The 60,948-nt window shown below is 41.1% G+C and overlaps 1 protein-coding gene across 1 annotated transcript; it reads left to right on the top strand.

The window, feature by feature from the left end:
- The first annotated feature begins 3,719 nt into the window (after nt 1–3,719).
- Nucleotides 3,720–50,883, top strand: rad18 (RAD18 E3 ubiquitin protein ligase). Its single transcript, XM_036532120.1, is given in 14 exon segments — nt 3,720–3,770; nt 4,251–4,329; nt 4,733–4,794; nt 5,691–5,761; nt 10,645–10,801; nt 10,850–11,036; nt 11,577–11,718; nt 15,234–15,418; nt 20,577–20,647; nt 20,833–20,893; nt 29,670–29,801; nt 30,825–30,960; nt 41,422–41,466; nt 50,752–50,883. Coding segments are annotated over 14 exon segments (1,482 nt in total). The 3' UTR covers nt 50,855–50,883.
- The last annotated feature ends 10,065 nt before the right edge of the window (nt 50,884–60,948 follow it).

Below are 60,948 nucleotides of genomic sequence, written 5' to 3'. Positions count from 1 at the left end.
CTTGCTAATTGTGTCTGATTATGTCAATCCCAATACTACTGTTCTTATTCTGGGGACTATCTGGTTGAACTGGGATTCAAAAATGATTTAATAATCTCAAATAAAAGCAAGGCATGCACAAAAACAAAAGAATACAAAATTGCAATAAACTGTCTGAAAGGATTTCAGTGCTGGATTAAAATCACAAGCATATTAAATGCATCTCTTTCTTTGTTCAGAAATGAAGGATTCACAAAATAGGTGTCACTTGTGGTGCAGACTTATGTTTCCCCCTGAAGAACAGCTGCTGTCCTATGCACCAATGTATACCTAATATGGGCCCCACAATACAATAAATAAGATAGTCATCTAAGCAGGGTACTCCTGCATTACCTACACCAGTTCACCATAAAACTCAACATGCTCTTGGGCATCTTGGGTCTGTGTGTATATGTTTGTGTATGCATTTCCAACTTTGCAGTATGCTGTTAGGCTGGATAGCTAAATTGGGAAGAATTGACTAATGGAATAAGTTTATTGAAATTCTGTACAATTCACATGTACTTCCCTGAGCATGTGCAGCTACCAGCAGGAGTGAGATATGGAAACAGGCAATCACAACGGTAATATAGTTATTCCGTGGAAGGCACCTCTGGAAGGAGGACAAAACACTGCAACAGCATCTTACATCAAAACATGTCATTTTAACATGAAGAAATATGCAATACAAAGAGCCATCCAATGAGTAATTCCTTGCATAAGCTTGCGGAAGAGTAAAATGTATTATAATCACCATGGGGCTTGACTTGTCTCAAACCTGGAGACCTATTCCTGTTTGGCTTGGCTTTGGCTTGAAATAAAGGCTTTAATTCATTGAAGTTTACAAGGGGACAAAATGGTTATTTAGCATTCTTGTTGAAGACTTGCTTGACAAGGGTCACAATGTTTCACAGTAAGGGTCATACACAGCATTTATCATGCTGTACCTGGCTACTTCTCATATATATTTGTGATAGAATATCTGTTCTCTATCATACTTCAGACTTAGCCCTTGAAGTATCTGTCACAAAACAAGAAAATAAAGCATGCTGCTGCATTCAGCTCTGGCTATAATAATCCATGTGACGGGAAGTGGGGTTTTGATTGCTCTGAATTCATTTGCTGCACATAATGTTCCCCCAGAGTTCTTGAATTGAAGCATAAATGAAATGAGTGTTTTTTTTTTCCAAGGTGATATGTGTGTATGTGTGTGTGGAATTGCAGAGCTCCACGTGAGGAATGGAACACAGCAAGGGCCTGAAGAAGCAACATTCAGAGGTGCTATTATCACAGTCAGATGATTTAATCAGTACATCATTTCAGACAGAAGCTGTCTATGTGTCAGCAGCGTGAAGCTTTTGATTGCTGCAAGAACCACCCCCCCCCGTACCAACCGACATGTTGCTTTTCACATATCAACAAAAATTAGCAATTATGGATTAGTGACCAAATCAAACACTAGAAGACCGAGGCTGCAGCAGATTTCTGGATAACACTGGCATGAAGAAGACAAAAATACCTCCCTCACCTTGCTGTTTCAATAAATACGGTCTAATGTAGAAATTCTTTTTGTGTTGCTTACTCCTGTAGCTTCTCCATAAAATAGCTGTGGTGTGGTTAAAGGGCAAGAGTCAGATTGTTTTGCAATGGGGCGGAGCTAAATGAGGTCAGTGACTACTGAAATGCATTTTTGACAGAATGAACAAAAAAGAAATTTTAAGCACATTTGTCTAAAGATTTTACACTGTTATTGTGTCACAGTTCTTTGGATGATCACTGGTCAGTAAAAGGAAACTATGCCAATTGTCCCTGGAATAGAACAGAATATAGTACAATAGAATAACATTATTGCTCATTAAGTAATAAATGAAATTCAAATTTTATCTTTAGCTTATTGGATTACAGTATACATTAAATTTTGAAAATGTTTTGACATGGAACAATGCCCATTATGCAGAAATAACATGCAAAGTCAATCCAATAACATACATAACATCCAAACAGAATCCAGGCTCCCAACAACACTAATGTCAATCCTCATAACTGTAACATGAATCAAGAGAAATGTTTACAGCAATCAATGTGAATGGGGCATGGTGGTGGGAAAACTGTGCACAAGCACTTGGAGTTTAACTTCCTTGAAATTTAACACTGGCATTTGACTTGATTTATTGCAGTGTGTCAACTCCATGTGACAAGTTTGTGTTTTAGTGACATGACTGCAGTGATGTTGAGGCATTGACCTGTTGAATGAAGAGTCGCTGGACGTGATTTCAACACATTTGGCACCTTGTCTCAGGACTGCTCACATTTAATCTTTGCTTGCCATGTCAAAGGAACAGCAAAACAAAGGGGGGGAATAAATAAACCACTCAAAGTTCTAGATTATTTTCCCCCTGAAAACATTCTTTTGAAGGATGTGGTGGAAAGACAGTTATTTTGCTAACCTTTTGCTAACCCTAAAGGAGGGCATGCTTGTGAGGTAATGTGGCACAAATGCTAAAATAACAGCTTTGATTGATAAGACTATGGAGAGATTGACCTTTTAAATTGGACTTTGATTTCAGCGGAAAGCCAGTCATATGAAACCAAACATTGGTAGATGAGTTAACATGGCTGATGTTATCTTATTTTGGGACATTCCAGTGAGGCCATAAATGACAGATCCCAGGTCTTCTACAACACAGACCTTATTATTCCAAGTCAAAATTGTCCAAACCCTGTAATGAGACCTTAAGCCATCAGCCTCACACAACTTGTATGACACACATATTGTATGCATAGATGTGCCTGTTGCAATATCTTTGCTGTGCGCTGGAGCAGAGGGAGATTTCAGTTCATCTCAGTTTTAACTAATCCATTCCAATTCCATTTCTTTTGTCAAACGGCCAATTTAAAAGCATACACCACTCTGCACGGAAATAAACAGCTCAGTTATAGGCTAATTGTACTCAGCGTGTTGGTTGCTGTGGTTACTTTTGTGATTTGAAGCCTACTGGCAAGAAAAAATAATTTCTGTAGTGTTTCCTTCTGTTATTTGGCATAGTAAGCCCAGGAACTGTGCTATTCAAACATTATTTCATTTAATCCTATGACATATTTAGTATGTATGTTAGAGTAGGCTACATTAAGTAAATTATACAGATGAATGCTTTCAAGATATTTTATTGTCTGTATGTTTTTAACAAACCAGTATGTCTTATTTTGTTGTATTGCATCCCATCCACACCCAGAGACCTGTGGAAACAAACGTGGTAGAAGCAAGCGGCCCTACAGAGCAGAGACCGAAAGTGAACCACAACTGGCTACCTGTAATTGCACAGAGTGCCCTGCGCCACTTAATTATTTTAACTGGTTCCAAATTGGTCCCACACCATTTTTATGTTCCAGTTCAGTCCTGAATTTAAATACAATGTATTGACTTCCAACTTTTTGCACCTCAAAAAGTCAAATCCAATCACGGCAACCACTGAATTTTCCAGAACCGAACAGCCAATATTGCATTTAGCGTTCCAATTGTACGTCACATGACCTATAGGTCACGTGAATAGCGATACAGGAAATGATACCGTGTCATACGGAAGTATTAAGCAAATCACTGCGCGGGACCGATGAAAAGAGTACATGAACTAGTTTGGTTGAAAACATATTGAAACAGACAACAGAAAACAACCGTTTCAGTTGCCCTATCCAGGTCTAACATGTCCCTGTTAGATGAACCCAATTTGCCATCAAATCTGGCATGTTTTAAAGTAAGTGAAACAGTTGCTCTCTAGCTGTTTAGCGATCAAAGCAGTCGAGTAAGATGGACACTGTATTCGGACAAGCTAGCTTGTTAGCTCGAGGCAGAAGTTGACTTTAAATGTTGATAGAGGACCATATATCCTAACCAACCTTAATCCTTAGCTAGCAAAACTGGTCCTAGATTAAATTTTAAAAGCAGCTTTTTGACTAGAGCCGCTAGGTACCATTGAAGTTTGTTTTATTATGGTATCCACCGAGATAGTTGCTATATGTTGATAGGTGCTCATTTTTGGTGTTTGGCAGCTGTTATCAAGTTAGGTGAAACAACTAGCTAGATAGTCATCTTAACTAAATTGTTTAGGCATTTCACTAGGTAGCAAATTTAAGGAGCATCGTAAGAGACAGCATAAAGCGAAGTAAAACGGTTAATATGTACGTGAAGCCAAATCACAAGTAGTGACGTTAACTGAATATTCCTTTCTGTTTAGAATGTTGATGCTCTGCTTCGATGTCCCATATGCTTTGACTACCTCAGTATTTCTATGATGACCAAGTGCTCACATAACTGTAAGTAGTGAATTTACCCATCTTAGCCAGAATGCTAAATAACTAGATGGCTAGCCACTGAACTCCCTTATACTGCTATTATAACTCGTATTATAGGTAGCTAATGTTTACATTAATGTTAAAGTTAATATGATGTTCTGGGGGTGGAATTGCCAATGGTTATATTCACAGTCTTAACTAGATTATGAAAGAATACAGCTTGGTCTTCATTAGCTAGCTAGTTGTAGTGCCTAGTTGTACTGGATATTATTCTAGCTAACGAGCAATTTTCTACATTTAGGATGAGGATCAACAGGGAGTCTTTTTGGAGAATTAATCCAGCATTTCTACTATTTAAATTATAAATGTTCAGGGTGTCAGAAGTGTTTTGTTTTATTTTTATTATTTATTTATTTACTTTCAGTTTGTTCATTGTGCATACGGAAATTTCTCTCCTACAAACTGCAATGTCCAATATGTAATTTGGTAAGTATACTATACTTTTCTGTGCCTTTTAATTTAGGGTACTTACCTTCATAAAAATAGGAACCATTCCATTGTGTTGTTTTGATGAAATGTGCTCTTTTAGCCTCTGCTTCTTTGGACAGTGAATAACGATAAGCACATTATTTGACAGACGTCCTGCCGACTGCTCTTCCATGCATGTAGAATGTGTTTGTAGGTGTCTCCTGAATTCCGCGTTAATGCAGTTAAACTGTAGTTGTAAATGTACTGTAAGTACTTAATTTTCAGAACAGTATGATTCAGTTATACTGGCAGTTGTCATTTAAGCAGCTTTAATCTATCCTAGTCCTTCACTCTGCCATTGTTGTGTAAAAGATCAGCCAAGTTCAAAACCAGTGTCACATAAGCAATCCTGTGTGAGACAGACAGTCATGGTGTTTCAGACATGGAAGCACATGCTATGTGAATTTCGTTGTGGAGCTGGGAATTGTTTCTTTTTCTGTCCTAAGCTTCCTGTTTTAATTAAATGCATTGGTTCTAAATTGCTCATTTTTTTCTGACCTAAAATTCTATGAATAAAGATGAGAATTTCCCATTAAGTATGAAGTGGTTAGTGATTTATGGCAAGTGTCAAGTAGTTGAGACAGGTATAAGATTGCCGAAACTAATATATCTATAAAAGCATTGGGAGATAGGCCAGATCTTACAACCGTACTCTGTTCATCCAAAAGGGTTTCTTTTGTTCACAGCTTTCTTAAAGCTGGGAGACGTTTATATTTGGAAGTAGATGAGTGGGTGGGTTCTTCATAACAGGCACCATATTCCAGTTTAATGATGAGTACTTCAGCAATGTGCCTCTCCTGTGGAGCAACAGGAAATCAGAGGGAGGTATCATGGGGTCAAATGTGTCGTTTCAGGCCATGACAGAACAAGATCTAAGAAACAACAGGATTTTGGATGATCTGGTCAGGAGCTTCCAAGCAGCAAGGTATCGTATGATGCATAGATACATTAAAAAATCTTTAAAGGAACCCAAGTTGGGTCTATGAGAAAATGTTAAGCTGGGGAAAGTGTGTACTTTGAGGAAATGTTTGTTATGAATACTTAGGCCCCAGGGACAGCATCTAATTGGACATACTAACTTTAAAATTCTTAATAACTTACTCCAGAAAAAACCATAATAATGTATTTTCAAGCTCCAGATGAATGTACATCTGGAGGTATCAGTTTAAGGTAAACTGCAGCTCTAGATGTCCTTTAATCATTAGCAGTACACAAACTGGGTGCGGGGGGGTGTTGAAATGAAAGGTGTATTTTAGCAGGAAAAATGTTATTTGGGGTTTGAAAGTTGCTGTTGAAGCGATTCAGGTGCAGCCTGTGGAAACTGTTTAGAGCATTAGACTTTGGATCTGAATGTTGCATTGTGTCCTTGAGAAATGTACGTTCCTGTAGTGGCCTCAGAGGGAAAAAATGAAATAAATAAAAATCCAGCTGCTTAAGTAGATAGTGGGCACTGGTGAGCGCTACTACTGTAAAAAAAAAAAAAAAAAAAAAACAGATTTATTGGAGGTGTCCGCACATATAGCATACTTTTGTATGAGATGTTGCTCAGGACATGGAATTTTTCTCCAGAAGCTGGGAATACATTGTCCTTGGGCCGCGATGCAGTACAGGATTAGATTACCTCAGTGCCTGTCATTTTTATTGCTTCACTTTGAAAAATGTGCAACTATAAACACAGCAGTCAAGGTAAACATATTCCCCAGTGTGGGCAAAGCTGTTTTGCATTACATCATCATCATGATCGTGAATACAGGAAACTGAAACTAATGTAGAAGATTAATAGTAAATGGGACAAAATTGTATTTTCCTTATTGTTATTAACGTTTTCACTTGCCCTCTGGTGACCAGCTTTTGAACCTTTTTCTTTGGCCTACTTTCCCTTATCCACTTATATATTGTGGATTTTCCTGAGCAATCAAATTGGGATTTCGGCTTCATAAAATTGAGAAGTTTTATGCTCCTTTCTTTAATTACCAATTAATGCAATGGGAAGGGTGATACTTAACCTTTCAGAGTAAATTGAATTAAATTCTGGGTCTTTCTCTTGACTTCCTTGGCTGAGTTTTAAATGGAGGTCTCACAAATAAATTCACTGTAATATTCTCAAAAATGAAAGAGCACATTTGGGTCATTGTCATATACAGCACGATAAAAAGGTCCCCTCTTTAACTAAGACTGGAGTATTTACCACAGTCATTTTGCGTGTGGGTTTTAGGTGATGCTGTGAAGGTGTCTCTCTTTGGGAAGATTTGCAGCGGCTGTAGATGGGATCTCGCAATACATGGTTATCAGTTCTTAAATACGCTCCCGGCTGATATCAATCATGACGGTTCAGTTGTCCGCCACGGCACGTTATTCGCTCTGCTTAGATATTTCAGAGGGGCGAGGAGGGAGAGGGCAGCAGCCTGTGCTGCTGTTGCCCATTCTAAGTGGTTTAATTTCCTGCAGACCAGCAAGGGGGAACATGAGCTGACGAAAGCGGTGGTGTGAATGTGCCCGAACAACACCCACATCACATGGCAACAGTGCCGGCTAGCACTAAGTTCCCCTCTCTGCTAGCTTCTTGATTCATATCCTGAAAAAAAAATCGTCTTATCGGACAGTTGCTTCTCTTAATATTCGCCTCTGTCCACACTGCATCAACATTGAGCGCATACCACAGTGGAACTGGATAAAAGACAGCATTGCCATAGTAAATGCTTTTGTTATGAATTTTGCTTCCTGCTCTCGGGGAGCTAAACTCATTTGAATTCTGTGACGAGGCGGCACATTAATGCTTGCCGCAAGGTGCTAATAAGTGAACCATTTACTATTTATTATTTACAATTTAGGCAGAACCCAAAATGGCACTAAACAGACATTCCACAAGGTTCCATCATGGTAATGTCCTCTTTGTGCTGTACGCATTACTCTCTCAGGCACTATTGGTCACTAATTCCTTGCCAGCATAATTAGGCTAATTATAATCAGTGAATGGCATGAGGAAGATAGCTCTTGGGTTTGCTTGCATTTCCTGTATTCTGAGCTCTGGTGTTAACATGTGCCTGTTAAGAAAATGCCAGTTGGGGAGCCAGCTGCATGTGTGTGGCTGACGTTACCTCTCTGACCTCGCCTGTTAGTCCAGGCAGTACCAGGGGACGGCTGGAATGTAATTAGAATCTCTGCTTTGAGGTCCCGGTATTGGCTTCCTCCCCGAGGGTCATTCTCTTGCACAATGATCAATGAGCTTTCTAATGGAAGCCCAGGCACACTTTGACTTCCTCTTACCCAATTATGCAGTGTTCCTGTCCTGTCCCCTAAAGTACAGGGATCAGAACAGTGATTAGGTCTACACTTTTTTCCCAGCTGCTTTCTAATAGATACTGCGGTCTGTTGCAAAAAAAAAAAGCCTCATCAATTAGACTCTTGTGATGGCATTTATTGGCTTTCCACATGGAATTCTGTTGTGTTAATTTAATTGGATGGTTTTTTTTTTAATCTGTGGACCTGATTGTTGCTGCACGTAGAGATAAGAAGAGAGACTCAATAATATGATAGTCGTCTGGGTGAATATGCTGACAGACTTCAGTTAATCCAAATGGATGTGGTGTGAAGTGTACACATTTTGTTAGGGCTCCTGGGTTTTCTCAAGGGGTGGGAGTAAATGCGATGCTACTTCTTTGTGTAACAGTTTTAAGCAGTTTCTTCCTTTTTATTCGCTACAGTTCATCACAAGTCTGGCAGTCACTGAAATAAAATGATAGTTGAAGGTAAAATTAAAAATCGAGTGCATGTAACCAATTTCTTAAATTCATTATTCAAAGTCAAGGACAGAGCGCCATGGTGATTATATTTAAAATCCCCTGTAATTCATATCTTCAGGATTTAAGCCTTGTGCTGTGGACCTTCTCCTCTTTTCCCTCTGTGGGGTAGGAAAGGAGGGTGCTCCTGAATCAGGGATTACAAACCTTTTGAAATCTATATGTTTTCTTTCCCAACAACAAATCACTTGGGTTCAGCTCGAGCTCTTAAGGTCTAAATAGTAAATCCACCAGGAAATTAGATTGAGATGTCATGTAGGCTTAGTTCATCTCAGACTTTGCCATTCCTCCTACTTAGCAGTCGGGCCAAAGCCAGATCCAGTGGTTGCAATAGTAAATCTGAAGTCTCGGAGGGCCGGCGGGAATCGTCATCCTGTTCTCATGGCCAGCACACTGCATGAAGTATGTCCTCACGAGTGGTATTGAACTGCCACTGTATTTTTTAATGACAGAGAGGACAAGAGACATCCCAGATGATTTCCCAATCCTTCCTGTGTTCGTTCTCCCCTCATAATCAAAGTGGAAAGACAGATAGGAAGATGAGATGGTTTTGGACAAAGTGAAATACTGATATTTCTGTAAATGGTTACAGTGATTTGACTTGGAAGTTTATATGGACACTAGTGTGTTAATCGGGATGTTGTTACTTCTCTACCCAAATATTCAGCCTACAGCACGACAGTGTTAAAACCCATACATGTTTTTGTAAAACTTTCCAGTCAGTATTTAGAAACCTGGTAATGTCAGTCCTTGCACTGACATGTTTACAGATCATGCGATATAATTAGTGTGGATGCAGAACCCCTCTGAACAGGATTCCTATTTAACTTTGGCTGGTAATGCCTGGATCTGCTTTTTGATGAAGTCCCACAAGTTTGACACCATTGAAGTCACAGACTGTGAAGATGTGCGTGCTTTGTGAACTAGAGAAGCACATGTCCAGAAGATGTGTCTCTTTTTTCCTACTCGGACCATCTGCCAGTGTTTACAGTACTGAAAATAGGGCAGGTTTGTGTTCATTTTGATCTGATGCTTTACTTATGTTTTCCATAGGTTTTCCTCTTCCAGCCATGAAACTGAAAACAAGTTGACATATCGTGTGAGATACAGTGAATAGCTGGTTTCCTGTTCTCATAACATGAAAGGTCTAATTCTGTCTGTGTATATCATACCCCCTCACAAATGTGTGTGTTTACTCTTTGCTCTGGACATTGAATGGAACTGCCTCCTGTCATTGTATGCAAGCTCTCCCCCGGGATCTCCCTGTAAGACAATGGTGTGCAAGCAAGTCCTGCCTCTGTGACATGCGTGTTTGACATGTGTGTTTGATTTTGGGCATCTGAAGCAGATAACTCTTTTCTGTTAGGCCTAGAAGTAATGAGTGATGCTGTGGGGCATTGAGTTTGTATGTTAGGGAGTTGGTTTTTACGTGTGTGTAGGTGAGCAAGAGAGCGAATGTGCGTGTGTGTTTCTGGTTTGTACACATGCGTGTGTTGGTGTGTTTTTGTGTGTGAGCAAGTGAACGTGTATGCACACCACCTGTAAAATACAGACAAAATCAAAGCATTTTGGTGGGGAAAGCAGAGCACAGCACACCTCATTAAGTCCATTTTATGTCTCAGTAATGGCTCTTCAGCTTCCAGTCTTTTTGTTTGCTCTGTGTGTTTCCATGAGAATGGCCAAGAGCACAGCTCTGTCTCTCTCAGCAGGAAAATGGAATAATTGAACCAGTTCAGTTTATGTCAGGGAGCTCTGATTACAGTCAGCAGCTTTTCAGTGGTGAAGCATCACCAGTGCTTTCCTCTCAGGAGAAAAAAAGACCTCCCTGTGGGGGGTCAGGATCTATTATAATCAAACAGGGTGTATTTCTGACTGCAGAACATGTTTATTTTACCTTTCACCTATAAGCATGGTGTGTGGTATTTTGCAGTTTTTTCTCAATTCTTTCAACCATTTCAAGTGTGACTGTGTTTCTCTCCTTTCCTTTTTTCCCCCCTCCTGATTATAGGCAGCAGTTGTCAAAGATGAATTTTGATTCGCCACCTGTTTCTCCAAAGACCCTTCACCCCTCTGTCAAAAGGAAAGCACCAAATCCAAAGCGTCCAAAAATGGAGAGCACCATCCTGACTCATTTTCTTCAAAAAGGGGACTCTTCCTCATCCTCCGCCACTCCTCTAAAAGAGCCCAGAACACAGCCTGCATGCAGGAACAAGAGTGTGAGCCAGACCACATTACAGGAGACCAGAACCATGAGGGAGAAGCCAGTGGAGGTTCCCTCACAAGAGACGAGGACTGTGAAAGAGGAGCCAGTGGAGATACCTGCTGCTGGGCCGTCATCAAGTTTGGCCTCCAACTGTGAATCTCCATCCACCTCCCAGAGTGTAAAGGCCGTGGTGAAAGGTGAAGCCAGCCTCTGGACCCTGGGGTCAGGGACAGTGCAGATTAATCTGGGGAAATGCTAAAGCCTGTTCCTCAGTCTCTCTTTGCTCTAGTGTACAAAATCACAGAGGTTGCTGGCTAAAAGGCTGTTTTTTGTTATGGTCATGTATTCATTTTAAAATACATGCCATTGGGGAATTTAAACAAGAATTTTTAAACAAGTTTTGCCAAAGCAATGACTGCACTTTTTCAGTAAGACTGAAATTGCAAACAGGCTTGTGAATAGTGTATGCAGTGCCTCCATACACATTCTGTACATGGGTTGACTTCATATTTGTAGCATACATTTTACACGTTATTCATTTGTATGGTCTTACATTTATCGAAGTGATTAAAGTATATTGCACAAGGACACAGGATCAGTCCCCATCTGGGAATCAAACTTGTAACCTCTCCTTTTGAAAGAGATGCCCCAGTGCATGTGAAATGTTCTTGTCTCTTGCAGTTTTGATTCATATCTCTCTGGAAATCACAGAAAGCCTTCCTTTGTTTCTGATTCAGTGGAGTGTCCTGTGTGTTCAGTGGGTGTGCCAGAGCAGTACATCAACAAGCACCTGGACAGCTGCCTGATGAGAGATGAGAAAAGAGAGAGCTTGAGAAGGTACCGTCAGACTGCTGTTACTTCTGAACTGTTTTTGTAGACGTCGTAGCATGCTGTTCAAGTGCTTAGAAATAAGGGCCCTGCACTAATACATTTGCTCCACCACTAGTCGAGCGACAGGCGATTACTAATGTGAATCAAACCGGAACGCATTGCTTAATTTCAGCCTCGATATAACCGTATATGTGCTGGCTGTGTTTTCCTTTAAAAAAAAACAAAAAAAAAAAACAGCATGGGTGCACTGAAATCAGAGCCCTTAAAACCCACGAGTCAGGGTCCAGAAGGGTAGAAGACTTCCAAAACCAGCATTATGTGGTGCGTCAACCTGGTCTTCCATAAGTGCTGCTGACAGCCAGTGAAAAATGACTGTTCAACAGTGTAGACTCTAGCACCTCTTTCCAGTAATAGCTTCTCATAGAAACAGTTTGGAAACCCAGACGTGCACAGGTGCTGTTGTTCCGGTTCTTAACTACCTTTTCTTTTATCGGCACATTAGAAAAGTGGGCGACTCACAAATTCTTTGCTTGTCTTATCCACAAACTCACAACCGTTCCATACAGTGCAACAGATACTGTGAGCTTATGATTCTCTAACATTGTAGGTTCCAGGCTTAAGTGTCCCTTTTATGTCCTTTTCTACTGCCCTCTGAATACCTGCAGGAAAACCTGGTTCACCAGGAGTGGTTTTCTTTTTTTATTCATACATCAGTCCTTTTAATGAGAGCCATTTCCCATGCTTTACCTGCATTTGTTTTATCTCCAGGGCTTTCAGAGTGCAGTGTATGCCAAGTATTCTTTAGAGTGCTCTTCTCCTGCAAAGTCCATAGCTGGCATTGCATTGAAGCAGAGCTTCATGTTACCAAACAGCTAAGGGTGAATCATGTAACTATAAGCTGGCTTCCCATTTATTTTTCACCCTCCATCCCTGGAGGTATCAGCAGGTGTCACTAGGAATTCAGCTGAGGAATTCAGTTCCTCACTAGGAGTTCAGCTCAGTTGGTATGAATACATAAAATATTCCCAATATAATGTTGTAGATGAGGCAGCTGTACAGACACTAAAATCTAGTGCGAATGTGGCAAGAATCGGCTTTGGCCACCTCCATCCTTGAGACAGAAGAAAACGAGGGGCCTCTGACCGTCTGACTTCCAGAATTTAATCCCAAACGAAAGCTTTGTTTGGAAGTACTAGGTATTTGTATATCAGCCTTGTTAGGGCCATTGATGTTTTCATGTTATATCCAATTAAACACTTTGCCTGAGGGTTTATTTCCAAACATATTACTGGACTTTTTCCAGAAAATAATTAGTTCCACAGTCCTATCAGATGCAGGATTAATATGATGTAGTCTCCTGCTCATGTTTCTCTGCATCTTAGAGTTGTATGTTAGGTCTGCAGTGGTACTAATGCTCCAGCTTCTTTGTGGCCAAGTTTGTCAGTACTATAGATCCATGACTCTCTTTTTTTGACTTGTAACATGTAAAGACGTTTGTATCCACGCTTTACAAAGTTTGTGCTCTCAAATGACATAAAGAAAACAAGGTAATCTGAGAGAAATGTGAAACTGATTTGAAGCTATGTGGCTCATGCCAGAAAATCAGTCAGTGGTGGTCCGATAATGCTTTTCTGTTTTTGGCTCTGAGTCTCCCCCACCCTCTGTTTTCAGCACTTTTTAGAATGATGAGCCCACTGAAATCCCAGGGTTCATTAGGATAATGAGATTAGAATCTGTGCCTTTTTTGACCACATCCTGCGTGAAAGTTGCACAGTGTTAGTGAAGAACCTGGGAGCACAATCTCAGCCTTCAGGGGAAAGGAGGGAGGCATCTACAGTGTGGGCGGGGCTACTGGTAGCAAGTCTCGATCTGAATCACAAGTTGCTCAATAGTTGATACTCTCCTACAAACATAGCCAGAAGAGAGCTTTTTTGTTTTAATATTTGCACAGTTCAAATAAGCTTTTAGCAGTTCAAATATGTAATGAGTAAGAAGAAAAACAAAATGTTTTCTTTCTCCCATGAGATCAAACTCAGGCTGGGCACTCACTAGTGAAGAGTGACCTTAACCAGTGACGTTCAGGTTCAGTGTGCAGTTGTAATTATTTCCCCAACCTGGTGCTGGAATTTTGCTGTAAGAACCCTTTCTACCTTCTTTTGTTATCTTTTTGTCATTTGCTGCTAATGCGAGTGAAAGGCTTGTGTCGACATATATTGTGCCCCTAATGTTAGATGATCCTGCTCACAATACCAGGATCCAATGTATAGTTCCTCCGCACAATAGATGAATGCACTGGGAAAAATCTTTTCTGCCTGGCTGAAGACAAGTAGGTTTTCTGTTCCGATGCAAGTGTGATTTGTGGTGGACCTTGAATGCTGAGTGATGGATTAGGCGCATTTTATGGTTTGGTGTCTTTGGTGTCCTCCAGCCTGCTCCGGGACTGTGCATCAAGAGAGGGACAATTTTTAGATTAGGAAAATACAACAGACAAAATGATGAAGCAGAAGTTCTCCCCCTGTTTTTATATCTGTTTTTCTACCTTAGTGATTAAGATGACCCAGGGATGGTCATTCGTAGATGGGAATTACGCAGTGGACTGAATGCAGGGTGGTACCAGACCACCTTGGTCTTATTTTCTGCGTGTGCTGTGGGAAATGCAGATACTTTTGAATCTCAAATTAACAGTGTTGGGCAGAACCATAGCCGAATGTTTACAAGCCAGCAAACCCAAGATTTACGAGTCTTACCAGGAGTGATAAAACAGAGGCATGCTTCACTGTGCTGCCAAATGTTCAAATATATCACCTGCCCTGCCAGCTTTAGCTGGGTGACCTTTAGCCCAGTCATTGAATATTTTGGCTTGTAGATCATTATTTGTCTGTGTATATTAGGTCAGGGTTACTTAATATGTTGTGCATCTTTATCTATGGTTTCCTTTCTCAAGTTCAGCCAGTCCCAGACTGCTGTCTGAGAGCGAATGCCTGGAATAGCTCTGGAATAGCTCAGTTAGCTGTCTCGTGTGCTTGCGAGCACGATTACTGGGAAAGGCAGCGATGTGATGAAGCGCACTTCCTGCAAGATCGACCCTCATCTGACTTCTGGACAGTGTCTGCTCTGGAAATCAAATCAAGAAGTGAATTTCAAAAAAGAAAAGATACAGGATTAATGATCAATAAACACCACTGTCATTACAGCGATGACTCACGCCTCTACTACAGCTACATCCTCTACGGCTGTGTTCATTAATAATAGTGACATTATTATGTTTGTAAATAATAGTTTTGATAGTGAAGATTAAATGGTTCAAGATGAGCAATGAGATGGCAATAAAAATGATCATCATGAAGACATTTGTGGTATTTACGAACCATAACTGTGGTGATTGAATGGCTGTGGTCTTCATGAAGATGTTTCTTCCAGGGATTCATTTATGCTGCTTCTCAGTTTTACAGCTCTGATCAGCACCATGTTGCTGTCACCACTGTGTCAAGTAAAGATAGTGTGACGACAGTTGTAGGCGGATGGACTTGTCTAACAGCTCCCTGACCCCTCCTGTTTTACAGCGCGGACAGTAAGAGGAAGCCTTTGACCAAGCTTGTGTACGCGCTGATGTCTGTCCGTGAGCTCAAGAAGAGGCTCAAAGAGTTCCACCTTTCTACCCAGGGCTCTCGCGATGAGCTCATCTGGAGGCACCAGGAGTTTGTGCACATGTACAATGCCCAGTGTGACTCCTTGAACCCCAAGACAGGTACAGAACTCCCCCGTGTGCTACCCTTCACAGCAAACGTAAAGATTCCATTTCATTGATTCGTCTCGTTTCCTTTTAAGAATTCTAATTTTCGGTCTGCAAAATGTTCAAGAATCATAATGTAAGTAATAGACTCTCTCTTTTCTCCACCACAGATATTTAGAATCTAGAATTTTGTGGGGTTTTTTTAGATTTGTATCTGATTAACATATTTAATCTTATTTTAAGAACTAAGGATATACAGTTTTTATATGGTATTCTACACGCTGTCTTGCAAAACAAAAAACACCTAAACACTGATATCCTTATTTTACAAGTTATTGAATTTTTTCACTTATAGCAAGCTACTAACTGCACTTTAAAACCTGTTTTGTTCAGAAATTGTGGTTTTAAGTCATGTAATGCACTTCTGCAAAGAATTTTTGTATATGGACTGTATTTGTAAAAAAGTGAGATTTAAATCTGGCAATTCTGAATGGAATTATTAATGCAAATTTTTCTTAAATGAACCTTACATGAATATAAAAGTAAGTGATGAACTGTATTTCAGTATACTACAGCAGTCCCTGCGTATAGAGATTTAGGGCAATTTGGCTGATACCAATATTAAGAAAATAAACAGTGTCTTTGAATACATTGTGAATATGTGTCAGTAGGACTTGAATTACACCTCAGTGCTGGTTTTGGTGGGTGCGGTTCTGCTTTTCAAGGATTTTTCCCCATTGATCTTTATGTCAACTCAATCCTGCTGAAATAAGTATACATAATTATATAATAGAATTACCTTAACCTGTGGTAGATCTACATTGTTAGGTATCTCACTCTGGCAGAACGCTATGAATGAATAGTCGCTGGAGATGTATCTTACTAGCAGATGTCTTTTGCTCTTGATGGCCCTGATGACAAGTCCTGATGGAGTAATATTTATAGGCAGCAGAGCCACCCACCTGGAATGACTCTCAGACTCTTTCACCTCAGGAGAGCCCCTCACAAAGTGTGACAGCTATCACATCTGTTAATCTGAAATCTGAACTGAGCCTGGTGTTTGATTATGTTTGAATGTCTTTTGAAAGGTTTGAATCCTCACAACAGTCCAAGGGTACAAGAAGAAAGATGTAACATACCTACAATATTTATCATCTGTCACAGTATAACATGAGCATATTAATATATGCATACCAATAAATGCCAACAACAAAGTGGTCATTCATAAACAAATGCAATTTTAGGCTATGATAGGCTATGGTAAGGTGTTTTGTTTAATTAATTAGTTAATTAGCTTATTTAGTCAGCTTTAGTCTCATAGGTTCTCTTGATAATAATTAATCATAACCATCATTGGTTGTTCAAATATCTAGAAGAGAACAATTTTATCACTCAAATCCAACATTTTGGGTGCAGCACAGAAGACCTCTGCTGTGGGTTAGGATTATCAGTGGACCTGTGAAAATAGTAATTGAGGTGTTATATTCACTAGATAAAACACTGTGCCAACCCACCAATGAACTTTTGAAAGAATATTCATTGAAAATTTATTAAAAAGGGAGAACATTTCAAGAATTGTTTTTAGTTATTAACTTTTGATTGAGATGAGACTGGTAAGCTTCACTTAATGGAACAGATGAGTGTCTCTGTGTATGTAAGAGTTGTGTTATGTGCAAGCTGCATGTTGCCCTATATAGAGATGGGAATTAGGCAGCAGAGGTGCTGTTTCACGCATCCCATGCGTGTATGTGTACACTCGGCTGGTTCATACTTGACCAAGAGTTAAAAATTAAAATAATGGGAAACTTGCATTCAGAGGCATTTTGTTCTAAATGCTTATGCTTAAATGCTTGAAATTTGTTTCTTAGAAAAACAAATAAGGAAGTTGATGCCTATGCATAAATTTATTTCCAAAAAATCTTTAATTAAAAAAAAAAAACATTCGGTTATGTTGAAGAATCTAAAATGTAAGAGAGCTAATGTCCCATAATATTTATTACACTTTCCTGGTCGCTGCATAATTTTATTTGTGTTATTCCATAGTTTTGATGGCTTTGCTATTATTCTAAAATGTGGAAAATAGTAAAAAATAAAGGAAGAAAAGTGTGTCCAAACGTTTGACTGGTACTGTAATTTGCATGCGAGCCTCTGTTTGCAACAGTGATATATTTACACAGTGCTTTCAAAATTTTGGAGTTCTGGTTCCTCTTCTGTTTAAATTCATGTAGGCATCCACTGAGGACTGAATTTCCAGTCTGGCAGGGCATGGTGATTCACATGGCATCTTATTTTGTCTAATGCCTTGAGGCAGATTTCATATTCAAAGAATGTGGTAGAGACCACAGTGCAGTAGTGGAAAGTTATTTTTGGTAGATGACCCCAATTTATCAATGTGATTTCAAGTAAGAATTTCAGTGGCAGAGAGTTGAGTTACTATCAGGGCGCGTTACTGTGAAATGCTTTGAAATTGTCCCAGGAACAGTGGGTCAGAAGAGGTGTCGACAAACATCAGCCACCCTTCTTCAAGATTCGGGGATTGATTTTCAAAAGAGACCTCCTCTTCACTTTACTTTGAGCTGTTGAAGGAGAAAAGACATAATTCTTTGTTATTAATCGGTGGAATACATTTCCCAAGTGTAACAAAAGAAAATCATTTGCGGTTGCCTTGACTGCAGAAATTTTGAGTAATAATAACAGTGAAAAAAGATTTCAGAAAATTTGCCTCCAGCTGTTGATTATCGCAAAGCCCTGTCGGTAGCAAGTTCCAGCCTTCAGGCAGTCCAGGGGACTGCTCCATGTTCCTGGAAAGCTTTGGATGGTAGGCCATCTGTAAAAACTATTTCTGTCCTGAATGACACCCAGAACCAAGAAAAGGAGGCAGACCGTCTTTAGTTTTCCTCTGTGTGCTTTGGTGCCTGCTGAGATGTGTGCTGTGCTCTGTCACGAGGAGGAGGGGGTCGTCAGTTTCGCTCAAAGCTCTCCGCCTTCTGTGGAGGCTCGGGCAGGGCCCACTGCCTCGGGAGACGTTTGCAAGGAGTCGTCTTTCAGGGCAAAACCCGGTACCATTCCCTTGGAGGGGTTCTTAGTTTCCCATGCTCTTGACATCTCACCCTGTGACAGAGCCAGCGCTTTCCTGCTTGACGTGGACACTGTGCGCTAGTGAGTAGAGGAAACGGGGCCCTTCGTCTGGTGCTGAGGGAGACCGGCAGCACTTCACCTCTCCACAGGGGACCGTATCGAATGGCTTCGCTCTTTTTCCCCACTCTGTTTCTCACTCTGCTCTCCAGTTTGTTTTGCTGATAAGCGTTGCCTCCCTCCAGTTATTAAAGTTCAAATATGCGCACTAAGAAAGATATATCCGTGTGCTTTTTGACGTTGGTCTCTTTACACAGTGAGCGTGTAGCCTAATCCCTAGTCTCAAAGCGGAAACGGGACTGTGTTAAGAGTGGGGAAATCGATATGCACTGTGGGACATTAGCTATGCTTGCCCTTTTAAATGGTGTAAGGTCAACAAAGTATAAATGGTTTGAAAATGTTAGGGTATCAAACGTTAGCTTATCAAGAGTTGCTTTCAAATATATTATCAGTTAAAGCACCAAAACACCACTTGAAAAATGGTGTTGCTCAGACAGAGTGTGGAAAGTGCGCTCATTATTAGATGCAGAACAGCTCAAGCGGAACAACTGCTTTTGTTTGCATACTCACTGAATGATTTTTTTTCTGTCAAATATATATTCATCCGCTGCCATTATCCTGTGCCTTTTACTGTGTTTTCAGTTTTGCAGCCAACGCAATCTTCAGTACAGTGCGGCCTTTTAAATATTTACACAGCAGCAAATGAGGTAAATTGATTTGTGCCGGGGCGCTGCTGGAGTTCTCTCCATAGGAATCAAACCCAGGTCCGAAAACCAGAGCGGTGTAGCGTACTGGAAAGGGAGCAGGGCTTGTAACTCAAAGTTTGCTGGTTCGATTCCCCACTGGGGCATTGCTGCTCTACCCTTGGCCAGGGTGATTAACCAAATTGCTTTTGCAAATATGGAGTTGTGTGAATGATTGACTTGTAAGAAAGCCCATGTGAGGTCCTTCTGGATAAAGGTGTCTTCTAAGCAACTAAATGTAAATGTAAATGCTGAGTCCACAGCAGTGCTCTGAACTGCTACCCTGGAGCTTATTGCTCCAGCTTTGGGGTAAAATGTAGTGAGGAGCCCCAGCACCATGTCCCGCGGTTCTCGAACAAAGCGAGGAGGGTGAGCTGTGTTTGGTTTTACTTCGCTGTACTTTGCAGCAGAGCAAAACTGGGTAAAGGGAGCCGTATGTTTCTATTCAGAACAAATGGCCGTTGTTCATAGACTGGCGTGACAGTCTGAAGACTCAATAAATTAGCCTTGAAATATTGCTCTTACCATAAAACCAGGTAATGCAGTGGAGGGTATTGACGTTTCAAGTGTTTCTATAATATCCTTACAAGCGCTGTTGAACAGCAGCTAATAGCATCACTAATAGGATTCAAGTACATGCTGTTTTCACAACCAATGAAGGACACAGCTTGAAATATGATAAAGAAGGAAATAAGAGCCAACAACATCTTAAAAATCTGAGTTTACACATTTTTGAATTGACTGAAGTCAAGGATTAAAAACATCCCATTTTAAATGTCTTGCTCTGTTCCATTTAAGACCAAGGATGAGTTCCTATAATTTGGATGCTTTGACTCTCTTCCGGTGTATTTACTTAGGAGGTAGTCATTCACGTTCGAAAATAAAACTCTGGACAAAACTTACTTAATGAGGGTAATTGGTCAGGGTTTGTAACCATTTCACCATAACAAACATAAGTGCCTAATACAAATGACCATGTGAAAAAAAATTGACACTATGCAGCTATATAATTAAAGAAGTTTTTCTTGATTGTCTGGTTTGAATGTTGAATAAGGAATCCGTATTGTTTTGTTACATTTATTTCTTAAAGAGTTGGAGTTCTTCAGGTTGCTTCTTTTTGGTGGTTGGAATATTGTACTGTAACTAGGAGTGATTGTCATGGACATCTGCAGAGGGTAAATGGCATGCAGCATATTTAGCACCATTCATCTTCATGACTAAGTATATTGAATATTAATAAGTATTGATTTCCTTTGTCTGGGAGTTATAAACATTTTTTGTTTGTCTGTCAACAGCAGAAGAAATAGCAAAAGAAGTTGAAGAGAACGAGAAGATGAGAGCGAAGTTGCAGCGTAAATCCAAACATGTATGTCCCTTGTGGAGCAGTACTGTTTAAGCAGAGTATTCAGCAGTTGGGACTCTTATTGCTCGTCAAGAGTACTGATGATACAGAATTGTACATAATGGTTTAGATTTGGGCCTATGTGGTGTAAAAAATTATAAACTGAGATGTGTAATTGTTTTTAAATTTTGTGTTTGATTGTTTTGCAGTTGATGGTCTTTTCAAAGAATCAGACAGAAGAAGAAATCCAAGAAATGCATTCAAAGTACCGTAAGTCATGACCACTATTAAAAAAATAAATGAGTAAATGATAATAATTCTTCAGCTCGAATGTACATCTGGCACATCCATTTGTGTAGTCCCTACAAGGACACCTGGTCTTCACAGTTCATCCAGACATGTATCTCTTTTCGATGTGACAGACACGTCCAGTGGTTGACATCCCTAGCTCATCCATTCTTCGACCTCATCGGTCGCATATTTCACTTCTTCTTCCCTGCAAAAGCAGCACGGAGTGGGTCAGGAGGGCAGCCAGAGCTTATGGCTGTGCAATGTTTATAACTGACTGCAGTGTTCAATCCAGTCTATTGACCACTGTCCCTGCAATGCCCTCGTGGCATGCAAAACAGGGGCCATGAATAAGTGATGAGGGGCGCGCACGAACATGACCCCTCATGCGCGACCGTGTGGCAGATTTAGTGTCGAGTCAGAACTTTTGAGTCAGGTGAATTAATGGCTTGCGCTGTACACAGTGGCACAATTTGAATACGCTCTTGATGTAGTCTGACCAGTCCCTTGGGGTGACTTTGTTATAAGTAGCGTCACTTTGTTATAAATAGCGCCGTGAACAATGTACACTTTAAGATTACTGCCTGCGTCTTTGGAAGATGAATGAAATGAAAGATTGTTCTGATTTTCTTCCAGGTGGATTTTATGAGTCTTGAATTTCGTGGTTTTTTTTTTTTGTTTTTTTTTAGTGAATTAGTCGGGATGGTGATGGGAAGCTTGCAAAGGTAATTGTAGGTCCTGCTCTCTCAAGTGTTTGAACAATCTCTAAAATCTCTTTGGGAAGGTACACGAGTGTTCGAGGCCTCTCTGATAGCATTCGTATTGATTTAATCCGAATACACTGCTTTGTTTTATACATCACCCTTTACAGGGCGCTGCCACTGAGCAGCTTCCAAATAACCTGAGTGCAAAAGTTCACCTGAGGAAGTTTGCTTCGGTGAACCTCAAACTAGAGAGGTCACTGGAACTCGAAGCAGAAAAGACACACAGCTGATGATGTACTCATGGGAGTAACAGTAGAGAATGTAAGGTATGTGGCTCAACACCAAAGCAGCTGCAGCAGATTGGTGCACAATGCAGAAACACTAAGGAGTTCTAGTGTAAACATGGGGCGGCAGCGTAGCGTAGTGGTTAAGGGGCAGGACAAAAAAATGTTACGTATAAAGGAGTTGTGATGCCCTGCACTTTGAAAAGAATGACAATGGAGGCATTTGAACTCATTTTGTGATGGGGGGGGGAGCAGTTGCTGTATGCAGCCAACAGGTACAAGAGCCTTTGCGAAAGTACTGTGGTGGACTTAACTTTAAAGGAGATTTTGAAATATTGATGGGACTCCAAAAATAGCTGGCCCGCTGTGACATTTTCTTGATTAATCTTCGGTAGTCGATGACTCAGTCTCACTGTCGCTCTGAACTGTGGACAGGAGGAAAAGAAAACAAGGGAAGGGGTTGGGGGGGGGGATTAGATAGAGTGAGCGAGGCAGAAAGAATCAGAGTTCCTGCTGTTCTCTGTGTGGCTCTCTGCACAGGGGGTGAGTGGTGACGGGGGCTTTAACAGAATTTTTAAATTTCCAGTAAATCGATAACCTTTGAAAGGAGGACTCTGAAACACAAAGGCAATAAATGAGTAGTAAAAAAAAACAGTGAAAGGGAATTTTTTTTTTAATCTCTGTCACTGTCATTCAAAATACATGGTTCTGTTATGAAATGGAGTGATAAGCTCTGTAAGGCTTGACAGGAGATGAAGCTTGTGGCCAGTGTTCATCTGAGAGCCAGGGTCAAGATGAAGCTGATGAATACTTTATCGGTTCTGTCTTTAGCATCCCCATCACCTTGCATCACCTCTCTTTGCCTCTGTCTCAGGCATTACTTCTGAATGTCCCTGTTCACTTGCTGAAACCTCCTGTCCTTGCGCTTATGGACAGAACTGTAAATAGAGCATCACCTGCATAATTTCCCTAGTGTCTGTAATAAAGAAGCACAGTCACAAAAAAAAAAACTTGGATCCCGTTACTTGTCCTTCAGTGTCATCAAGCCTAGCTTGCGTCAGTGTTATTCCAAGCTCCTAATGTCCTTGGGCGGGACTGGATCTAGAACATTCCAAAACATCCAAAAACATAAAGCCTCAGAAGCTGGGAAGGGCTAAGGCTTTGCTCAGGGACTAAAGGGATCAGTCCAAAATTGCAAAATGCTGAGTTTGAAATTAAGATGTTGTCTTTGCCAAATCCCGTTGCTTTAGCGTGAAAATTGTGGGCTGTTTTGTAAAATAAGAACTTAATAATAGGAAAGTTACATTACCGCTTTCAGCAGCTGGCTTTTTAAAAAGACAGTTTATGCAGTTATAGTTATGAATATGCATATCTCCCACCACACTGCATTTTGAAGTAGAAAACCTACAGAACTAGCTTTTTTGTGCAGGAAAAATAAACATGAGTTCAATGTCAACGCGTCATTGTAAGCACTGTTTCATGGTATTTTTGGCATGTGTTGTAGAATAGTATTATCAATATATCCATCATAGGTTAACTTTTGGTTTTATTGGATTCCTTGACACTCTCATTGGGCTACTAACATACTCTCACAAGCAGCTATTGAGCAAGCGAGGGGATCCATCATTGCACATATCTCATCGTTGGGTAAGAGTCAAAATCTGTAGCAGGAGTCAGGAGACACAATCATTGTTAGTGTAATATTTTGTGGAGAAGGGACTAGGTTGTCAAATCCATATCAAGTAGCTGACTGACAAGCAGTAGAACGTTTTAGTTTGTAAATATGCAAACAATGGCATATCAGAAAAAGAAATACTAATTAAATGAGGTTGATGTGCAAGGTACCACTTAATTAATGTAGCCAGTTAATCGTCTGGAAGAAATTGGGAATTTGCGACATTCTTATATACTTTTTCTTATATATATATTCTTATATTTGTTACAATTGAACTAATATTTCATTTTGATACGTGTAGATATACAACTACACATATCAAAATACTGTTATTTATTTACTTATGCATTTATTTATTCTCCACATATGTTCCCTTCTGATACTGATTAATCCTTAGTGGGATGTTTTGACCTGTTAGTTACATCACTCAGCTACATCCCTGTGGTGATTTGTTCCAGTGGTCCTCATTGGCCTATTGTTGATTTCATGTGCTCCACAAATTGTCTTTTGGCAAATAATTATACTTAAAAACATAACCTCTTGTTATCAGAATTTTAGCAGAACTTTTATGCCAAAATTGTAGGCCCAGCCATGGCAGAATTTCTTAGCAATTTCCAGTGAGGGCGCACTGGCCAAAGACACTTGTTTTATGTTTTTATTCAGCTTGAATACTCTCTCAAGCTGAAGAGCTCGTTTTCTGTATATTTCCCCTTGGCTCAGTATGGTTTTAATCAGTCAAACTTGAGCCTAAAAGGAGCTTTTGAAGTTGAAACCCTCAGAATGCTGCACATGAAATGGCATAAGGCCGCATTGACCCCGCCCACACACCCCCCCCAGGCAGTGCTGTGAGTTGTGGCTCTATGTGAGAATGTATATAGCAAAGACTGCACATCTCATGCATGTGTTAAACGTTAGGTAAGCATCTGTGTTACATCATAGCACGTTTACTGTAATCTGCGGTGTGCTGTTCTGTGGATTGAAGGCGGTTGACATTACAGCCTCCGGGGTGAAGAAGGCAAAGGCACGAAGGCTGGACCAAGTTCTAGGGGCTGCATTTCTTTTTTGCCGTATGATTAGTAACATGGCCCCACAAGTTTGAATGGAATCCTGTTCCTGAGGTTCGCTGTTGGATTTTTCAGTAGGTTTGCTGTCTGTGCCTTTTTTCCACAGTATATTTATTCATCAAAATGATTAAGATGAATATTAAATGTAAAGTATTTGTGTTATTGATTGTTGGTGGTTACTATCGGAGTTCCTCTGCTGTTGTTTGGCTGAGTTTGGATGTAGTTCTGTGTATGCTTATGATTTAAATTAACATTAAATAAAACTGGGTTTCCGCAAATGTTTTCATCCTGTGCTGCTGGTAGTTTTCTGGCAGCACACGTACACCTGCTTTTTCCATTCTCAGTCCATTCATGGCATGCTTTTTATGTAGAACAGAATGTAGCAACTGATTCAGCCATGTGTATGCGTACACTCCCCCTCATTCTCTTTAAGTGCATTTTGATTTCCTGCTGTGTACAGCAGTCAAGGTGTTTTCAGCACCTCGGAGTACACCCAGTATTTACCATCTGTTATGGTGGATTGGCTTTCGAAGATGTTGGCACACGTCAGGGAGAAGTAGTGGGTAAGGGGGTGGAGGATTCGATCTGTTTTTCAGTCTTCACTCTCTCAACGGTAGGCCGAACCCACACAGAGGCAGGTTTCGACGTCTCATCAGTGGCTGCATTTGAATAGCCGACACTTGTGCGCGACAGCTGACGGGTCCTCTGATAGCCCCTGTCAGCAGCGAGAGGCAGACTCCGGTGGCTGCGGACTGACAGCTTGGCTTCGGAAATATAGCGGCAGGATCTTCGGGCCCTACCTATGGTCTGACATCTCCTGATAAAACAGCTGTTGGGGTGGGTGGACGAATGAGAAGAGCAGTGCTAATTGATGATTAGCGAGACGGTTTTGGTTCAGACCTGTTGAGTGCCTGTGAATACATCACCTCGTGTACAAAAGCAATTTCTCTCCAAGTACACTGTAATGTCAGCATTTTGTGGCACTGCCTTTATGCTCCTTGCAGTGTAATTCAATGCACTTGTATGTCTTGCTCAGGCATACTGAAAAATAGTGTTGACAAAATTTCAAGAGGCATGTTTTTTTCCATCATTTAGTCTGTGGTAGACACTTAAACAGGTATGCAACAATAAAACAAGAAGGGTTTTTTTAGCCTAAAGGAAATGTTTTTTATTTATTTGTAGTATTTTATGTATTTATTTGTAGTGTCCCTCTTGCTATATACTGCCCCAAAACAGATCAATAGTTTTTAAGAGGTTATTAAGAAATTTAAACAATGATACCATAGTTCAGGGACTTTGCTGAAAGTTTTGTTTGGTTCATTACAAAACATTGTTATTGAATCACGGCACCTTGTAAGCTGTAGGAAATTAACCTCTTGCCTTATTAAAAATCAGTTGTTCAGCGAAGCAAACAAGGGCATTTTGTAACCAAGCCACCATCCAGTATTCCTAGTGGAAATTCAAATCTTGTGCAATGTAATGTATTGTACATCTAAGGATCATACACTGATGCTGTTTTTCATGCAGTCAGAGTCCACAGAAATCCTCATATGGGCTGACTTTCAGTCTGTCCACATTACAAGGCACTGAATGACATGGTGCATTACTTTGAAAGGATGGATTTTTTTGAGGATGCAGTGTCATAGTTTTATGCGAAAGCAGTTTGCCATGCAGGTTAGAGGCTCATAAAGTTTACACATTCCACCGGCGCACCACACGCATTTAAGGGCCTTTAAACGTGAAATGCAAAGCACCTGGGGAGCAGTAGGAACGTCTACTAGCACAATCAGTTAAACAGTTTGAGCCCGTGTGCCTGCTGTGGTCTAGTCCATGTGTCTGAGGGTTACTCTGTGAGTCACAGTGCATTCATGAGGCGGGGCCCACACCGACAAACCACGTTGTAGCATACTCAGCTCTGGGTTCAGTTAAAAAGCAGTGTATACCACATAATGCTAGATTACCCCCCTGCAGATGCACCGTAAAATCAATTTTTACAGTCACAATATTTGCCTCTCAGGAATGTTGGTGCCGGGACACAGTTAAACAGCCATCTCTCATTTCAGGTGCCTCCCCATTGCTCCATTGGCTGTGAGGATGACGGTCCTGGCTTGTTTGATCAATGAATTATTTAGCAATTTCCACAGTGTATGTATTTTGTATTTTTATTCTCTGGTCATATATATGCAATTCATTAAACATTGTGAAATGGGTGGAAGACCTCTTTCTCAGCTGTTGAATGTAATCCAGATAATTGTGACGGTGATTATTGCAGGCGTGATTACTATATCATTAAGCCATTTCCAGTTCATATGCGTTTAACCTCCTCCCAATCAGCCAGTGTTTCAGAGTGCTGGTTTCAGTTCTTTACGGAGGAACATAGAGAGGAATGGGCACACAGAGGGCTCATGCTCTGTAGGAGCTGAATGATAAATATAGGGAACAAGAGTTAATGATGAAATGACTTATCACAGGCAATTGTAATGCAATTTTGGCAAGTTTACAGTGGGTCTCTGGCTCTGGACAACTTTCATCATAAATTGTATTGACAGAAAACATATGTGAACGATAGTTACAAAAATGTGGTGATGCAAGTCCGTGCAAGAATCCATGTACAGATTGAACATAGGATCATTTGTTTAAACCAAAAATCTTGGAAATGGAATTAAATGAATGTGATTTTTTTTTTGTGCCTTTCAGTTACACATTATGATTTTGTCATTACAAGCGTGTAATCATAATTACATACCTTCTCTTTTTGAGTTCATCTGATTTACGGTCCATTCTCTTGAGTTTGTACAGAGCCGTGTTTATTGCGTTTAAAACAAAGCCATGTCATACTAAAGGCAAAGATTTGATGTTTTAAATTTCTTACAGCCAAACAATATCCATGTGTTTTGGGTTATCTTTTGTGCTGGCTTTGTTTTTTTGCAGACCTAATCTAATATTTTTGCTCTCTGCTTTTTTGAGCATGCCTCTTGGTCCTCCAGTCTGAATCCTAATTTGTTTTAGATGTAGCATCTGTTTTTTTATGAAGAGCCTGTTTTTGACTCGGAACAAATATAGAATTTCTTGAAATATCACGCTTAGGAGCTCTTGTTTTTTTTGCAAAACGGATAATATTTCCTCTTAGCCTTTCTACTTCCTATGATGCAAATGTCATTGGTACTGATTCTTGGCTAATAGACTTTATATGGTCCGGCTAACAGAAATCAGCTGGACAACACAGCTGCATGATGAATGGACTGAAAACAGCAGAGAATCAGAGCACCTTACTTGGTTCTGAGTAGGAGCCAAAAGTGATGGATGACAGTGGTAGTGTGAACAGGTTGGGGTTATAAACCAAAGGTCGTGCATTCAGTTCCCAGGTGGGCCAGTGCTGTTGCACTGTTCAGCAAGCTGTCTAATCTGAACTGCTATCATTATATATCTACCTGTGTCATTATCGTTGTATATCTGCCTGTGTAAAACTTCAGCTATGTAAGTCACCTTGACTAAGAACGACCACTGAGGAAATAATGGAAGGTAGTGTGACTATGGTGTCATATGAGAACTGTCCAAAGCACATGCTCAAGAACTTTCTAGGTCCCAATGTGGATGGAAATGGCGTGCTCTGATTGGCCAGTAGTGAGAGGCTTGGTCTTGGCGCTTGAGCGTAGCCCCGGGCACATGCTGCGTGGTAGAGGAGGCATTCTGTGTGCCGTGCCACACTGGGCCACATTGGCCAGTGTTTTCTCTGCTCCATACTAGCGGTAACAGCACTCCTGCTCTTAGCCACTTTCACTTATTTTGAAGAGCGAAAAAGGCAGATCTAACCCTTTTCATGTTTGCTGGGCGTGGTCTTAATCATCAATCTGCGGCATGCTCATATGTTCTGGGTTCAGTTAAAAACAAAAAACAAAGCGGTACGTACCACATAATGCCAAATTACCCCCTTCGCAGATACACCGTAAAATCAATTTTTACGGTTGCAATATTTGACTCTCAGGAACTTTGGTTTCAGGACACAATTCAGCAGCCCTGAGGAAGCTGCTGCTGTTTTTTATTAGGTATTTGTCTTGCAGTGAGCATCATCTTCTAGATCGTGTCACCTAATTGGTCAAATTGCTTTGAGGTGAATGGATCCAAGGTAGAAAAAAAAAAAAACCAAAATGAAAAAGAAAAGAAAATAGCCATTTGATGTTGAAGCCGTGATGGGGCGTAGGGTTTGTGGATGGTTTTTTTAGACATACTCTTTAGTTTGTTCTGTTTTGTGAAGTCCTGTGTCGAACTTTCGGCTGTCTCTGTGAGGTCTGGCTAGATTACTAATAAAACAAACAGGCACTGCTGTGCTGTATGCTAGTATGTACAGTCTAAACAAATAAAGTGAAGAGGGGCTGAACTGCAGGAGTAGACATTGTCACCCCAGTGGAACCCCTCCTCCACCCAAGCTCCCCACGCAGAAGTCCTCTTCACCTCACTGTTAGACCCTCACTGCTTTGCTCAGCGCTGACCCCAGTGAGGTGCTGGGTACTACATCAGAATGTTGCTCGATTGGCTGATCTAAGATTGTGACCATCACGTCCTGCTGATTACACAGCCAGTGGTGGAATTCGGCAATGCGCCTGTGTCCAAAGGCTAAAAATTCTATCGCAGTGTCCTTGAGGGATGCAAAGGAGTGTGTGCCATCTGTCTGTCAGGCAAATGCAGTCGCTCAGCGAGTTCCGTCCTGTGCGCGCACGAGAGACACCTGTGAACTTGCCACATGAGATCCTATGGTGTCCCTCTAGATCTAGACCTTCATGTGCGCGTGTGTGTGTTTTTGTGTATACAGTGTTCATACATGCAAGACATATGTACTTGGGTCTGTTGTTTGTTTAGTGTGCGTTTGCCCTGTCAGACCCATGTCTTCAGTGTGCTGCAGTGGTGGGAATAAGGATCAGGTTTGTTTGCCCTTCAGCATACAGTCCAGACAGTGCACGTGTCTGCATATGCTCTTGAACACTGTGTGTGACATTCAGTGATCTGTACACTCTTTTAATTTTGGTCTTGCAGGGAAGCAGCACAGTGATGAGTTTTCCCGCCTCATCGCTCAGGTCAAAGGTCGCTGGGAGGCATCCAGGAGAGCGCCGATCAAAGAGGAAAAGCAGGAAGGAGGAACAGAAGGCGAGGGAGGTCATCCCACAGGTATATCAGCAGAGCTGATTCACATTCAGAGGGAGGACCCCAGAGCAGCAGGGTCAGAGGTTCCCAATCCGAGCAAGACCCTGCTGCTGCTGTTCCTACTGCTGTCCAGCAAGGCATTTTACGTGTCCACTTCAAGCAATGTGCTCTGAATCATGCCCAGAATCAGTAAGATTTTCAAAAACTGTCTGACAAACAAATGAAATGTAACAAAATTCATCAGAAAAGCAGTTTGGCTTAGTTTACACCTTTCTGTAATGCAGACTGCTGGCACTATAGTTTGTTATCATTGTGGGTTTTACTGGAGTTGTCATTCTCTAAAGTCAAAGTATTTTGAGGTGGTCACAGTCCGCTAAGGTCATAAACTCATCAGTGAGACACCAGCAACTCCAAATGGCATTCTTTGAGATCGCATGACACTCCATCTTCATTAGTTTGAGGCCTCAGCTCAATATTTCCCTTTATTTTCCTTTTTTTGCATACTTGCTTTTCTGTTTTTTATTATATCATATTCTTTATGGTTGTGTACAAGTCATACCATTATATCTGGTGTATATGCTGTAACCATGCAGAAATAGCACACTCCTCTGTGAGATGATGAATTTAGGGAACTGCCAGTCCCCGCCCCCTTTCTAGTCTCAGCACTCTGTGAAGTTGGTTAGTCTTATGTACTTTAAATACAAAAAATAAATTACTGTCCAGACATCTTACCACTTGACGTGGAAGGTTTTAAAAAAACATAAGAAGTGTAGGCTTCAAGAGGTATACACTCAGCCTTGCATAGAACAATAGAACATACCACTGTGCACTGTGAGGGTATGGATTTATTTACAAAGCTAGGCCCTTTGATCTTTTTCTGGTGTGAGACAATATGAAACGGAAGAAATAAACAGAAGTGGCATTCCTGTTTTTTGCTATCTGCAGATCTACTTTATGACAAAGGTAATCCCTGCTTTAGTTTTGTTACTGTGTTCTGCTCTGTCACCTAAGAAAGCATTTCATTTTTCATTTTTTTCCCCCTTTAAGCTATAAACAAAGAGGGTCGAAACAACACAAAGCACTGTTTGCCAAGGGCCTCGTCTGAAGTATCAACAGAGGAAATGACATCAGAGGTCATCATGAGGTCACCCAGCCCCACCTTCAGCGACGTGTCAGTTAGCAGGTGAGATATTCATACAGGTACCACAGTGTGGCTGCTCCAGTCTACTACGGAGAAATGTCCACTGAAACAATACAAATGTCTCTTGCCCACAGTGTGATCCTAACCTGTGGATGGCAAATATGAAACCTTGTGATCTGACAGCAAAATTGATTAGGTCTCTAAGTGACTAAGCTTGCTGCCACGTTTCAAAATGTAATTAACTTCCTCCCTTCCTCATCACATCACTATTTGGTGTGCAGCGGACTGTATCAGATAAGCTCGTTTATTTTTTTTTGCTCCAAGACGAGCAGAGGAGAGATCTGTGACATCACCTCAGTTTTCTGCTCGGTAATACATGCTCAGAATAGCACTTTTAGCTGGGAGGGTGAGGTTACTTGCTTATTCAAGCACTTGAGTTTGGGGAGATTTCAGTCAGCTTGTGCGAAAGGATGCATATGCACCACCAGGCCCTGCTGTTAATTATATTTCTGCTTTCCTCACTGGAAATCAGCGGAGTGAGGGGAGAGCTGCCAGTCAGTGCCGCGGTGTGCATCTTTCTGACAGCCTGTTACCACTCTTGGTTAAAACTGATTTTGACAGCTTTGCCCTAACCACTATGGTGGGGAGGTGGGGGATCAGATTTCATTTCTGCCATCCCCCCAGTAATGAAACAATCTATCCAAAAAGAGCACACACCTTCATTCACATCTAATAATCAAGCATTAATTGCCTCTTATCATATGTGGGTATATCCAATTCGGTACATGCGCGGGGAAGGATAATTGCATCTTGACTCATTCCCCTCCATTCAGAATATTGTGAGAATCTTTAAAAAAAAAAAAAAAAAAAAACACGTTCCACAAACTGCCCCATGTGATATTCCAAGGCCTGCAATTAATGATGGGGGTTTACTGTTGCATCTCCGTGCTATTTATATGGTAATCCGCTGCAATCAAGCACGAAATATCCAGATTTCGCTGTTTAATAATAATACATTTTCTCAGGTGTAGGAGTTTGTTTTGCCATTCGTCAGAGTTTAAAGTCAGGAGAAGATAGTCTGTCTCCATCTTTAAGGCACCTGCTTGCCATTGTCCCTGGCAGTAAAATGTATGTGGCACTGAAGTGTTGCAAGGTTGTGTTGGCTGGGCAGTGCAGGCCTTTGTTTGCTTGTGTAATAAAAATAACTTGATGGATATTGGATTGAGTGGTACCTTGCTATCTTATTGGACATTTTCCTTGTTTGATGTGTTCATGCCCACCACTGTGATTGCTCTCTGGGGGTTACCTTAGCCGTTGGTGTCCTCCTCCGCAGCACTGATTTCTTCATGCTGATTCTCACAGCTCTCACCATTTGTCGTGCCCTTCCTCCCCCGGGGGGGGGAAATGGGACTAGCAGTTTTAAGTGCCACCTAAAACCAAACCGAATCCGCCAGTGATTGTTATGGTGAGAAGCACCATACAAATACAGTTTGTCATTATTATAGACACAGGCAACACAACCAGCTGAGCCACGCTTGGCAGTGTTTTTGTTTGACTGTAAGCGAACACACAATCATGAGCACTTCATCTTAATGTCTGATCTGAAGAAGGTTCACCTCCACATGCAGGAAAAGGCAAAACAACGAAGCCGGTGGGGAGTGACTTCTTCATACATGTCTAGAGATTTGTTTGTGTGATACAAATTCAAAATACAACAGAATATGGTTAGTGTGAGGATACAAAAATCACTGGATGATAAGTTTTCACTCGTGCTATTGGGAGAATATCCATAGGGTTACTTAGTGATGTTTATGTTTCAGTGCTTTCACAGTTGTATGAAGTTTCAGTGAATTGTGATTTTATTGATTCATTTCCCATTTCACAACAAGAAATTAATCAGGACTAAACACACATCCTATTAGCTCCGCTGTAATTTCATGTAATGTAATTTAATTCTCATTTGATTTCATGTTGTATGGATTCATTGAATCCAAACCCAAGTAGAGTTTGTTCACATTAGGGACCTGTCCTGTTTTTTCTCCAGCTCTGGCTATTTTTTTTTTTTATACACAAGTCACACAGCACACTACAGTGGAGTGGGCACTCACTGCAGGATATGTGCTATTCCAGTGATGCCATGCAAGCATCCCAGGCATCCTAGGCATCTGACGAATCGAAGGTTGCCTTAGAGAGAGCCCTGCTGACATATCTCTGGCAGCATGAGGCCAGTTTGTTCTGCTGCTGTGGGCTTCCAGTCATCGTTGACTGATAACAAGGCTGGGATGGAACCTGGCCCATAGAGCTCAGCTTGCGCCCAAGGTGCGCGCTTTGACAGCTGAGATACTTGGGATCCAGGTGTTTTTAACCTTTTACCCTTTAAGTCCATTCACTCCACAAATGTGGAGTTTGATGAAAATTCTTGTTATGCATGAAAAATAAGTAACAGAAATATAAGGTGATAGAATCCTAAGATAAATTAGCTCATAAAGCCCATGCATATAAATCAGTTGCACAGGAGGTTATAGTAAACACCTCATTGAATGAATCTGATCAACATTTTGTGTTTGCAAAGCTGAGTTTCGTGCTGTAAAATCCACTTAAAATGTTTTTCTGTTGTATGTTTTTTTTTTTTCCCAACTGAGACGAGGATGTTCTCGGGTATACCAATTAAATGCTCACTGAATTTTAAGAGGTATGGTAAAGAAGTCTGCTACTCTCTAAGGTTTCCTCATTAAGAGTTTTCCAGTAACTCTGAAACTAGCTTCAAAGAGGCATGGCCTTAATCCCTCTGGATGGTTTTGGCACTAGTGTCATTGGATATAAGAAGAATTGTAGATGATGATTAATTACTTGAAATACATAATGAAGTGTTGTTCTTTTGTTCAGGGTCCAAACTGAGAGCCATTTCTTATTTCCTGTGTTAGTTCAGATTATCCCTCTGGTATCAGTTCTAGAACAGATAAGCTGCTTATAGTCATGACTGTTCATTTGGCTGGCAGGTAGTCTCATCCGAACTTATAATGCTGACAGTAATTGAAAAGTCAGCAAACATCCAGCCTGTTGTACAACTTTAATGATTACTACTACTGCTACTCCTATTAAGAGTAACAATCATAATAAGCTTTATTTGGACAGCACTTTTATAGATTCTGTATAGAATACATTTTTACACTTCAAAGGGCTTCTCAGGCACATCCGTGTTGAATTAATAGCAGCAAGCTGAAAACATGACATACATAAAATACATATATAACATAAAATGTTAAAAAATGGCATATATAAGATGTTAAAAAATCCAATAAACATTGGGTACAAAAACGAATACAAAATTTGAAGTAGAAGAATCATAAAAAGTATACTCATAATTAAAAAGCAAAAATAGCAATTAAAGTATAATATTTATTAGCCAAAAGCAGGCTTGTTAACTGTGATTAGAAGTTAGCACCTGAGGCTGTCTCTCTGGTACTTTATGGGAGAGAGTTCCAAAGCAGTGGTGCATAAAAACTAAAAGCAGTGTGTCCTTACTTTTTACGTTTCACTCTTGGAATAAAAAACCCAATCTGAGCACATATTTTGGCTGCTATGAGACAGACATGTCAGTGATATATTGAGGTACTAAACCGATCTTTCCTTTAAAAACAAGTAGTAAAATCTTAACATCAATTCTAAAACATACTTGAAGCGAGTTTAATGATTCAAGTACCGGTGACATGATCTGCTCTTTTTGTTTTTTGTTAGTACCCTGGCAGCAGAATTTTGCACTGTTTCAGCTGGTCAGTAGCATAACCAGGAATACCAGAAAACAAGGAGTTGCAGTAATTTAGTCTAGATGAGATGAAAGCATGGGTTATTTTTTCATATTCAGACAAAGACAGATATGCCCTTAATTTTGGATCAATAATTTCCCCATTTTTTAATTTTTTGATTTCAAGTTTAAGGTCTTCACAATTGATATGGTACAGTTTGGTCATTTTGTTGTGATTCAACTGGAAGAAATTTTGAGACATCCATTTCAATCCGTTTAATATCATCTTTAAAATATTAATTGAATTGTCACCAGGTTTAACAGTTATGTACAACTGAGTATCACTGGTGTAGTTATGACACCATATCTACATATCTGCATATCACACGAAGTTCTAAAGGCATCTTCAGAAAATTTAGCTGCATAGGTCAGTGGCAGTTAAGGCACTCGGCTTGAGTACAAGCACACCCTTAGCTGAGGATGACCAGGAGTCCACAGCAGTGAAACAAGGTGTCCTCATTCCACTGGGGTTCGGGGTATGCAGGCAGGGGTTGCTCATCTCACCACCCTTAGGCACTCCGTGCTTTTGTCAGGCTCCTGCCAGTTGCTCGGGTGATGTCATTCATGAAGTGCCTATACCGCAGTGCATGGTGTGAAATGCAGTGCTTCTTGATCAGGGCAGAGGTTGTTGCAGTGACATGAGCCTACTACTGTATACCAGTGGTGATTCAAAAATAGGGTTACATAAAGGGGGGGGGGGGGGGAGCATTAAAATAGCTGGGATGGGATTCAGTAGACTGCTAGCTGATTTCAACTGTGAAACAGCTTTTGACAATTCCTGTGCATCAGTCAGATTAAAAGAGCACATTTGTGCTTTACTGTGTAGTTGTCAGGTTAATATTGCTGCCAACCCATGGGATGCAGCCGGTGATGGTGTCCTTAAGATAAATAATCAGGAGGCAGCAGCATGTATAGCTCAGTGGTAAGGAGAAGGACTTGTAACTGAAAGGTTGCTGGTTCGATTCCCTGCTGGGGCACTGCTGCTGTTCACTTGGGCAAGGCACTTAATCCACAGTTGCCTCAGTAAATATCCAGCTGTATAATGGATGACATTGTAAAAAAACTGTAACTGATGTAAGTTAACTGCTCAATGCCAATAATATATCAATGATATCATTGATAATCAGTTTTATGATGGGTTTTTTAATTAAATGTCCTAAGGAGCAGTCCAACAGGTAAATAAAATGTTTACTTCAGTTTACTTTACTGATATGTGTCAATTGCACTAAATTGTGATTTCGTTAAGATGGAGATAGTGCTCTGGCTCTTTTCCACATTGAGGCTGATAATAAATGGTAGCTAAGGGGTCTGATCCCCAAATGTCACCAAATGGTTGTATAGAGCATTTAATAATTAATAGATTAAAGTTTAACTTGCAAGCAATAGAGTTTATGAATGAACTGCACACAGTGTAGCACAGCATTGCCTATGTCTTGTGTAACACTAAATTCTAACTGTATTCAAACCATTATCATTCTCCTGTGGTGCTCAAAAACAACCGTACCTGTCTTTTAACAACTTCATTACAATTTGTGTCAAAATAACATTTAAACTCCCCTCTGTCTTTTCTATCTGGTGTAAAACTAACCTGGCAGTTCACACTGTGGGATTGATTTTATCATTTAGGTGAAATGAATGTCTGTGTGTACTACACTCACTCAGCATCTGCTGTCATAGATTGAAATGGCATGTGTCTGTCTGTGTTAAACTGATACATTGAATAACAAAATTCTTCATCAGTCTTCTGAAAATAAACTCAATAAATCTTGTAACTACTCTACTGAGCCACAAATACCTATTCATTGAAGCCCCCTGCCAAGCATGCTCTGTATTATTAGTATTTTTTGGTAAACAGTTTGGCTTTAAGTAGGAGCTTCAAGACCATGGCCTTCGTGACTTGAGTCACTTGTGGTACCTCTTTTTGTGCAGTGATTATGGCTTACGTTCACAACACGACCAGATCTCACATGTTTCTTTACAGATGGAGCAGAGACTTTGAATACACAGGAGAGTTGATTCTGTGTTTTTTTGGAAAAGAAAGGCTTTGATGGGTTGGATAGGGTTGTGTAGAGCGTGAAGTATTAGAGGCAATTAAATGAAACTGTTGGCATAGACTCACTATTTACTCAATGTTCAGTGTTCATACAGAGATCCTTTTTTAAATCCTACTTATGCCTAACAGCAAGTGCAGGTCTAAGCACTTTTTTAACTTCCTCATTTGACATTACGTGGACATTATGTTTTGTGTAGCAGACGTCCTTATCTAGGAAGATGCATATAGAGTGCATTTGACATATTATCCGTTCAGGGACAGTGATTTATTTTTATCACTGATACACTGTATTAAATATTTATGTCAGCATATTTAACGTTTTGCTGTAGAATTAACTAAATGTTATCTAATGCCTCCAGTCCCTGAAAATCAATTCAGGTAATGTATTGTTCTTACAGTGTGTCCAGTTCCCTAACTTCTGTCTCGTGCCGCTGACTTCAACAGCACCGAACATTAGCAACTGGCCTGAGTTGTGAGAACGAGAGAGAGGGTGTAGAGAAGCACTGCTCTTTTAACAGAATGGTTCTGTTCCGTGGGTGCTTTTGTTGTTGTTGTTGCATCCAGAATATTTAAAAAAATATATATGTACACCTCAGTTATTTTCACTGTTTAACATTCAAAACAAAAATGCTATTGGGTTACTTTTATCGTGGGGTTTGACTGAGAACCAGGTCGGATTGCATATAACTGCCAGCATGTTTAAGTCAGGGTGAAATTGATGCAACTAAACTGAGGAATATGCACTGCCAGATTCCTAGCATCTCTAGGCTGTTTTGAATTCCCCCTCTCAGATACTTGCGAATGTTTGGTTCTGGTATAACTTTGCAGGAAAAAAGACAAACATTCTAAAATAGATTAAGCAAGCATGATAATAAGCAGATATGTATTAGCTTTGTCAGAACTAGTGATTGATGTACCTCTGGGTTTTTGTCTGCGTCATTCATTCAGATTACAATATTTTCTAAATCTTCTGTAAGGACTTCTGCTATTTCTGCTTATACAGACAGACAAAAGGAGAGATTTCATTGCTGTTAAGGCTGTTTAAAGTTACAGTTTTCAGAGAAATGCCCTTAAAATCAGATCTGAATTTGGTTCCACTGGTGATAAACAACAAGAGATCATATCTAGGACAGGGGACCCAGGGAAGCGGAAAAATCTAGACTTTTTTTTTTTTTTAAACAAATCTGAAAATGCATCTTGACTCATTGAGCCTCTTTTATGCTCATATTTTATCTCTTATTTCAAAATCCCCAGTTGTGTACAAGACCCATCTTGTGTATGTGCAGTCTTCCAATACACTTTCATGCAGCCAGTGGCTACTATTCACACTGCAAGTTACACAGAGGTTGCTGCAGCAGAGCGGCTGCTCATTGGAGGATACTTTACTGATATCATCCGAGCAACTTTCAGGCACATGACGAATCGCAGGATGCCTGACAGCAGTGAGACGAGCAGCCCCTGCTGATTCACCCACCCGTATACCCAGTGGAGCAAAGCTATTTTGTTATGCCGCTCTGGGGTCCTGGTCATCAGTTTGTGACACTGCCGGGAATGAATCTGGACCACGGAGCTCAGCTTATGTACAAGACGCGCACCAACTTGAGACCCCCCTCACCGAGCCTAATGTTTCTCTGGTTGTGTGCAAAGTCATTGTGTATGTTTTTCGGAGTCACTTCAGAACAATGCTTTGTCCCCTACCTTGCCTGAAATGTTTCAGTGATGTGTTACCTTTTACTTTTTCTTCTGCCATTGGAACACCGATCTGCACTGCCAAAAGTTCAGACTGTTCAGGCTATCCAAATAAACAGCCAAAGTGTATTGACTGTATCTCCTTAATTATGTATCTGTGGCGACTGAGCCTTCTTTTGATTTACAGACAGAAGTTTTGGGCTTGGGTAATAGTCACTTTATAGGCAAATAGTGTGGTCTATTTTTTCATGCAGACCATTCTGTTTGCTGCAGTCAGCTGGAGCGGAACATCACTGCTTTTTGAAAAAGTGATGACCAAGATAATATTAAATCTCCTGAACATTTTCATTTGGAGAATGAGGAGGAAGCCTCTGTAAAAAAAAAAAGAAGGTTTCTGAAACTTCTAAATTAAATTGCACATCTTGTCTAAAATGTGAAGCTGCAAATGACTTTGGTGATTAATTTGTCTGTGGGTCATCTTTGTTTTTTGTTTTTTTTTTTATCTGTAATGTGCCTTACCTACAGTCCTCTAATTGGATGATTATCTATCTTGTAATTTACCTATCTTGTAAAAACCTTTTGTTGCTTCTGCTGCATCTAACATCAGTTCTCACAGCGTTGCTTTAACATTGGTAACATATTACTCACTTTGCTTCCTCGTTGTTGTCCAAAATATTGAAGGCTCAACAGCTTTAGAGAGGAATGTAAATTCTTACAGCCAGACAGCCTGCCACAGACCCGGGCAGTGTGGAGTTGAGAACCTGTGCCAAGCTGTGTGTATTGTGTTAAATGTAGGGTAGTAGTGTATGCTCACAACAACATGCTATATTCTGTGTGGGCCCCATACATACAGCATACACAGTCAAGCACACAAACACTCACACAAAGACAGATGGCAGGGTTTCAACCCTGTGAGTGCACTTTGCAATTTTCCCACTTCAAAATTAAATTAAGGAGAAATCAGTAGTAGTATTCAGCCTGTAAATTTGGGCAAGCAGACACGCAAAGCATTTTCATTTTTGCTCCTTACTTTGCTGTTTTCTGAGCACAGCTTGATGTTTGATTGGGCTTGAAATGCACTGCTCTTTCTGCCTACTTTTTGTTGATCTTTTTGGTTTTTTCTTTTTTCTCTTGTCTTTTTGGGCAGAAAACAGTGTCCACTAATACAGATTTGCTATGCTCTGGGGCTAGACTCATTCACAGACTGAGAGTCAGGGGACAAACTCGGAAAAGATTATGATAATGAGCAGGAACACAGTTGTTTTGTATTGTTCTGGACAGTCACTTTCCTGTCCTAGCTCACAGTTTTGATCATTTGGTACGTGTCTAGTTTGGGTTCTTATAATCAGGATTGAAAACAAAGCAATCTCTTGTGCAGGGGAAAGTTTAACTGGAGATGTTGGAATGAGCTCCCTGTGTTACTTGAACATTTCTGAGCCCGTCCAGCAAATAGATAAAAAAAAATGAAAAAAGATATTTGTACAAATGTTCTTGTAAACTTTTGAATTCAAACACACACCACAGTGTGGAAAAACCTGACGCTGCAAATGGGGTTGGTGTGCCTCTCGGTCATCTTTTTTGACTTTTCTCTGTAATCTACTTTACTCGCAGTTCTCTGATCGCATGAACGTCCAACCTCACATAACACGTGTTCTTGTGGCGTTGTTGTAACGTTGGAGTGTCTGTGCGTGGACAGCACCGTTTCATGTCTCGGGTGGAATTTAAGCCTGTCTGGCAGCAGTCCTCTGAATGCATCAACATGTGTCCTCATGTGTCACATAGTGTCCTCATGAAATTCTATTGCCGTAGCGTGGCAGCAGCGTTATAACACGGAAGGCAGGGCTTGAAGTCTCGGTTGGGATTTGAGCGCGTTTGTGCGAGGTCTTGCTGCAGTAGTTGAGCAGTTTGCTGCTCCCAGTGCTGTTTTTTTTTTTTTTTCTTTGTTACTCTGGAGCTGCGCCCATGTTAATGTGGGGGCTTTGTGCATGCCTGCAGCCCCGAGTCTGAACGGAGGAGCCGCTGAGGCGGGAGACGCGGTTTTCCTGTGCCACCTCGGCGTTCCCCGTGGCCGTGTCGGTGCGTCTTGTTAGGATGCAGCCGGAGACCCGCAATTTCCTTGCTTCCGCCGCGGCGGAGCTCCTGCTTATTGTCCCCGCGCGGGTTTTCATTAAAGGAACGCCACTCTGTAATCATCTCACGGGCAGCCCTGTCCCCACAGCCTGATCCCCCCCCGACCTGTAAACGCTACGCAGATTCATCACCGCCGGACCAGTTCTGAGAAATGTAATAATATTCGTGTGGCATCTCATCCCCTCCAAGGATGGGCGTCAGCTCCACTGTGTCAAGTTGTCTGGCTGTTTATTCTGTCGGCTTGCTGGTTTGAAAGTATTTATTGCTATGATATAGAAAATGATATTTAGCATTGTTTAAGATGTGTAAGGGTGTATAGGTGATGCATCTGTCACACAACTGTATGCTACATGCTCCCCCTCTTCCCCATTCTAGTACTGTCAGGTTTCATGTGTGCACTGTAGCTCCATGCCTGTTCGGGCAACAATGATTGACGATTACCTGTGCAAGAGATTTTACCAGTTTGGCCTGTTTGGAACGTAAGATAGAGAATGGCAGCTGTGTGGGCATATCAAAGGTCATGGGGATGAGAAGTAAGATGAGGTATGGGATTAAGAGATGAGCAAAAAAAAATTTGGTGATGATCAACCATTTTAAATACTTTACATGAATAGTAGATATCACATGGTTTGATGATCACCCTCCTGAGAAATGAGACAAACTTGCTGTAAGCACTGCCAGGTGTAGCTGTTGGGTTACCGGTCATTAGAGCGGGCCAGTTTGCTCCATTTCACACACTGTGCCCTAATGAAATAAAAGCTCAAATGATTTAAAAGGTTATTAACAGTATTTGTTGTCTCCCCTTTCCCCCATTCCATTATTTCAGCTCCATTTCAGACGTGTTCAATTTTGAGGCCGACAGAAGCAATGAGTAAGTGATTCTTTACACCTCTCCCTTTTTTTGTACCTGGCTTTGTGCAGCTGTAACTTCACTCATTTTCAGTCTGTTTATTCACATCCCAATACCATGTGTGCTGTTGCCAATCCCCTCAACCCGTGAAATCACCGCAGTAGAGTGAGGCAGAGTCAGAGCCGGGCTTTCACCTCGTGCAACTGTCTGCGTGTGCAAAAGCTGAGATTCTGAAATGAAAATTCAAAAACCAAAGGTTATTACATTATACATCCTTGTTTATTTGCTTGGATTGCTTGCACGTCTTTTCCAGGGTCACTTACACGTAATCCATTTATACTGCTGGATATTTACTGAAGCAATTCAGGTAAGCTCAGGTGCTTTATCTCACTCACGGACATAACTGCAAAGCCTCATTGCCCCATCCAGGAATCGAACCTAAAACCTCCTGGTCACCAGCCCAGTTCCAGGAAAGCCTGTGATAAATGGGATCATTTGGAATTTAGTCTTGTTTTGCCATAGACACAATGCTATTACCAGATATCATTGCCATCCCTACACACAAGGCAATCTCAGTCCAGACTATTCGCATATGTAGTTCCCTGCTGGTGGAACGAACTACGTTATGCTATCAGAGCAGGAGTGTCCCTCTCTATCTTCAAGAACCTCCTGAAGACCCAGCTCTTCCGAGAGCACCTCCTCTCCTAACACAACTCTAACACAATTCCATCTCTGTGCACTTTCTCCCTCGCACTTCTTTCTCCTGTCACTACTTGTTTGTCTCCTCTGCCTGTCTATCCTTGTGTTTTCACCTCATTTACCTTTGTTTTCTACTTTTCTCGACTTACTTAGCTGAGTTTAGTTGTTTAGGTTGCACTTAAAGCTTACTCCAAGGTCTCCTACACTACTGTAGCTTGCTTGCTGTTCCTCACTTGTAAGTCGCTTTGGATAAAAGCATCTGCCAAATGACCTAAATGTAATGTAATGTAATGCAATGTAATGTAATGTAATATCACAGTTTTGGCTGTAATTTTTTAAAAAGGGTAGATAAGGATTGGATTAAGTAAAATATTTGTTAAATATAAATACAAGAGGAATATTACACATGTATAAATAATACTGAGTATTGTGACAGGCTACAGGGTGAGCGGGGCAGCGCAAACACTGAAAGTATAAAATAAAAAAATATTCTTTGTCTCCCCCACATGAGTCCACTGAATGAAAATAAACTAAAATCAGAAGTGAAGAACCGAACAATCTAAAACAAAGAACTCTGATAAGGGGAACAAAAAAAAACTTTACCCAAGCTTTTTGTTGGTCTTCTTCACACTGTTCAGTCTCTCTCTTTGAAAATGTGGATTTTTTATAATAAAATAATTAAAGGTGGCTCTCTTAATAAAAGTTTTCAACATGAAGGGCAGTGTGTGTGTGTATGCAGTATATGTAATATACTGTATATATAGTATATATACAGGCACATATACATCTTACTGTTCAGTACCTCTTCAAGCATCTAGATTAGTAGATTTGAGTGCACGTAGATTCAAGATGATCGTGTTAGATTAAATAATGCAAAAATCTTCAGATAAGAAAATACTGCTCTTCACAGAGCCCTTGTTTCCCTCCTTGTCTATCCAGATCTCATTTCTCCCCTTGCCAGCTGATTGAGAGTTGTTAGTTGTGTAAAATGGATGGTGGCAGTCGGCCTCCTGATCCACTAATGATACGATATTCAGTACAGTATTTGTAACATTGTACAAATGAGCTGGGGGCTGGAGGTGTTGAAGTGGAAAATGTGCTCTCAGCAATCAGCTCGGCCTGCAGAGGGGAAAAAAAACAAACTCTTCTCGGCCTTCTTTATTTCCAGTACCCGGCAGCACTGTCAGTCTGAAAAACTTAGTTGAAATGAAGTAAACACTTTTTTTTTTCCCAGATTGCAGTCCGAATATTAAAAAACTATAACATAATTCATAATGAGTTATATCTCTCCTGTCTCTGACTTTTTGTTTTTGAAAATGTCTCGTTGGGTTCAGTACTTGTCATAAAGAGGTGTAAATCAAAGCATAGAGATTATTGGAGGGCCCCGCAGGTCTGAGTGTTGCAATTTAGGCCCTGTAGTGTGTAGATTTTAACTGGTCCTCAGGTCCATTAGATACGATTCCACCACATCTGGTACAAATCCACTGTATAGCTTCCCCACAGTTTACACAGAACAATGGAATGAAGGGGGTCTTCTTCTTTGATCTCTGGGGCACCTCCAGTTCAGTGTGCAGAGCTGGGATGGATGTGCCAGCCAGTAGCAGGTCTGTCAAGGCCGCTTATCCTAGTAGAACGTGGAGGGTTAACCCATCTCTCAAGAAAGCTTCCAGGTTCACACACATGCACACACACACACACACACACACATCAGCCAGACCCTCTGCCAGCCTTTGAAGTTTGCCCTACTTGAAGGTTTTTTTTTTTTTTTTTTTTTTTTTTTTTTAAAAAAAAAAAGTTCAGCACGGTCGATGACTCGGCAGTTGGTGCTGGTAGGGCTTCTGTCCTGGCCACACTTGATTCCCGAGAACGGGCTATCACTGCTGCCACGTTGGTACGTGTGGACTGAGTTCTGACAGAGCTACTGTTTGTCTGGCCAAGCTCCGTGCACATGCACTGCAGAGATTTACAGCTATGAGCAGTAGGTGCAGCTTTCCAAGATATTTTGGCATGTTTAGTGTCCAGGTTTCCTACATCAAAGTGACTTATACAGCGGTTAATCTATGTAACCTCAATCATTTTCACATTCATTGTGTGTTAAGCAGTTCTCTCATAGCATCTTATTTCACTTTGGAAATTAGTTGTGGGAAAAACTTCAGTGTTTGCAATCATAGCAGCATTTTCTTGTATTACTTATTATTTTTTTGGAAATGTTTTCGATTGTCCCCCTTCCCCCTCACCACTGCCTCCCAAAAGCCAGAGATAAAAGCAGCCCTCTGGATTGTGTGGACGGACTTGCTTCTTAAGTGGTTAACGTTCTTTGTTAAGGAGGTAATGTAGGTCAGGTTCTCAGTGTTAGTGTATCAGCTTTGTTCTTATTGGCGCATGTTGCACGCTCTTATTGGTCAGCTGTTGTCAAATGTTTAAAGATCTCGAAACTCGATGCTAGAAGTTCCTGCAATAGCTTACTGTATTGTGTTTTCAGAATGTTTGCAAAAGTCACTGAATTTTTTTTAATCAATGGGGAGTTTAACTAAGAAAAGAGCTGTATTAAGAAAATTGAAATAAATAGAAATAAATCAATAGAAATAAACGTAGAACTGGAAAAAAAAACACACTTCATTCTTGAACAAGATTGGAACAACAGACTTACTCAATAGCAAAATCCTGGCTTTTCATCTGTTCCTCCTAAATGTGATTGACTCTATCAAACAAAAGCGCCATGCCCTCTGACACATGATTTCCATCCACAGTGAACATGTGGGAAGTGTTTTAGGTGTGTTTGAGTCCTTGAGAATTGAGAGACTGTACAGTTTGAGGTCAATCAGTCATGTGACCCCCCAGTGTCCTATCAGAGGGCAGATGAGAGTGGTTCCTGAAATGTTTTGACAGCTTGGTTGTCCTCTCAGGGTGATACAAGAAATCAGTCATGTCTACAGAGATGTTTTCATGTTTTAGGTCAAGGCCTGTAGCTGCCAGAATTGACTGTACCAAGAACAAATCATATTGGGCATGGAATGCATCAATATGCATCCATCTCAATGCCAGTGAATCTTGTTCACAGAAAGGGGAAAAAAGCATGTCCTTGATGTTTATCCATTAGTTAACCGTGTCTCGTTACTCTCAGTGTGTTTGTTTAATACCTGTCCACAATCCCACCATTAATATGACTCACCAGAAAAGGCTAGCGTCTGATTCATGCAGGGTGAATTTGCCAATACAGAGCAATTTGTATTCCAGGCTTTTAGCTGTTTGAAGGTCGAGAGGCGTTTAATTAAAGATGTTGTCACGTTCAAGCCAACTGAGCCCAGTCCTGACCAAAAATCTCAATTCAAGGTGACTTCTGAAGTGGAAATTAAAGGACACCCCCACCTACCCCCTCAAGAATAGCTAAAAATTTTAGTAACCTTTTTGAGTGTGGAAAGCAAGGATGGGGAGGGAGTGCATTTTGAGAGTGGCTCTTGTCTTTTTACGTGGGGGGGAATAAATGGAGAATGTATTCTTTAAGCATGAGACTGAGTGCATTTATGAAATGTCAAGGCCCAGCACTTAATCACTACTCCGTTTAGCTTTCAATGAAGTTCGGCCACACAGCTATCAGACGTAATAAAGCCAAGACTTACCAGAGTGCTCCGCACTGTCATTTTTAATTCTGCAGCTGGTTGGTATGAGCTTTGAATTGATGAAGAGAAAAGTATGATTTATTTGTGTTCCCTGGGACTTGGAGTGCCGTGGTGAGGTTTTGCGCTGTGATACAAAATGACTTCAGGAACAAAGTATCTGTCAAATTCCCTTTGAAAAATTGGCCCCATAATGAATTTTTATTAAAAGTTTTGTTATTTGTGTGGTTATGTGTGTGCAGGGGAATGCATTATCAACACAGACATACACTGAGTGAATCTTAAACCCAGTGCAATCAAAAGTGCAAGCTTTTAGTGGTTATGGTGAGGAGAGGAGTAGGGGGTGGGAGCCATTGAGGGGGCTATGGCTTTTTGTCATTTAACTTAAAGGAAAAACACGCATGAACTGCAAATTCATGTAAAAAAAAAAAAAAAAAAAAAACTGTTGTTCATATGAGGGGGTGAGGCCCCATAAAACCTTCCATATGTGAACCTCTGAGGCTTGTGGCCAAGTTTATCTTGGGGGCTCTGTTATCTCAGCCTCTTCTCTGGAGGAGAAGGGCACTCTGCCTGCCTCCCATCAGGACAGAATAATCCCATCTCTCCTCTCCTTGGTCCTAGCTTTTAGCCCTACTTCTCTCCCTTGGACAACCATGCAGTGTTGCAGCATCGAAGGCAAGCCTCCATTATCTGTCATGATTTGTGTTGAATGGGTGCAGCTATGACTTTTATCACTTGGCAGCCAAGCCCCAAACTGCTGCAGAAACGCTCCTCTGTCAAACGTTCCACCCCCTTCTCACTCTGTCCTGTTTCCTGTTATTTTTACAAAAATATGGCGTGCAACAGATTAATTTTTCCATTCAAGGGAAAAACCGATGGCTTTGATTTGAGCTCCTCCAGGGTTCTGTACTGAATTGACAAAATGTAAAAAAAAATAAAATCTCCAGTGGTGAACGATGAATTAATCCAGTCAGTAGCAATTCAGTTCTTGAACCACCCCGCAGCCTTCTGTTGCCAAACAAGAGAAGTGGGGCAGAGAGTGATTATTATGTGGCTTTTAGATCTGGGAAAACCATTTGCTGGAAGTGGTGTCGGTGGGCTAGTGGGTGCCTTTCATCCCCATGAAACAAGTAGAAACCAGTTTTGCAGTGTTGGTCTTTCAGGAAGCATTATTGTGATCATCAGTAATCCTATGGCAACTCTTGATAAGAGTTAGGGGTGTTAGCCCCAGTGTCCTGGCCTGAGTTCCAATAATGGCAGTTGAACTGTCCAGTCCTAAATCTCTCCTTCCCTCCTCCAGTTGACTAATTAAAGCATAAAACTTAATTACATTTTGAGTGTGTTCTGGCATGACATGTGACAGCCGAGGTTGACAGACAGTGTATTATTTTAAAGTCAGCCTGATGTCACTGTTTTTGAGTGCCGCAAAGAGAATCCTGAGTAATCCGTCCTCAGCCAAAACATCCGTAGACAAATACACACATTGGGTTCACCCGGACGTAACGAAAACACCTGGACGCATTGATGCAGCTGCCCGCTCCATCCCTTGCTAATGACCCGTGTGTAAACCATCATCGGAGGGAATACAGCGGCGCGTTGATCTACAGACGTCACGTAACTCGTGTGTCTCTTGCGCCACCGAGCCAAACACATGCCCATGTGAATTTGCAGCAGCTGTGAGCGGCTCTCATATCTGTGAGCAGCCTGGTGAGATGGGGCCGGGGGGTCGGATGTGGATATAAGGCTTTCTGGGAACTTATTTTGCTGGCTTGTTGAGGCTCGCGCTTCACTCCTCCAATTCCCACTTCCCTTTCTCCGGCCTGTTTTAATCTGTGGAGTTAAGGGATTTTCACACGCAGGCCTGTAAACCTTTCGACACGACAGCTTTTGTAAACAGAAGGAGCGAAGCTGGACAGCTAGACTTCTCCGGGTCCTGTGCCGGCAGCGTTCCCAGTGAACATCAGTGGTCAAAAAAAAAAAAAAAAAGGAACAATAAAAGTGAGAAATCCCATTGGGTACTGTTAACTTTGTGTTCACAGAAAAGGTAAACATCCCCAGGCCAGGGATGTGAAGGAGAGATGTAGGTGTTTGCGTTTAAATAATTTAATCATCCGGACAGCTTTCAAACAGCTAATTAACGTCCAGAGCTTGCTGAAAGATGAATGGGCCGTGGCTAATTAAAATTTCTCATTTGCATTTGCAGAATACAATGATCATTAAATGTAGTTGTTCTGGTAGTTTGTCTTTGGCGCTAGGAATTTTAGTATAAACTGTATGTGCATCTGTATATGTACAGCATATGTAGTAATGCCACAACTGTTGTACAGTCACTATTATGCAATTACTTGAAGCAGTCCAGCACCATGTATGGATATGATCAAAAGTTGTTTCCATCATAGATTAAGGTTGTAAGCATAGGCTATGGGAATCATACATAACAGATTGTTTATTCATTTGTCCTGTACATTTAGCTGTCTCATTTTTATTTGTTTATCTGAATTGCTGAAGCATGAAACCGGTGCATGGTGGTGTATTTTATAGCATGGTGTGTGACATCTGTACAGATCGTTTTGACAGGTGTACTAATGCAATAGCTGTAGCAATCTTCACACCTGTGATTGGAGCACGTAACCCAGGGTGTGTCCACCACAGAGAACACAGATAGCGTAGATTCTGGATGAAGGACCATGACAGACAAGTCATTAAAATCTGTATAGTTTGTTTGTTTCTGCAAAGGTAATCTTCCATTCTCACTTATATTCACTCTTTAGACATTGTTATCTGGCTGAACCTTTCCCTAGACAATTTGTGAAATATCACTCACTGTAGAGTCAGGTTTCACAATTGTGGGAGGCCAGCTGTTTTAGCGATGCATTCCAGATTGCGTTATTTGCAGACTGTTCATTGACTGATTTGCCTTTAATTGGTAACCACATTTTCTTCCAAAGTATTTATGCATAGTTGTTAAATATGCCTTTACTTTGCATTATAATTTTGGGAAAGCTGCTGTCTTCACACACAATGTGCACTCACCTCCGATTGGCTCAGAAGTGTCGCATGCTGTGAAAGCATTGTTAATTTTTCAGAGAGCAGCCTTAGCTTTTGGGGTTGGTGAAAGCACATTGCATGAAAGCCACGCGTCCTCTCTTGACCCCATGCTGCTTACTACGCATCATTGGTGATATTCATGTACGCATTTTTTGCAGCCTTTCCCAGATCTGACCCCAGGGACAAAATGTGTTCACTGATTTTTATTCCACCAGAGGTCTCAATTAAGCTTGATTGAGCTGTTAATTGAACACTGGTCTTGATTTGACATCTTAACAACTGTTGTGCTTTGTTACAAATATCGGTTGCTTTAGCTGTGCCTAAACTAGTAGAATTATACATGTGATTGTATTTTCATAAGTTATTTTAATTCCTTTTATTCCCGTATTATTCCCATGCAAAGTGGTTATGCAGGCTTGTATTCAGCTATATTGGCTGAGAGTAAGTAGTTGTTCAAGAGGAGCTAGAACAATTCATTGAACAAGTAGTTAAGAATAGTTGAGATAGCTGCCCTAGATTAGGGACAGTAGTGAAAATATACTGAATAAACCACCTTTACATAACATAATTGGAAAGGCACCTCCAACAGCATGTTTCATTCACAAAGAACGTACAGAAAGTTACACTAAATGTGGAGATGGAGAAATGGAGATCAATATTCAATTAATAGATCAGTAGCTGGAATGAAAGCCACCACACAACGTGCCTTTTGGACCCTGGCTGGGAAACACTGAGTCAGAGGACATATTTGGTTCTAGAGGAAATTAAGAGAGGAAAGTTCCATTTTGAGATCCCTGCCCCTGCCTTAAACGCAGCGAAATTAACTGTGTGAAACAGAACTTTTCCCCTCTGAAAAACTCCCTCCCCTCTCCCCTGTCTCAGAGCCACATAGTGTCACTCTCAGTTATTCCACATGAGGTGAAACATTAGGCAGTGAGACAGCCCACATTACCAACCCAAAACAAGCTGAACTCAGCGTCAGTTCAATTTGAGAACTCATCTTCTGCAAACCATGTGATTCTTCTCAAGCCTTTTCAATCCTTGAACGCAGAAAGGTGGAGACTGGGGAAACTGAGGAGATGAAATCTGACAACTGCACAAGGAGAGTTGGCTGCTATTTTAGTACCTCAGTAAAGTAACAATAATGACCATTGGGGCACCTCAGTGGGAATGGAAACCCAACTCTATGTTAAACCCCCAGGATATAGCCGCTACATCAGAGGTCAAGCTCCCATGGGCTGACAGTAATTGCGGTTGTTTGTCTGTCATATCTTAGCATCTCCACATGCTTTGAAGGCACACAGTGGGGATCTCGTAAGAGCTAGCCTATAGAGTGTTGTGACCTCTATCATGAGAAGTGCAAGGGGGTTCTGACTGCAATACATATGCCTTAGGCCAGAGATGGCTGTGGGAACTGAGATCGAGAAGCATCCATGCAGCATTTGCAGGGCTTACAGTGAATGATGAACAAGGCGCTGATCTGGATCTTTAAGACCAATATCAAGAACAACCTACCTTTCTGAAAGCTGGATCATTTTCTTATTCATGTGATGACTTTGCTACAGGGAGAGCTACTGCTGTTCATTTTCAACTGGCATAATGACAATAATGAGATCAGCTAGCACTTAATTCAAGAGTCCTTTTGTAGGTAGTGATTGTTAATGGGGGTATAACTTTGTTTCTGCAAAGGGCAGAGGGGGGCGGCGAGACCCTTCTTATATCGGGGTACCAGGGAAAGCACCCCTACAACCTTAATGTAATGAGCGGGGAGTCACGGGAGTTTTTTCTTTTTTTTTTTTTTTTGAACTTTCATCTAATCTTACTTTGGTCTTATTACCAAAAAACCCATTTTGGATCGTCTTAATTCCCTGCCCCCCAGGCTGGTCTCCCTGCCAGAGAGGGCTTAAGGCTGTGTCATATGTCTGTGAAATCTTTCTTTCAGAAGCACGGTGAACGCGGCTGGAGGTAAGCGAAGGGCCCCCAGTTCCCGAGACAAAGACACCGCCCCCGCTTTCATCTCTGAAAAATGCTCTCGCAAGAGCTGAGCAAAGGGGAGAACACGAGCTGAGCTGCACCGCCAGCCTTCAACATGGAACTCAGTGCGGAAGCTGAGAAACTGTCCGTTTTTAATTATGCATCGGAATACAGCAAATGTATTGTCTTTCCTTTCCCAGGAAGTGATCTTTCCAATGTATTCTATTAATGCTGAATTTGTACTTTTTTGCCTTGTGCTGTTCATTGTTCTTACTGTATTTTTTAAGATGTTTTTTTTTTCCCTCCGTTTTTTTCCCAGATTAATTATCTGTGTAAGTCAATGAAATAGAACTGACATGCTTATTATCTGAGAACTCCTCTAGTAGCAGCCATTCGGTCCTGTATATTGGAACACTAATCTATTATGGTAGTGCCATTAGACTTAGCGTAATTGCACGGTGTCAGATGGGAAATTTCCACCCAGTCTGAAAATGTTCATGGGCCTTTCACTTGTTTAAAACCTTCTCTTAAGAAAAAGAGAAAATAGCATTGACAGCTGAATTAGATTAAACTATTACTGAAATATATGACTATAATAAAATAAAAATAAAAAAGGCTTTACATGAATGACCCTGAGCGGGACGTGCAGATCTCAGTCTGCACTTAATTGTAAAGCTATAGGATCTTTAACTTTGTGTGAATATGTTAAACTCTGTGCAGTGAAGTGAAGGCTCAGGAGTGTTTTCAATGGCTCTAAAAGTAATATAATAATAAATTGCATTTGTAAAGTGCCTTTCATCAGGTTTTAGTTGTGCTTTACCAGTAGAGGGAGATATATTGAGGAATTGACCCTTCACCTCTTCTGGTTTTAGCACATGCTGGTTTCATGAAGTATGTGTGCAGCTCAGTACCCACATGGATATTTGCAGGTGTGACATCTGTTTAAGAAAAGCTAGACCTCACTGAGACTCAGGATGTATGCTCTCTAAGCCTCTGTATGAAGAGTGGTCCTTGTAAGTGCCCATGCAGTATCACAGTTCTTGAGAAGTGCTGGCGAGTGAACTGCAAGTTAACCTAACCCACATTGTGACGGTGCTACTGCAGAAACAAGGTGTCCAGGGCTGGCACACCACACAGTTTTAAAATCAGGGTAATGTACAGTGTGTCCCCACCTCATGGCTCAGTAATATGTAGGGAGCCTTACGGTGCAGCCCACTGGTGACTGATTCTGCTCTGTGGAAATAAAGTCACAACTCCAGGACACACCAAGTTAATAAGTGTTTTTATTAAGCTGCTTGGCTGTTTCTTTCCACTAGCCTTGTTTCTGTTTGTTTCAACAGATGTATAAATGTATGTATTGTCCCTCATGTTTGCCATTGTAAAGCAAGATAAAACAAGAAAATCTGAAATTTTCTTATGGCTCCATTAAGAACCCCACTGAGTGTAACATACACAACACAAGAATCTTGATGTGCATGCTGGGAACTGGAGGCACTGTCTGTGTCAGATGAAATGATGAGGAGTGATAGCATCCCGGTGCTTGCTTTGGTACATTCAGTTCAGTACATACACCTTTTAGTGTAAAATCAAGTGTACACCTCTGTTTTGTTCACTGGAGAAAAGGTAGTGCAGAATGTGTTAGTTTTAAGAAATGGAAGGCAGAGTTCTTTGCCCCTGAGATGTATTAATATATTTGTTTTGTTATTAAGAAATGTGTGTCTGGTGCTTGTGTTTTCTGCCTTTCGCACCCTCTCTTTTTTTTTTTTTTTAAACACCCCTCATGGATCTCTGGCTCTGACCGTCCTGACTGCACGTTGTATGATGTGGCAGCAAAAAATGTTGATCGTGTCCAATGGAAGGCTTAGCCAGAATAACGGCATGATGGTCCATCCATGGTCTGTGTGTGCCAGGAGGTTAAGAGAATATCATGGAACCTTGCTAGGATTTGCTTCCCCCCCCTGTAATTGATATCATAATGGCCATATTACAACCCTGGTGTGCTGTGCAAAACATCTGTACACAAGCATGCACATTCTTTTATTTAACCTTCATTTAACCAAGAAAGGTGATGGAATACTTGGTTCACTTTAACAGTGAAAACCTTAGGAATGGGAAGGGAACACTAGGGATTGCTTAGCCACTATACAAGTGGGGGGTATGTGATTAGGAAGCTAGATGTATAAAGGATTTTACTTGGTCCAGAGGGAAGATGGCTCCCTATTGGTCCTCCAGCACCATTTCCATCAGCAACCTGACCCTCTTCTGTGACCCATGTTTTTGGTGCACCTTTGGCCTGTTTTTGTGCAGATTAGAGAAGACGAGACATTTAGGATTTACCTGTCAGTTGCAATTCCGTCTGATAATCTGCACATAAACAGCCTTCAAATTGAGTTTACATTTGTTTGAAAGAATGGAAGGGGTATATTCCAGTATGGCCAAGGTCTGAGGAAAAAAAAACAAACAAAATAAAAATGAGACACCTCTCAGACACAAAAAAGTACAGTAGTGCCTTTCTTGTGCCTGGTGAGGGATCAGGGTGTATAAAGCTCTGACTTAAATATAAAACAGAACCAAACTGGACTCTGGACTATGACATCACACTACAGCCACTGTCCCCTTGTATTACCCAGTGGGTTGTCACTGTCTAATCACTCCCTCTGTCGAGGGAGGTACTGTGGTAAAGGTTTAGTACCCTCACACTTCTATAGCTCCCACAAATGTCTTTGCTGCATAATAAATTGTAATGCAGTAATGTAATGTGTTTATTTTTGTACTTTGCCCTTTTCTTCCTCCCAGTCTAAAGGCCCAAATACCCTGGTGATTTCACAGAAGAATCTGAGTGGTTGCGCATATCAGGACCAATAGGGTATAGATGACTTTTTTAACAATTGGTAAGTAGTGAAGAGCAGTTTATCGAATGGCTGTTGTGGTCCGCATCTGGAGTCACGCAATATTTTTATGTATTTTAATATTAGACCCTGCAAAAAAAAAACTTTTTTTTAAACAATCGCAATTTTTTTGCAAGAAAATTAAACTCTCAGGTGAAATGAAAACCAGACTATGTTGGCCTGCCAGTGCTGGCACACAGCCACTCCATTTTAAAGGTATGTTGTTTCTTCTCCCTGTCTCTCTCATGGTAGTCAGAGATGTAGCCCTGGTTGGAGGCATCGCTGCAGGGGGATGGAGGTGCTCTTGTGTTGGAGAGTCGAATGTGAATTTCACGGTGGGGGTTATTGGATATTTTCCCCAATGAAATCCCGGTGAGCCTGCACATGGCTTGTGAGCCGCCTTGGTTCCTGCGATGATTCAAAGTGTGGCCTTCTCCGTGTTAGTAAGGCCTGGAGCCAAGCTTCACTCACAGTAACATGAAGCACACATTGTGCCCATTTGCTTGCCTGCTCACTGCACTAGCTGATGGAGAGAGGGGAAAAAAAAAAAAACCTTCAGCTATCTCCCTGTCTCCCAAGCCTTCCAGCACAGACCCTACACTGAGCTTCCTTACAAACTAACAAGGCGTAAGACACAACCAACATTCGCAGTTGGATGTTACAGAAAAACATTCTCTCTGAGGATTGACAGCCAAGAACAACCTTGGGATGCCCGAGCACGCTTGTTACACGACCCAACCCCAACCCCAACCCCAGTCTCCCCTTTAAATAGGGAGTCTGTTTATTGCTCCCCTCCCCAGCCCTTGCTTATTATGACAAAAACATTGTTTTTGTAACTGACGGACAAAATAGAAATGGCCCTGTGCAATAACAAACAGGAGCTCTGTGTTGGCTTTTTTTTTTTTTTTTTAACTAGACTGACAGGGCTGCTTGTCTGAGCTGCTCCCAGAAACTCCAGTCTCATACAAATCTGTGGATAGTGGTGTGAGAGGGGCTGAAAGCTCCAGCCATTAATAACCACAATATTGATATGCACCCTGCAGAACCTCCACATGGGCGAAGACAGCTGCATACGTGTTTTTCCACTGCTTGCAGTACATTTGAATTGCAGACATATGTTTTTTTCCGTCATCCCTGCCCCAGCCACTACTGGATGGGAAGACCCTGCCCAAAGCCTGCTGTATCACACCAATGTCCATCTCTGTATCGGTCTGTTGAACTGGTATCTTCATTTACAAGCCTTTGTTTGTATATCTGTTCTAAAGAATGTTTCACTTTTCCTGGGATCATGGAATCATAGAGTGAGTTTTCCCCTCAGTTGTCTCTTGGTGCTCTCTTCTTGATTCCCTCTGGAAAACATACTCTGCACAGCTCTTTGCAGCAATACACTAGCAGAAAGATACTGTAACATTCACATTGATCAATTGATTGCTTGATCGATCAATTCAGATAGACTCTGAAGGGTGAGTCTGTACTATATAATGATATTAAGATAGTACTGTATATTAAACAAGCTATGCAGGTAGCAGATGTTTCTATTGCATTTAAATTATGTCATCTTTGGAAATGTTCTTTTTTAATTTCAAGCCAAAGCAATTTAGGATATAATAATTGACATGAAGATTAGGGCTTCTTTTTCTTTAGGAAAATTCTGTGTATCTTATTTTCATAAAGTGTACAACATGAACAGGCTCCTGTTGATTTTTTAATGCTGTGAAGGAATCCCCACAAGTTGATCAAGGACCCTTGATAATTCAGGTTCAGACACATTGGTAGGCTTCAGAGTAGGACTGTTCTTACCACTGCCGTTCGACAAGGCCACAATAGACTGTTTGTGATTACTCCTAACAGGCCCAACAATGAGCAGTTGGCTATGCCATTTTGGTGTTGCCATTGCTGTTACTGTTATTTTTAAAAGCCCTGTTGTATTTGTGAGTCCCTTTGGAATCAATTTTTTTTTTATCTGTATGAGTCACGTTTGTTAGCCAGGGCTTTGGGGTGGAGGTCACAGCCATTGTCGGATGCTGGCTACTGCATGCCTTTGCACTGATAAGAGTAGTCTGGCAACATGTACCGAGTGTGATTACTGCAGGTTCCAGTCTCATGTCTCTCCTCATAGTGAATGGTGTTTACCTCGAATCTCTTTTTCATCAGACCAGCAGTGTGCATCACAGTCTCAGGAGTAGGTTTTGGGAAAGGTAATGATCTTGATGATGCTGGGGTAAAAGCAGGGAGTTTAGCCCGGTTTGGCCTGCCTTGGCCCGGCGTGAGGGGGAAAACAAAGTGCAGCCTCTTTATTTTCACTGAATTTATGATGAAGGAGAAGAAGAGGTCTGCTGGGATAATCGTTGATTCCATCTGGTTGCACGTAGTGAAGTGATGATGCAACGTGTTGTCATGCCACATTAGAGAGGCATCGCTCAGGCATTTCGATTAATTTTCCCTGAAACTCTTTTATGTTCCTAGCTTCCTCTAGCTCTCATTTATCATTCAGAAATGCCCCCTTACTCCCTCTCCTCTCTGTCCGTTTTCTTTGGCTGCCGCGGCTCTGCAGATGTGGAGCTGGTCCAAGCATTCTAAGCGGCTATTAGAGGACTGTGAGAAACGAAAGGACTCTGGACGTCTGCTGCTTTCGACTTTTCCATTGAAGGTTGGTTGGTGATTGTGCCATTAAATTCTCATTTGACTATCAAATGGCACCCATACTTGAGCCTGACTTTCCGATCAGAGCCCGTGTCCATGTTTGGCATGTTCACCACGGGAAACAGTGGAAGTGTGGAAAGCTCTGTAGTCTTGAACTGCAGACATAAAGTGTCATTTTTTTAAGATGTTGGAGTCTTTTTCCCTGTGCTCTAATTCACATCAGTGTATCCTCTCTCACTACAGGTGCTTGGCACTTCCTGTCTCAGCTTGCATTTCTTTAGACGGTTGAGGCTCTCCTTAACAATGGAGTACACTGATAAGGCTGGACGTGCATGACTCCCCTCATGATTGTCAATAAGCAGACGGACTCAGACGGGCAGAAGTGTGCCTAATTAGAGTGAGTCCTTGTCAGCTGCATTTGTTTTGTTTTATTTTTTAATCACTCACTATCTCCATTTTTGTCTGAGTCTCAATTCCGGTCCGTTTCCTGGCAGCCTGAACCAATTCAAGGGACTCTTGAAATTGGCTGGCAGATGCAAGTAGATCTAATTTAAGACTGAGCAAGGTGGTCACGTACTGCGCTGCTTTGATTCACTTTCTTTGTGTTGCCCAGTGTCAGTGATGCATTTGAATACCCATCCTAGAATCATTAGACGTCTATCTATCTGTGCACAGAAATTCCACACCGTTACACTGCGTGATTGAGCCACTGTTTCAAGTCCCAATTATTGGCCCATCTCTCCTTGGCACGTTGTGATGTCATGACACTTGTGTAATGATGATTAGAAAAAAGTAAAGAAGAAATGACTCTCACTGAAAAGCCAGGAAATGGATTCATTATTTCCACATTTCTGCTGAACAAAATTCTCCAGGCAAAATGTAAAAGAGGAGCTTATGAAAGTGACAGTGGTTTGGCAAGGTGAAATACATGTCATTGAGCATAATACATAACACCTTTTTTTGCAATTTTCACACCTTCAGCTTTGATCTTATGAATTGTAATCGTGGGCTAACTGTCAGCTGTCTTCGGACGGGTTGTTAACATGCGATGAAGGAGTGGGAGAAATAATGGGAGCTACTAACCTGGAAATTAACAGAGCAGTAGGTTAATTAGCAGCTACAAAAAACCTAATTAAAGCATCGCTTCCTCAGATAGCATTTTATAAGCCTTTTTTTCACTTGATTAAATGTGAAGTGAGCTCTTCTCACATCCACAAATTACTGTGAGATGAGTGCCAATGAGAGACCGTCCCAGGGCCTGCTATGCCTTTTGCTGCTGCAGAACAGATAAGAGGATTGGGTTGGGTTTATTCTCTGCGTTTTATGGCTACTTACTGAATTCACAAGTCCCTTTCACTCAGCCTGTGCTCCCATCCTTTCCGAAGGAGGCCAGATTGATGACTGTGTGTGGAATTTCGTATTGCAGGCCTTATCTTAAGAGCCATCACTCATTACAAAGTAACTCATCTAATCAGTCCTGCAATTTGCAAGCCATGAGATAGCAAAGACTGGGGAGTGTTGCACTGTGTAACTGCATGTGATGATAAGGCATTGCAATGTGATCGAATGGATAAAATGGAGAAGTGGAAAGTGGAGCTCAGCTCGCAAGCAGCTGTGTTACTGGAGCGGTTGCCGTGACTTCTTCAGCTAGCCTGTGTATGGCTCAGAGTGAATCCAAGTGCAAGGACCCGCTGCCCCTTTTGCCATTATGCGATGTCCCTCCCCACACAGACAGCAAAGAGAATGTGCATTCCCAGATGCTGTGTGTTATCTCGCCAACATGCCAGCCAGCCCTGCATCTTTCAATAACTGCCCTGACCTGCTCTCAATCACTATGGGAGAAAATCGGTGCCCACTCTACCGTACCCTGCCAAAGACATGTAGAATGAGCAGCGTTCTGCACTGTGTGGAGGAGGCATGGGGTGAAAGTGCTTCATTCTGCCCGTGCCAGTCCTTCTCCCAGCCTGAGAGCAAAGGCTGCTCACAGCACTGTGACTTTTACATCAGCAGCAGCCTGTTCTGAGACCAGTAACCACCTCCCTACACTCCGCACACTTCAACTGTAATCATGGGCTTTTGAATAAAAGTGAACCACAGTAGTAGGCAATAGGTCTGTACCGATGCCAAACGTTCTCTCCAAAAGCAATGAGAATTGTTTGTAATAAATTATTTTGCAAAGTAAAAGCACACGTTTAGAGTTTAAGAGTTGTCACTATGCAGTACATTCAACAGGGCTCAACTACTTTTCTTGGGGGAAGATTTTTTATTAATCATGCAGGCCAGCCAAACATTTTCCACTTCCTATTGATGGAACAATATATGATCAAATACATTTATATGTTTATATGTAAATACAGAGCAGACATTTTTCAAGTGTTTACTATTCAGTACCTGTAATTTGGTGATACAGATGGTGTGTACAGCATGCAGTTCGCTGCATAAAATGTGAAAAGATTTAAGTAGTTACAGCACCTGGTTATTGTTAAGTTTGTTTGTGTACTTGGATTTTGTAATAACTCCAGATTATTTTTGGTGTGAATTTGACCATGTTTCTTCCCTTCATGTGCCAGCATAGAAATAAGATATTACTCTGTATGGGAATCACTCCCGCAGTCTGGCATTAACAGAGAGCGGAATGGAATCTGAGATGGTTTTTCTTAAACATCTGAAACATTAAATCCCTCATGCCTGAACAGAGCCGTGTGTAACTCAATCACACAGCGAAAGACCCAAGAAGAATATCATTTAACATAATAAAACATTTTATGATGTCAAATGTTAGATTAATCCACTTCTGGACTGGACTTATCTGGGGTTTCTCCCTCTCTTTTTTGTTGTGAGTGTGTGATTTTTGGTCGTGCTTTTCAGAGGGTGGTGGCAGGTGTCTCACCCTGGCCAGTAACAGAGTGTTCCAAGTGACAAAGGGATGTTGAACCAGCCACAGTGAGGTTTGTCATCACAGAGGACTCCAGAATATCATCCTGTACCCCAGCGCTTGCTCCATTTAACTCTGTCCGGCTGATTTCCGCTGATTTTGAAGTTGGGAGCAGGAGGGTCTCCAAGAGCCTCCCCAAAGAGCCCGTTGAAATTAACAGGTCCAGCTTGTTTTCATTGTTGCTGGAAACAAAGGAAAGACAAGACTGCGATATTTTGCATTTTTTTCCTCTCTCCATCCAATTTCACTTTGGAAGCAGCCCTGCACAGCAGACCTAATATGGTAACAATGCACCCACTGTGTGACTGGATGGTCAAACCAGCCCCCCTGTGCATCATGGGAAAGCATTAATTTTTAGTCCTTTTTCAGCTGCCCTGGCACAGTTCATCAAAGGCATTGGTGTACCATGTAATTAACTGATTTCTTACAACAAAAGAAACAGCAATTTGATTATCCATTGACAGTGCTGGTTTGGCACAGAAATGACATCTCATCACTGGAGTACATTTTGAAATGCCCAGCTATACATGTTGCACTATCCCTCCTCGGATGTAAGGAGCAGTAATTTGATTCTGAGGCAGTGTACAGAGCATGCTGCTTCACACAATGTGGTCTCCTCAGCCGTCTCACCACGGCTGGTGTGCTGTTTTTTTGTATTTATAATTGTCTGTCTCTTTGAAAGAACTTGAGGTGCATTCCAATCTTCCGGCTTTGTCCAGCGAAAGCTACATTTTCAGTCTATTAAAGTTCTTTCTGTAAAATTGTTTTCAAGCTGAGCTGTGCCGGCTGTGCCATCAGATCCCCCGCTTCGCTTCAACTATAAGCCGATAGTGCCTAAATCTTGGGGCTTTGTGTCACACTTTATCACTACGTTTGGCTTCTGTAGATGCACTGGCTAATAAGCACAGTGGAGAGGGTGTTGTACGCAGCAATATGCTTTCAGAAGATTGATTGAGTTCCAGACTAGGTCACTTGAGCATTAAACTTGAATGTGTTTGCATTTGATAACATTTTCCTAAACTTTACTTGCTTTGCACTTTTGACTGTTTGTTAGTACGTTTTGACTCATATTTGAAATTCACCAATGGGAGCCACCCCTCCTCAACCATGCACCTAACCATACAGATAAACACGCAGCCATAAATATTTTGCTGCACATACTGTTCCATCATAATGTGAAGGGCTTGTTTTGTTACAGATTAAAAGGAATGATTAAATTTCAGAATACATTAATGTTATTGCATGTGTGACCTGTGCTGCACTGTTATTGAACAGATTAATTTTACATGGAGACCAATTTAGTATGTTATTATAATTGACACTATAATGATAGCTGTACATATTTCCATAAAATTCAAAATGGCTTGGTCTCTCTAAATGTTTTTTATACTTTCATAAATGTAGTCATTGGTGTTGGTAAATTTAGCACTTTAGAATAATGTTCTTTTATGGATTAATAAAGCTGTTCTTTATTAAGATGTCATGCACCAAATCAAAGCTATTAACAGTAGTAAATATAGTACTTTATGGATAATAAATGGTAAGAAATAATCAACAATTTAACATTGTCACGGTTAAGTGTTATATTTGTGCAGTGCATTTGGCCATGTAGATCTTTAATCATTTTTACTCAACGCCTAGTGTTATTTTTTGTTAATGAGCAGATGTTATATCAATAAATTTAATTTGTGATAAATGC

The sequence above is a fragment of the Megalops cyprinoides genome, chromosome 6 (genome assembly GCF_013368585.1).
Source record: "Megalops cyprinoides isolate fMegCyp1 chromosome 6, fMegCyp1.pri, whole genome shotgun sequence".
In the NCBI taxonomy this organism is placed as follows: Eukaryota; Metazoa; Chordata; class Actinopteri; order Elopiformes; family Megalopidae; genus Megalops; species Megalops cyprinoides.
This window is presented reverse-complemented; position numbering and strand designations above follow the sequence as displayed.